This window comes from Agelaius phoeniceus, chromosome 2 (genome assembly GCF_051311805.1).
Source record: "Agelaius phoeniceus isolate bAgePho1 chromosome 2, bAgePho1.hap1, whole genome shotgun sequence".
NCBI classification, from domain to species: Eukaryota; Metazoa; Chordata; class Aves; order Passeriformes; family Icteridae; genus Agelaius; species Agelaius phoeniceus.
Window position 1 is genome coordinate 65,018,510 of NC_135266.1, and position 54,660 is coordinate 65,073,169.

The following is a 54,660-nucleotide window of genomic DNA, read 5'->3' on the forward strand; positions in this document are numbered from 1 at the left end:
GTAGTTGTTTCAAAGTGCCTTGATGATTTTTTTCACATGTTTTCTAGCAGGAATGAAGATGGTTCCCTGAGCTACCTGGATATAATGGCCAGTGTGGAAAATAAAGGGCAAATGACTGGTTTTATTTCAGGTCCAGAGCAATTCTGAGGCTGCACAGACATTTCTTTTTGCTTTCCCTGTTAAAGACTTTGTGATGGCAGCTAGAAATATTTTTAATGATTCTGCCCATTTACCATGCCCCCTAGCAGGGACATGCTGCTCAGGGTTGCAGGATAATTTCACTCACAGTTTCTTAGGATGGGGCTGGTTTTCTCCCTTGGGATCCCTGAAGGCATACTGTCCTTAGGACAATGATAATTGCACCCAGTTGCCTTAATTTCATTATGAAAGAAAACCTGTGAAAATTAAATTTTAGTGGGTTCACAGTTCCTATGAGATCAGTGCTAAGTGGTTCAAGAAATAATGTCATTTTTCCACAAGAGTCTGGAAGGGCTGTGCTGAGCCCTGCAGGGAGCTGGGGCCAAGGAGCCACAGGAGAGAGCTGGAGGGCAACACTTGGCTCCTTTCAATTCACCCATTGCAAGGATGCAAAGTGGGGCCAGGAAGTGAGGAAAGCCCCAGCCAGGGCAAAAGGGGAGTCACGGGTGGGCAGATGGTCAATCCAGGTAGCCAGGGAACAGAAAATGTGGGACAGGTCCTGTACAGCTCAGCCTGAAAAAGAGGTGAGAGGAGACACGAATGAAAAAGGTCTGTAAAGTCCTGAGGGGCACAGATGAAGCTTCTAGTCTCCACTACTACAAAATTCAGGAGGGATCGAAAGAAGCTAGCTGCATTCTTATGAACAGTATTCCCTTTCTTTAAGTGGTCAGCATTCCCTAATTTCCAGAAATTTAGTTTTAAATGCTAGCCCTTTCCAAGTCTTCAGAGGTTTGGAGTACGTGGCCCTAAACATGTTTGAATGTTTAAACCAGAGGCAACCTGAATTCCCCTTTAGCCAAGGTCTTCTGCAGGGTTTTGTGCTGAGTGCCAGTCAGCCAGCCATTTCCAAGGGACTAGAAATATTTTAGTACCTGCAAATCCATCAAAGAGGTCCTGCCTGATTTTTAGGTCACATTTCTGTAAAAATCCTCCCATGCCAAAGGATGATTTCTGCAAGGGACACCAACACCACAGCCAGCTCCAAGGTATAGCCACAAAAAGAAAAAGCCAGGGCAAAGCAGGAGAAGGGAGCATCCATGCAGCCTCATGCTCTGCTGTGCTCTGCTGTGCGCCTGCTCCAAAGGGCTCTCTCTGACTTTTCCACACCAGTCCAAGGGCTGGCATGAAGCACTGCTGCACAAGGACAGTGAACACAAGAAATACAAGAAATTCTTGGCAGCAGCCTGCTGGTGGCTGCCCCAGGGCCTTGCTGGGCAGCCTGGGTATGCAGCAGTCCCAGTTTCTCACTGCTACACGGCTAGACAAGCTTTTATTAGAGTCTTGCAGGAGCTTAGGGTTTATTACTGCCTCAGCAAAAGCATTCCCAATCTCAGCAATGCCAAACTAAATTTATGGGTTCACATGGAGGAAACAGACACTGACACCAGTAAATTCTCATAATTTGGTTTATTATATGTTTGATGCCAGTATTTCTTGTGTTAGATGCCATCAGTAATTCTGTCCTACTTGTTTATCAATTAATGTTGGTAATGAAAATGCACCCAGCCAGTTTAACTCACTGAGCAACTCTGTTGTGCTGTAATCATGGCCTCTAAATGTCCAGCACTGCAACTGCAATCAGTGGTAGAGATCATCCATGGTATGGCTCTCCTCTCATTCTCCAGAAACAGCCAGAAGAAAACAGCAGTGAGAGACAAAATAACCCTCTTGCTGCTTTTAAACAGCAGCTACAGCCTACAAGGAGCTGGAGAAAGGGATCTCTCTAATTAAGTTGTAATCAGCATTGTCTTTTATTATTATTATTATTAAGTGAGTTTGACAAAATATCTGAGACTATTAATACAGCTAAGCTCCAGGATCACCAAGATTTCAGGAAGCAGTGTCTCTGCTAGAAGAGAGTCCTCTGAGTGTGCTGGAAAGACCTGAGACCCCCAAGTCTGTGTCACTGAACTGACTCTGCTAAGGTCACCACTCACCTGGGTGATGGGGCAGAGTTCACCCACAGCAGGTTTGGTGATGACAAATGGGCACAGGTGGCTGATACACCAGAGGGCTGTGCTGGCACCCAGGGAGAACACGAGGCTGGGGAAATGGGCTGGAAGGTAGGCCATAAAGTTCAACGAGTGCAAAGTTCCACACTTGGAGAAGAACAATCCCCAGTCCGTGCTGAGGGCTATCCATCTGGGAAGCAGCTTGGCAGAAAAGCACCTGGGGGTCCTGGTGGACACCAAGTTGATCATAACCCAACAATGTTATTGTCTCACTTAAGGCAAAGAAAGTGAACAGTGTCCTGGGCTGCATTAGGAGAGGTGCTGCCAACAAATTGAGGGAGGTGATCCTTCCTCTCTGCTCAGCTCTGGTGAGGCCACTCCTGCAGTGCTGCTTCCAGTCCTGGACTCCCCAGTGCAAGAGAGATCCAACAAAGGGCCATGAAGATGAACGTTGTGGTGCACCTCTCCTATGAGGAAATGCTCAGAGAGCTGTGATGAGAAGAGAAAGAGAGAAAGAGAAAGAGAAAGAGAAAGAGAAAGAGAAAGAGAAAGAGAAAGAGAAAGAGAAAGAGAAAGAGAAAGAGAAAGAAAGAAAGAGAAAGAGGGATCTCATCAATGTGTATAAATACCTGAAGGGAGGGTGCAAAGAGGACACAGCCAGGCTTTTTCCTTAGGTGCCCAGTGTGAGGACCAGAGGCCATGGGCACAAACTGAAACACAGAAATTTCCCCCTGAACATCAGGAAGTTGCCACTGTGGGTGTCACCAAGCACTGACATAGGCTGCCAGTTTTCAAAAGCTGTCTGGAAATGGTCCTGGGTAGTTGGGTCTAGGTGGCCCTGCTTGAGCACAGGAGGTTGGCCCAGATGACATCCAGAGGTCCCTCTCAACCTCAACAATTCTGTGGCTCTGTGAACCTAATTGCTCCCACCACTGTCTGATCTTAGCACTTTGCTCTTTCACATCAAAACTTTCTTCACAATGAAGTGACATGGAGAAAAGGTGACCTCTTTCCAATTCTCAGCTTCTGGAGGCAGGGACAAGCAGAGCATTCCCATACGGTGACAGGAAATGCATACTCCCAACATGGTGCCACATGATCCTTGCCACTGGACCAGTGATGGTGGGAACAGCATATCTGATGTGGGCAGAAAGACAGGATGGCTGAAATGCATTCTCCAGCTTTCTGAGGCCATGGGAAATTCTGATTCCTGGCTCTTCCTGTAGTCAAACCAGTCTTTCTGAGTGGGAAAGCCATCTCCCAGCTCCCTGGTAATTGCTTTTGTGGTAATATAGTTGGGGCTGAATAACACTAAAAAAAAGATAGCTTTTCTGCAATTAATTATTTTCAAAAGCAACTAGGATTCAGCCAAATGTTAATGAAGCCAGAGGGAAATGGCAGCTGGGTCATTCCTGAAGCAATGAAAGAGCTTTACCAGCAGTTTAAGAGCTGTATCATTTTATTCAAAAAACCAGAGAGATACTGCCCTTTGCAGTTACTTCTCACACTTGAATTTTCCATTCATTCTGCAAACAGTATCATTTAAATCCTGCACTAGTATTTTAATACTAAGATTAAAGACTTCCATACAGTGGGAAAGTCTAAACCAGAACTCAAAAATATTAATGATGTGAATGAAAATGGGGTTTTTGAAAAATATCTGAAATAACTTGTTTAATGTGGAAAATAGGATGGAAAGAAAAGCAAAATGGAAAGAAACCTGTGCAAGAGGGATTGCCTAATATTTTTAAGCCCAGGTAGAAAAAGAGATGTAAGTACACGGGGGCATGCAGGGCTGTAAGTTGTGCTGTCATGACTGGTCACAGGATAAATAAACGAGAGGGTCTAATGGGTTTGGCACTACAACCACCTGCAAGAGCAGCAATAAACTAAGGCTGGGAGAACTGCTTGATCACAGGGAGCTACTGGGGAATAGATGGCAGGGTGAGTGGGGGACAAAAGTTTTGGAGTCTAGTGGCTTGCTTTGTGCCTCGGCATCTGTCTGAACAACTCACCAGATCAAAGAAAATTTTAAAAAGCCATTTCTGTCCCTGGTGGTTTTGGTTCTTATGTATTAATTTAATTATTTTTTTTTGCCAGTGCATGCATTGCAAAAACACTGTGGCTGTTCACCGGATGTGTGTGTGTACAGCACAGTAAATTAAACAGGGAGAGTTTTAATGCTGGTGTTGGTGCTGTGATCCTCATCACACCCACTGCCACTCCTAAATGTGTAACTTGATTGATAAAGAAGCAAGGAGAAGGAGAGCAGGCAGAGGAAGTGCTGTCATCAGTGCAGATGGGTAAACGTGATGCACCTTGGCAGAACCCTAAATCTGCTCCTTTCATTACTCTTCAGGTCTCTTGTTACAGGGGTTTCCAACAGATTTCTTTTCTGACTCACTCATACAAGATGCTGAAAATGACAGAAGAGCTGGTGAGAATGGGGATGGTGAAGAAGATGTTGGGAAAACAGTCATACCTGTCTGAATCAGAAACCAATAACCTGTCTGCTGGCAAGTTATGTTTTTGTTCACTTGTTATTATGAAGCTAGAAGTTTGTTTTTTGATATTAAATTTTTATTTTACTGGTGGCTTTTGCATTTTTTTAACAAACAAGCCAGGCAATCAGGAGAACAAGGAGAAAGCAAGATAGTGATGAAGAGAGAGCTGAAATGCAAAACACGATTGTTTTGCTGGGGTCAGACCCCACTCAGGTCACTTCACCTGTGCCTTAGCTCAGCTCTGTGTAAAATGCAATTAAAGCTTTCCTTGTGGAAGTGGCTTGATGTTTTACTGCTGTAAAGCAACTTCATCTTAGGGCTTATATAGGGCTTACAGTTAATAACTGCACAGGGATTTATTTAACAACATTAACAGCAATGACAGTGTTAACAAATCAGTGGTATGTTTTCCACAGAATTCAACACTTTCCAAAGAAGGAAAATAGTGAGGCTGCTTTGGGATTAGCCTTGTTTTCCCCCCCCATCCCCTGCCCTCTCTGGCCTAAGATCCTGGAACCAAACTTTCCAAGCAAAGTTGCTTTCCTTGTTACTTTAAAAACATCTTGAGAGCATACCTATTTTTCTGCTTATATTTGTCCAATCTGCTTGTTGTTTAAGCAAGAGGACCTTTTCCTACAGCTTAGTGTGTTCAGAAGAAAGAACTTTCTGCCAAATCCCATTTCCTCCCTTCTACTTAAGCTTGTAAAGTTGTTGGTGTAACCATTAATAACTGGTCAATGGTTTCCTTGGGGAAACCCTGATCTCTTTCAATGCAGAGGTGCTGTGTGAAACCTACCTTGGACTTGCAGATGTTGGGGTGCTCCTGTTCCCATCTGTAGGCTGTGGTGAGTGCTGGTCAGAGCTTGGCATCCCTCTGAATGACTGAGGCTTCCCACTTTCTGAGATCCTCCAGCAAAGTGCCCTGGTGGCCTGAAAATCCAGGTTCCCCCTCCCTATAAAAGCAACCTTTATGTCCTAGTTTCTCCCAACCCTGCATTTGGGTCACAACAACCCCTTGCAGGGCTACAGGCTGGGGGAAGAGTGTCTGGAAAGATGCCCAGAGGAAAAGGACCTGGGGGTGCTGGTCAACAGCAGCTGAACCTGAGTGTGCCCAGGTGGCCAAGAAGGCCAGTGGCATCCTGGCCTGGATCAGCAATCCCAGGGCAGGGATTGTGTCCCTGTACTTGGCACTGGTGAAGCTGCACCTCAAATCCTGTGTCCAGTTCTGGGCCCCTCAAGACAAGAAGGACAGTGAGGTGCTGGAGCATGTCCAGAGAGGAGCTTACGCCTCACCTTACACACACTGACTTTCTCAGCCCACCTCTCCCACCTGTAGGTATCTGCACCAGCAGAGGCAGGTGAGTACAAGCATCTTTCACCCAAACCACACCCTTCCAGCAGCTTCTTATGAGCTGCAATTTTAAATTTTCCCTTTGTAATGTGGCCTTGGCCAGAGTAGTGTTGGCCAGGTCCTCTTTAAAGCCCAAATTTGCCTCCCCCATGGGCATGAAGACAGCAGCACAATACCCAAATGCCTTGCCTACCTCTTGTTCATCCCTAAGATGATAATACACGTAAAAAGCTCCGTGTCTGTAGAGAGAATGATCAAATAAAAGCTTCTGAGTAAGTTAGTTGTGGCACAAATATATTGGCAGATGTATGAGGTTTTTAAATCTTCCTGCCGTAGCAAGAGGATAAAACTCCCAACACAAATGGCAATTCTGCAGCAAGATTCTGACATAATTACTGTAATTATATTGTCTCTGCACTCTCTTATAAATCAGTGACAGTATGTATTTAATGAGCCCTTTCCTGTTCAGCAGGTTGCTCTCAGCCGCACAGATTTGCAACTGCAATGCAGAGGTATCTTAAAATAAAATTAACCCTTGGAAGCAAGGCCCCTTTCTGCAAGGATGCTGGAGAGTCTCAGAGACTGGCACTGCACACTGGCACTGTTCCATGGCTGGAACACACAGGCAGGCTTCAGAGCAAGGGCTGATTCACTTTGGTGAGTAAAATTTTGCCAGAGTTGCCGGAGTGAGCTGGGTGTGGTGGAGGGAAGCGCTGTTGGAGTGTAACCTGCTGCATCCTGCTCGTGGGTGACACGTGGCCCAGCCCACTGAGGTTGATGTTGCAGGAAAGCCAAGGGTTGCTGTGACTTCCCCTAAGGTCTACCTAAAACAGAAGCCCACCAACCCAGCAGTCTTGCCCCCTCAGCTCCTTGGGGAGTTTAAGCTCGCACCACAAGGTGCAGGTTTGTCCTGAGGATGCTGGCACCTTGCTTTGGCTTCCTGCAGCGTGGCTTTTCTCCTTGCATCTCAGCTTGCCAAAGGAAAAAGAAAGCAATTTCAGCAGACACATCTGGGCAACTCAGGATTTACTTAAGCATCAAAGTACCAATTCAGAGTTCAAGGCAAACACACACTAGCCTAAAATCTCTTCCTGGGCTATATAATATTGTCACACCAAAATTTTAAACGTGAATTAAACTATCCCTTAATATTTTTCCCCTTGTTGGTAACCAGATCTTCAGATGCTTTGCAGATTAAGGGGTTTCTGAGGCTTGTACTGGACGTGCAGTGACATCTCCTGGTGCCCCACGAGGTGAGGTGCTGGCTGCTGAGCCCCCCGACCCAAACCTCCCCCGGAGCACAGAACTGCTCAGTGCTGACCAGCACACACCTCGCTGGGGACACACCTCCCACCTGCGGGGAAAACAACACACACCTCCCCCTGCCACATCCCTTCGCCTTCGTGGGCAGCACCAGGGGAGACTTCAGCAATCATCATTTTAAGCATGAAGGTAAATCAGTCATGAAAATCAGATCATTGCAAGGAGAGCCTGTGGGCGGGCTGTACTTGTCTGCAAAGCCTTGGTGCTTTTAACTCGAGACAAGGAGAGGAGTTGATCTGTCTCCTCCTCTGCCTATGTCTGTCTGGGACTCACATGTGAGCAGGATGTTTTGTGCTTCACCACTTATTTTGTTGTGACTCTCAAACCATTTCCCACTGAAAACCAACAGGCTTGCTGTTGGCATCTTAGTAGAGGAAATTAAATCCGACATTTCAGTGTTATCTGATTTCACATCCCTGCACACCATTGTATAATTTCACCGCCTACTCATTCTTTTTCTTCACACACAAGTGCATTTAGAGAAAATATAATTGTTGAACGAGTACTTAGTCAGAGAAAGGTTGTAATCAGCTTGGATAGAAATCAGACAGCTTATTTGCTTGAAAAAAAGGGGAAAGGAGGAGGAAATTAAATGGAATAATTTCTTTCCTGTGAACTTAGGGCACCAAAAAATTGTGTGGCAAACTATAACAAGAGAAGAAAAACAGCTGAAAAACTTAACAGGCAACAGTATTCCTGACCTATTGCACTAAAAATAACATGGAAGTCAAAGATCTGATTCATTTGATGTCTTCTGCGTTCATTAAAAAAGAATTTAAAAGTTACAACAAAAGACTCACAAATTTTTCCCTGAGCAAAATAACTGGATGTCCCCTGTAAATCATCAGGTATGTCAACATTTACCATCAGATAGGCAGCAACTGAGTCGTGCTGGGATAACGTGCACAATGCAGACACCTAAGATCAAAACTGGGATTTGAAAAGTTGCTCCGTACTGTCTAGTCCATCAAAATACTCAGTCCTAGGAAAGAGGACAAGTGTGGCACACTGCTGAGCACCTCGGGCACTGAGCTCAGGAAGTCCACAAGTCCATCCTGTCAGGCACCTTCCTCCAGCTCTTTTGCTGCAGGGCCAGCACAGGCAGCAGCGCTGGGCAGTGCCTCACTCTGCTGGGGGTGCAGGCAGGGGACAAGGACAGTTTGTAATCACACTGCATGCAGACATGCAGATGCTGAGCTCCACCTCATACACCCCCCTCAGTGAGAGTGGATGTGCATCAGGAGCTCAAGTTTCTGGATGTGCATCAGGAGATCAAGTTTAGCAAGAGCACATGATCACAAGTGTTAGGACTATCACCTAAATTTATTTTTCTTGAGTATGTATAACTGTTCTAACTTTCTCATAGACATTTTTGCCTTGGGGGTGTTGGCTGACAAGAAGTTTAACATGACCCAGCAATGTGTGCTTGCAGCCCAGACAGCCAACCATATCCTGGGCTGCATTCAATGCAGAGTGGCCAGCAGGGGGAAGGGAATTCTGCCACTCTGCTCCACTCTGAGACCCCACCTGGAGTGCTGCATCCAACTCTGGGGCCCCAGCATAAGAAGGACATGGACCTGCTGGAGCAGCTACAGAGGAGGGCATGAAGCTGATCAGAGGGCTGGAGAGCCTCTGCCGTGAAGGCAGGCTGAGAGAGTTGGGGCTGCTCAGCCTGGAGACAAGAGGGCTCCAAGGAGACCTTAGAGCACCTTCCATGGCCTAAAGGGGGCTACAGGAGAGCTGGAGAGGGACTTTTGACAAGGGCATGTGGTGATTAGACAAGGGGGAATGGCTTCAAACTGACAGAGGGTAGGTTTACATTAAATATTAGCACGAAATTCTTTACTGTGAGGGTGGTGAGGCACTGGCACAGGCTGCCCAGAGAAGTTGTGGATGCCCCATCCCTGGCAGTGTTCAAAGACAGGTTGGATGGAGCTCTGAGTAACCCAGTCTAGTGGAAGGTGTCCTTGCCCATAGCAGGAGAGTTGGACTAGATAAATTCTAAGGACCCTTTCAACCCACACCATTCTATTATTCCATGATTTATGCAAGTTTCACAGCCATTTAAAGCCTAAGACATTATGCAAATATAATGAGCAAAACTTTTCCAGTTCATTTCAAGTATGAAATAAGTCAGGCTCTTCAGCACTTCTTGAGAGCAGGATAGTGTGGTCAGGCCTCTACTCCAATAATTTTTTGGTTCATACTACTTTCACAGAAATAAGAGAAAGTCCACCTGGGGAGAAGGTCAGGAGCTGGTGTAGGGCGGCTGCCTGCCCCACACCAGGATTCACCTCTGACTAACACATTATCACCAAATATGCGCCTGATTGCCATGTGCATCTGAAGAGCCCCCATCTGAAACTTCTTCCAATGCTCCACAATCTTTCCTGTTACACAGTTCCTCCCTAGTGACTAATCTAAATATTCTTTGGTTAAATAAGCCTATTATTTTCTTGTTCTATTCACCATGAACATAAAAGACACTGAAAAGATGAAAGGAATAAATTGTTCTCTTTCGATCTTGAGACTTGTATTTCCTTATGGTATTCTGTAAGCAAAATTACTCAAACTCCATCAATCTTCTTCTGTTTCTCATTCTCATATAATTACATTCTCACGTTTTCTAGATTTCTGTTAAATCTCATGGCCCTTCTCTGAACTGTTTTTTCCTAACAAGCATGACATATAAAACTAGACCTGCAATTTCAGCTGATGCCTCTCCTGAGCAGAACAGAATGAGGTATTTTGTCATCTGGGTGATACAGTCTTTATACCTCTCTCTTTGTTTTGCAGGATCACTGTGTGGTTAGAATGGGTGACAAAATGAATGCCAGACAACTACCTGACCTTTTTCAGCTAAGTTGGCCTTTAATTCCTCTCTGTTCTGTTTGCAAAGTTTCCTGGTTCTGTCCAATTCCCCAAGATGACTTTGAATCCAATATCCAATTTGCACCCTTTAACATGTTTGCAACCTCACCTGTCTCAACATGAAACAACACTGTCTATTTTTCCCTCCTAAATATCCTGCCTAAAACAGATCACAAAGCAGTCACAAAACCTTGTGCATATGTACCCTGCAATCCAACAATCTCTCTTTATGCCCTTTTTATTCTGAACCCCTCAATTAAAAAAAAAAAAAAAAAAAAAGACACACAGTCATTTGTTTATTTTTTTTAAAAACCAAAGCATATTTTTACTGTAAGGACTGGTAAGAAAATACAGAACAGTAAAACTTCAGACCCTCTTTCCCACGCGGACATGCACCTATGGCATGTTTGAAAAGTATGTGTGCTGTGAAAGTAATCTCTACTTATATAGAGTTTTAAAACTGATTTGTAATTATATTTAAGACAGTGCTGAGAAAATGGGAAGACTCATCAAATGTTTTAAGAACAATTCTTTTCCTCTCCGACTTGTTTTTCATTTTTACATTAGGAGAAGCAGTATTTGAACTCATGTTAGAAACAGCTCTATATTTCAGTCAATGAAAAGAAGCAATTATTTCATGTTGTTTAGCAAAGTATTTCTTTGACTATAAAACTCTGCTTACATCAGAGTCCCACAGCTGGACAACACGGCACTCTGGAACTGCATCCAGTGCACCAAAACTGTTGATTCCTACTGTCCTGACTCTAAAAAGTGTTAAGGGGTGAATCTGACATCCACAGGGATGAAGTTACTGCAAGCTTTGGTAAAGATGCTAAAGCAAAAAAGGGTTGTCCAGTACTTTGATTTCTCATTGAAGTAAAGAGGGGAACTAAAACCAATGCAAAAAAATAAATACAAATTTAAATTACAAATTTTCTTAGTTGAGGTCCTGTCATTTATTCATATGATGGCAAATAGAAGCCCACTTTAAGGCCATTTTCCACCTTTATAATATAAAATTTTAGCTGCATTTTAAGCAACCAGCAAGCTGGGGTTAAGTTATGCAATAATCTCCCTCTGTTCAGCTACACTGGAGTCTCACCAGTGCTAGTTCTGCTCAGTCATGCCAAGGTAAATACCACCTTTGCCCACACTGGCATAAATTCTTCACTCTGTCAGAGAAAAGAGACAGACAACTGCCCAACTCTGAGGAGCTCCCTGGGGTCCAGCAAGGTATCTTGGATAACTGGGACCAGGAACTGCTCTGCCTTTATGGATTTCAACTGGAATGGAAAGGTTCCTGGTGACTTAAAGGAGTTTGTCCCAAATAGAAATATCTGTAAACATAATGATAACTCATAGAAGATCTCTTGTGCAAGAAAAAGGGGAAAGGGGCTCATATGGAGCAAAAGAGAAAATCAAAGAGAGCAGTAGAAATGTGCATCAAAAGGATGCAATACCTCAAAGCAGTGAAAATCTTTGAAAAAGACCTTTCAGAGAGTTGAAGCAGGTGAACTAACAAAGTATTTTTGGTCCCAGGAGATGCCATAAATACAAAGTGTTCCCAGAGTGACATGACTAGTTAGGATTCTGTGTAAAAATTCAAATTCTGACCACATAGTCCCTTATGCCATTGATAATTTCATTTAGACACAAATTAATATTTGGCAGCTCTGAAAATACTCTTGCTTCATGTGGTCTTGAAGTAATAAATATTGACAGATTGAAAAGTATGAAATTTGGTTCCTAGCAAAGAGTCACAGAGAAACTCTTTTAGACTCTGCAAATTACAATTTTACATTATTTCACTAAATGCTGTGTGCAAACAAGCCAGTTCATTACAGTGGCACAGATTATTTCCATAACTAGAAATAACTGGTGACCTGAAAAAAATCCACAATCCATACAACCCAACGCTGAGCTGAGTTGCAGTTGTCTTATGAGCTGAAGGAATACTTCACTTACAACACTGAAGCTGCTGATGAAGTAAGTCAGTCCCTCCCCTGGCTGGGGAGGAGGAACATTTCCCCCTGCACTAAGTGTCCAGAGCTTCAGATGTACTGCTCCTCATCCGCTCTGTTTATGAGCAATGACCACTTGCCCCCTTCCTCCTGGATGAAGCCATTGTGTCTTGGCAGCCTGTCTGAAGCCAGGGAGGAGAGGGACACTTGGCTTGTCTGGTCCCAAGGAGATGGTTTGGAAGAGTCCCTCCTCCTATCGTCCATTCCAATGTGAACACTGATTTGAGAAGGAGTGAGTGGCTTCATGCGGCCTTGAGCTTGCGCTTCGTAACTTTCTGTGTCCGGCTTCTTGTAACTGAGAAAGAGAAAGAGAAAAGATATTTACAACAAGAGGCCAATGTGTAGAAGCATCTGGCACTGGAACAAATCAGAAACTTCTGATAACCTAAATGAATTGAAAGTGTTTATATAGAAAAAATAACTTTATAGATTAATTACACATGTTTAAAATAAATTTCCTATCTAATAGCTCACCAACAATTAATTTAAAATGTGTGGTGCCAAGAGTGTAAGGGTCAAAAATCAGTTACAGAATAATAATTGTTATTGCTACTTGAATTTTGAGCCTGCCAATTCTCTCAAGCAAGACAAGCACAGAAGGAAAAGGGAGGATGATGGGGAAATGCAGAACACTCCTCAAGATGTTTCTGGTCTGTTTTCAGTCATTCAAAACCACATACCACTGATTGAGCACTCTTCTGTTGCATTTAGGGACATGGTTTAGTGGTGGTCTTGGTGGTGCCAGGTTAAAGGTTGGACTTAATGATCTTAAAGGTCTTTTCCAACCCAGATGTCTCTATGATTCCATGCACTTCAAGCACAGAAGTTTAAATAGCTTAAATAGCTAAGAGTACGTCACACAGCATTAAAACATTTCAATAATAAAAGAGAGGTACTCTCAAAATGAGGTTCTTTAATAAAAATTAAAGAAAGTGTTTAAAAAAAAGAAAGTGTTTAAAAAATAAAGAAAGAATGAGTTTGCTGAATTATTAGAAGGTCCATAGAAGACAATTGCAGGTAAATGGACTCAATGATACAAAAATCACTTTCTGATGCAATGCGTACTAAGTCAAATCCCAGAAATGGCAAGTATGCGTGGTCTTCTTCACATATATATATATACCATTGTGTTCTTTGGAACCTGAAGTTCTGTTCACCTCATCTGACACTTCAAGAAATATTATTGTCCTAAAATGTATACTGTAAGACAGCTTCCATAAATCTGAAGCCAAATATTTTTAGGGGGTTCTCAATATCTACCTAAAATGGTGTGTGACACAATGAAATTGGCACAAGGTCAAACGAAATGGGAGAATTAAGGAATCCTGTTATAGAAATTTCTCATCCTTTGAATAACTATACACTGAAACCTTTTAGGATGAAAATCCTGTAGTGGTAGAGCTGACTCTGCAAACAGACTTGTATGTATGTAATTTGTATTTATATTGTGGTCTCACTGAGCATTTGCAGGATTAGAAACATGATGTAGGAACAGATTTCCCATATTTGGAAAATTAGTTTATACTATACTGTACTGTACTATACTGTAATGTACAGAAGACCCCAGCTACAGTAAAAATATGTGAAGGTTTGGACCAATATCAGACACCATAAAAATTCTTATTCTTAAAAGCTGTTTGCTTTCTATGCTGTTAAGAACAGGTCCACTGTAACTGCCAAAAAGGGTACCCAAAAAATGTAGCATTAAAATGAATAGAACTTGAAAAATCTTGTGGTAGATCAGAAATTGGTTTGCTTCCAAAAGAATAAAGAGAGATGCCTTATCTGCAGCAAGGTGCAAAAGAATAAATACACTGCTTCCCTGTTTCTCTCTGGCTAACTTAAATAGACAAAAATAAAAACCAAACAGGTACAAATATTTTTTTCAAAAATCTATTGTTACATTATGGAGAATTATCTTTCAAACTACTTGTTCACTTGATATTCACAGCAAAACCTCCTGACCATTACTTTACTTGGTATTGAGCTAGATCTCCACCACATGGTCCCAGGTGACATCCAGTCACACTTTTAGCTGCTAGTTAAAGCATACTGCATATACCTTAGTCCAGGTAAGTTCATAATAGTGACACCTGTCTCTTTTGGAGCCAAGGATCAGACAGAGCAATCCCAAGCTAATGGACTTTCAGGTACTTTTAGATGTAGAAACCCCAAAAGGGTGTCTCACTTGAGTCTCAGCCTCAGTACTGCCACAGCTCCCCAGCTGATAAACACAAGACAACTTGCCATTTCAGCTGCAGTGAAGACAGCAGGACAGACACAGAAGAAGCTGCCATTGCAGCTGACCCCATCCAAGGCTGAAGCACGAGGCCAAGAGGCATGAACACACCTAGAAAAAAAACATATGGACATGAGCCAGAGCTGCTCATGCCAGCACAGGCATTTCCACCCCTGCATAGCACAGAACAGATCAGCAGGTCTACAACACAACTGCCGAGACCTCCAGAAACACAACTAGATCAATATATGCATTTACTCACTCATTACTAAACATGTCCCTTCCATTGCAAGGGACGACCTTTGCACCCATACAGGTACAAGACTGCAGCCACAGGGCAAGACTATTCATCCCTTCCAGATATTCTGCACATATGAAACACAGCAAAGGCAACAGAAAGGCATGGCACTAGTACAGGAAAAGGAGGGAGAAGTTACTCATAAACAAAACAAAGAATACCTGAAGTAAGTTTTAAGTAGGAATTTAGAGCATGAGAAGCTGTCTGACAAAGGCTATATACTACAAGCAGTAGGAGAGAATATGTGCGATTCAGGGCAAATAAAAGAAGGAGCACCCAAAAGTAGGATGGCACATCTGATTAGAGCTGGGTTTGAATATACAGGAACTAATCCCCAAGTACTGCTATAAGAAGAGCATAGTTTTAATTTCATCTAGAAGTATTTATTCCTAAGAGGCAAGCAAAAGGGAAAAAAAAAAAAAAAAAAAAAAAAGAATGTATTGATTTCACCCTCCTTCTACTAAGTTTTAAATAATCTAGGAACCTGTTTTTGGTTTCTTGAGCAGGTAATCAATCCTATAAGAGGCACCACAGAGATCAACTATGCTGCTGTCTTTGATAAGCCAAGCTCTTGCAGTCACATACCTGCTGCTATGGGTATTCCAAGCAGATTATAAATTAAGGCAAGAATCAGATTTATTCGTATTCTTCGAACTGTTCTCTTGGATAAGTGAATACTGGCAACTACATCCAGCAAATCATTCTGCAAGACAGAAGAGCACTGAAAGTTTTCCACATGCAGTCTTCAGAAAACTAAACCAAAATGAGGAGTGTGAGTGATAAAAGAGGACAGGCCAAAACTGTAGTGCTCACTCGGATAAGGACAACATCTGCAGCTTCAATGGCAACATCGGTGCCCGTTCCAATTGCAATTCCAACATCAGCCTTGGCTAGTGCAGGGGAATCGTTGACTCCATCACCAACCATTGCAACCTTCTTCTTTCCATTTTGGAGCTCCTGGACCTTTGCAACTTTGTGAGAAGGAAGAACCTCTGCAAAGACTTTTTTGATCCCAACCTATGTACAAAGAAAGACACCCCATGTTGGTGACATGCTTCATGCTGGAAGGAAGAGCCCTTTGCTGTTCTAGGTGAAGGGGCAAACAGGAATATCAACCAAACTGATTCTGGTGAAGTCAACATTTGCAAGCTACACAGAAAACTGAAGAGCAACATACTTTTGGCATAAGAACAGGAATGATAACAGCACCCTCCTACTGCAGAGATGCTGGCAAACCATACTCTACCCTTCACATCAAGCCCTGCATGGCTTCTGGAGCTCCACTGTCTCAGCAATAAAGATTTGTCTTTGAAATACCTTCAGGAGTGGTGACTCCAGCACTTCCCTTGGTCCTGCTGGCCACACTATGGCTGATCCAGGCCAGGATGCCATTGGCCTTCTTGGCCACCTGGGCACAGCTGGATCATGTTCAGCTACTGTCAAGCAGCACCCCCAGGTCCTTTTCTGCTGAGCAGCTTTTCAGCCCCTCTGCCCCCAGCCTGCCGTGCTGCAGGGGCTGTTGTGACTCAAGTGCAGGACTTGATACTTCACCTTTTTGAACCTCACACAACTGGCCTCAGCCCATCAATCCAGCCTGTCCAGATCCCTCTACAGAGCCTTCAAGGAGATAATGCAACACATAAACCATGTAGGATCAATTACAGCAGGGGAAACACAGAGACAACAAGTATGTGCAGGTCTCAGGGAGATTATAAAAGTAAAGCAAATGGCTGGCTAAACGCTTCTACCCATCCACATGGTAGCTTATGTGGAGTTGCTAGCAATGGCTCTACTGTTGTAGTTGGAAAACAGATGTCTCTATTAAATAGTGCTGGGATAATGCCCTTTGTTTGGCTGCCTCACCAGGCAGAAGCAGCTTTTCACCACAGAAGATAGGAGCTCTCTTTAAACCTTTTGAAAAGTAACATTTTATAACATTTTTAAAACTGCTTACCATTTCTTTCTATTGGAAAGGACATTCCAAAAATTCAATGACACAAAATAAGCTTGTTTAAAACATTCATCTCTGTTCCTGGAACCATAAATTCAAGCTTGTTTCTAAAAGACTTTTTTCCCTTGACAAAGAAAATTAGGTGGGAAAGCACTTTAACATAACTGAACACGAAAGCGAAAGTGTGAAAGCCAATAGGAGGAGGATTAAAGCATCACATGGAGAAACAAAACAGACCTCACAGCACAGAAGAGCGTGCATACCACAGTGCTGGCTGAGTCAGCTGTGTGGTGGGATACCTGAGGAAAGCAAAGTGGCACATGGTAAGATTAGAAGTAGACCAATACAAAGGGAAAGAGGGAAAGGAAGATCGAGAGGGTAGAAACATAGCAAAGGAGAGTGAGGATCTGACTTTTCATTTATAGTTTGCCACTGGGAAAAATATAAACCCAATCTCCTTTAGACTGCTATGCTTCTTAGCAATAATTCATATTGTTATTGTTAAGATAATGACAAATCCACACTGTGGATTGCCTAACTGTGACCAGAACTGCATCTTCAAGGAACTTTCCTTCATCACTAACCAAACAGGTCTGCCTTTCAGTGAAGGGAAACGGGAGGCTTCAGTTCAGCAACCAATTACTGCAAGAAACTCCATTACTCTGGAGAAGTACTGACTGCATGTCTACAGTGGGATCTTAACACAGTCACTGGCCTCTACTATGCCATAGGACTTGACCTGATTTTCAGTCCAGTTCAAGAAAAATTTGTCTTCATTTAATATATCCAGAGAAACTGCAGTTTCAGGGAAACTGAAGCTCCTGCTTCAAATTCACCAGGGCAAATAGGAGTTCTAGAACCTCATTGTTTAGCTTTTTGAACCACAGATAAGCAGATACCTGAGTAGCAATGGCTTTTGCAGTTTTCCTGTTGTCCCCTGTTATGAGCACCACGTCTATTCCCATGCTCTGCAGTGTGTGCACAGCAAGGGCTGCCTCCTGCTTGACAGTGTCTGCTATGGCAATCATTCCACACAATGCACCTGCACCAATGGAAACATCCTCCGTCAGAGAGAGCTGTGGGAGGGAAAGTGGCACCAAGAGGACAGAGCTCCCCCTCCATCCCACTGTGGCAGCCTGTGCAATAACACATTCTGAGCCACACTGACACTTGTGTCTGCAGCTCTCTCACTTATGGTCTCTTCTTCTTATCATTTGCCTGTTTCAGATATTTAGGGATCAGGAAGATGAGTAGTTTTTAAACAAGCCTGACTTCCGTGTTTTATGGTATGGAAAAATATGATAGTGGGTCAGAGAAAGTGTTGGTATTTGTGCCCAGGTCAGATGTTAAAGCCACTCCTCCAAGAGGAAGCATATAGAGTCTGGTTTTATGTCCCCTAGTCTTTCAGGGTTGGATCTCTACTAGAATTAATTACTTTCATTGAGAAGTCTTGCATCTGCCTTCCAGTGCATTGGCTCAAAGGTGCATCCATACTTCCTTCACAAGCAAATGCCTTTCAAAATTGCTCTCTAGGGGCACCAAGAATATTTGCTCAGTAAATGAATCATTAGCCTCATTTCAAGATCACAGGTGTGCTGGCAATCTATCACCATTGTAATCAGTTCTCATATCAAGGTATTGTCTGGGATCTCTTTTTGCATGGTCAAGAGCAGAACCCCACTGGCAAAACTCACTTGACTGATCTAATGAATCACCATGTTTATTCATGCATGTTTATTTATGCATGTTTTGATACCAGTGATGTGATAGGTTGGTCCATGATCCTTAACTGACATAAATTAGGACTGGACATGGCACCATATTGGCACTGCTTGTTTGAACAATGATCCTAGACAACAGGGGGTACAAAAATTAATTCTTAAATTAAAACCTACACAACAAAACCTTATAAACACTGTTGTGTGGTTAAAGCTTCTTTTAAGAACACCTTGATACTTCACAGTTCACAAGCAGTTCTGCACTAAAAGATTAGTAGTTTCTTGACACTAAGCCAGTGATCAACTGCTTCAGATTGTTTTCATCTGTTCCACAGTAGGATTGACTCATACTTGTTAAGTCACTCAAAGGAAGAGCAGTTACCATCTATAGCCACTAGTATGGCAGTCTGTCCTTTCATTTCATGGTTTGTCATTGCATCATTTACATCATTTGCAATATTCAAGCCATTGCGTCGCATCCACTCACGATTTCCGATCAACACCGAGTATTTCTGAGAAGCTGATGGACCTTTGTGCACAGACAAAAAGAAAAATGAGCATCTCAAAAGCAGTGTACACAGGCAGAGATGTTTCAGGAAGACAAGTTAGGTGGAGGCACTGCCTGAAGACAGCCTGATAAAAGTTTTCTCTTTCAAGATTCAATCTGTGCCTCTTTACACACAAAACTGTGTCATGGACTTAATGGAAGCACTTGCTCGTGTTTGCCTTTGTCAGCTGGCATTGTTCCTCTGAATAAGCACAGTACACACATTTAGTTAATGCCATCCTGCTTTGTTCTCACAACTAATGACTTTCAAATATAAAAGCTATTTCTGACAAGAGTAGTGTAGTTCTAACAAACAATGCACCTCATTATGAATCCAATCCAACTTCACAAGAACAATATAAGCAGGTGAGAAAATATTACATTAGAACCATTCACAAATGGCACAGTTCTGATGATTGAAGTTCTCATTCTATTTAATTCTTCTAATAGCTTTCTCAAAAAGGTCAAGAGCACCACAGCCTTCTGAAGAGAACTGATGAGCTCCTTAAGGAAGGCTTTAAATACCTTTTCTTTCTCTCCTACACCACAAAATAGCAAAGTGGCATCCAGAGAGTCTGAAACAAACCTGAATTTTATTGGCCTAATCAAAACTATCAGGCACTAAAATAAGTTTTCAGATATAGCACATTTTGTCTTGCATCTGCTGAATAGGTTTGAGGGTTTTTTTTTAATTAAGTGCCTTGAGAGATATATGAACAAAAAACAAAAGGTCCAAATTAAGATGGAACTAAAGGGGAGGATGTAAAAAATTGCAGTAAGACAATATATGTTAAAAGTAACTGCTTTAAATGGGAAGATAATGCAAACTTTGCTGTCTGCTGGACCATTTTTCTGTCCAAAAGGAATATTGCTGGGTATGCCTTATTGTCCATATATTGTATGGAATTTTCAAGTACCCATCACTGTACCTAATTCTCAGTTAAGTTTCTGAATTGCAGAGAGAGATCAAGAGTTGTGGAGAGAGCTTCAATTTTTGTTAAAGCACATTTTTGTCCCTCCTGTTCTTTGCCTTCTTCTGCCCCATATCCACCTTTCTCTTATACATAGTCTGGTAGGTGGTTGGTGCTGTTGGTTCATTCTCCCCCACATTGCAGCTGGCACAGGGGCAGCACAGGGCAGATAATCACTTACCTTGTGATTCCAAGAGTGGGATAACTCCACTATCTCCCAGAGGAGCGCTGCTGTTCCCAGTCCTGTTAGCATCCAGCTTATTGGGAGCTTCCTCAGCTGTGCCAAGGATGGCCTCAACTCCTCCAACCTTGCAGCTGATACCACAGCCTGGGACTGCCTGGAAGTCGGTGCAGTATCCCAGGCTCTCAGTGCCAAGCTCCTGAAGATGTAACCAGAGGCCATCATCAATCTGTGCTGCTCATGTGGGGTACAAACATTAGATAACTCTTGCCAAAAAGAGGCCTCATTCCTCCCCTTGGCAATGACTGACCAACTGAAAACCAGCCTGGAGTATCAGTAGCACAGAACTAAGAAAAAGGATGCTCTGGGTGTGCTGTGGCTTAGACTTCTAGAAAGGGGCAGCCATACAGATCACAGCCAGGTCTCAGCCCTAGCAACAGCAACCACAAGGAACAGCTTTTTCTGCCAGTTCAAGGATGAAAAAATTAGATTGGTGGTTCATGGCTTCAGCCAAGACTGGGAATGAAAAAGAAATATTTCATCATTAAGCCACCCAGCTTACAATTCTAGAAACTTCTAATTAACCTCACAGGCAACTGCCTGTGGTGGATCAGACCTCTTTGTATATATGTAAGAGTACAGTGAAAAACTGTATCTAATTCCTGGAGGGATCTGTCTGGATGTTAGGAAAACTAGCTTTTTCTGTTGAGTTAGGGAGAGAAGCCAGTGAGTACCTTCAAGATGAGATTCGGGGATTATCAGGACCCTACAAGTTACAAAAAAAATTGAGAAAATATTAATTTGTAAATAAGTTATTCTGGGTTGTCTCTGAAATCTGGAACTACATGTACCTCTCAGTGATCTTAAAACACAGGGATGACAAGGCAGGAGGTAAGAACATCAGCCAGCACTATAGCATTACAATTCATATAAGCCATAGTCCAGTAATAACTGCTGCATGGGAAGACTACAGAACTGTCAGGGTACTAAAACAAATTTTAAATTAAAAATGTAAAAAATAAGGAAGACATTTGGTTTGTTGCTTATATTATCTTTTTACTTCTAAATTTATGTTTTTCCTTCTAAATTTTATCACTGAAAGATCTAGCAAATTTGGTATATTTTTAAAACTATTCCCTATATCAATTAATGATTTTTCTTAGCAGACATTAATTGTTTATTTACATAGGCTTCCTATTTTCACTGTGACTTGTGTTTTACTTCTCCCTGAAGCTTGAGGAATACATGACATATATAAATGACCTCTGAGGATATGTAAAATTTGCAAAGACTTGAGTAATTGATTAATTAATTTGTGAAATTCACAAATTTTGCAGTTTAATATTCAAGCTTTAAAGACTTTTGCCTAATTTATTCCGATGAGCAAGTGACTCATAGAAGTGACTATAGTCAGATAATATGAAATGTCATCACACACATTTGCTTCATGATGTTATTTTAAGTATAATTATTCCTCCTGCATATATTCCTTATTTTCTCTTTAGTTCAAGATAAACTGAGCAAGATCTTCCTTCAGAACTCCACACTGTCTCCAGAAAAGCACAGCTTAGATAAATACACTGTCTGGTAATGTCCAGAGCAAGATGCACAACCATGCAGTCTCCCAGTTTTCCAGTCTGTTACTGTCTTGGCAGGCCCTTTCCTCTGGAACCTGATCATTTTATACAACATTGTTGCATTTTCAGTGATGCCTTCAGGCTCTGGATGAAACAGGAAGGCTAAATACCTCTTTGCAGTATTTAGTGACAGCCATTCCTAAAGGATGCTCGCTGCTGGCCTCTGCTGTACCAACAACAGCCAGCACTTTCTTCAGGGGGAGCACAGCTGTGTCTCCCATCAAAAGCAGCCTCATGACTTTAGGAACTCCATAGGTGATGGTCCCCGTTTTATCAAACATCACAGTCTTGATCTGCAAGAAAGAAACACAGTTACTGCCTAAGCCCTGCAAGCACAGGGATGCTGGTATGGTTATGGCACATAAATACAGTCAAGACTTTAATAAACAGTTGACTATATCCACACAAAGACAGAATAAATCTACAGAAGCAGGGATTCCTCAAGGTACCTTGAATTATCTGTACAGCAGGCCTCCTTATGCTTTCTTATTAATTCCTCATAAAGCTACAAGATCATCTTGTGCCCATATCAGGATCCCAGACATCAGTGTAATTGTAGGACTGAGATGCATATGCAAAGGACAGAACATGTATTCACATGCAGGAGTCATGTAATGGCACCTTAATCACTTTTACCATAAGGTATGTGATGCAAAGAGGGCTTTTTTCAATGCAGTTCAAAACAATCAACAATGACACTGAGGAAAGAGGACTCAGGAAGGGGTTTGGTCATAAAGAAGATGCAAAGGGTGCAAGAAGTTCAAGAAACAATAACCTAAGCAAAATTGATGTCATGCTATTCACCAAATTCAGCCATCACTTGTCAGCCAGGCCAATGGGTCTTGAGGAATCAGAAATGAACCAAAAAACACAGCCCCACATAGACTGGAACTCAAAGATGAAGTAAATTCTAATCCTGAAAATAAACCCAGCAGAAAGAAACACAAACCCCACAAACGTAGCAAAGTAGGCACTTATTCCATATCCAGCAACACACCAACCTTGCAGAATCACACAGGTCACCTAATTTTCAAAGCCCTGACCATAGCCTTGCTTGGATCCAAAATGTAAAAACTTCCAGCATTAATTAGCAGTCTTTTTTATATCTTCCCAGAGACTTGGAAAAACTTGTGCCCCATGGAAAAACTTGTGATCCTTGGAAAAACTTCTGATCAAGTAATAACCAGAATTATCAGTCTGAGTAACTTGCTGTTACCATCCTCCTCCCTTAAAATGTTCTGCATGTGTCTAATATAGCCTATCACAGCATGGCTTTGATTCATTTTCTTTTCAGCAGCTGTGGACATGTCAAACATCTTTCTCCTTCAACCTCTTCCTCCTCTTTGCATAATTTTTGTGTCTTCGAAGGTTTTTTTCTGCCTCCCTTCTGTCTTTCTTGTCTATACACTAAAACATCTTCAAATAATTTTTTTTTTCTTGCATTTTAAATTTTTAACTATTGATCATGAACAATATGCATTTCACGAATGGTTTCAGAGGAAAGAAAAAACTCAGTGGATTGTTGGCTCTTTTGCAGAAGAGGATTAGCCTGAAGAAGATTGCCATGAAGAGGATTAGCAACCTCACAGTCATGAGATGGTAAGGTATGTTGGCTCTCAAGACTTTGCTATGACTACTTTGAAGAAGGTTCAATTTATCTTCTTAATCTCAATGAGCAGCAATCAATTAAAGGAAAAAAAAAAAGGAAAAAAATAAAAAAGAAGGAACAACTTTCCACCCTCTTTCTTTGAACATGCAGAATTTCCTGGGGAATTATTTTTCATATTGCAATATCTGGGTAAGCTACAAAAGTACAGAATGAACTGTATTAACCTGATGTGCCATTTCCAGGGGTTTTCCACCTTTGATGAGAATTCCATTCTGCGCAGCCACTCCTGTGCCCACCATTACAGCTGTGGGGGTAGCCAGGCCTAAAGAGCAAGGGCATGCAATGCTCAGCACAGTGATTGAGGTTTGGAATGCAAACCTCAGTATTATTTCAGCTTTTGAAATGTTTTTGCTCTGATTCTGCAAGAAGAGGGAAGAGAAGGGGGAAAAATTAAAGAAAGATATGTAAGAATGCCGACAGCAGATAACATAGGTGTACAATCAATCACAGTCATTTCAGAAAACACATTTATCCGGAAAACTTCCGTACAGGAAATCAATCTATTATTGTTACTGTAATGCTAAAGAAAGGTCAATGATATGAATTGTTTATTTTCTAGATTTTTTGCTGCTCAAGCATACAAATGTTTGTTTCTGCTCTGAGTCTCCCAGATGTCACATAACTTGTGGGAATTTCCTTTAAAGCTTAGCAAAGGAGAATGCTATTTCCAGATACACAGACACCCCCCCCCCACCAGTTGCTGAGCATAGCAAATATACATCCTAAAAATAACAGAAGCTCAGCTTCTTTCTCAAGCCAAAACCACTATCTGCCATCAGAAACAGGAATGTCCACAAAAATTTCAGACATAACAGGAATGGCTCAGCTCCTTGCAATACAGCTATAGATAATGTTTAGCCCAGAAACACTGTGAATAATTTCCATTTGTAAGAACCCCATGCAGAACTAAAGGGTAAATGCAAAAATATATTTATACCTGAAGAGAGATTTTAAATAGCATCATTATCTGCTCTGTGTAGAAAACACCATGTTTTACACAAGTATTTACAGAATATTCTGGGCTGGAAGGGACTCACAAGGATCATCAAGTCCAACTCTTAAAGTAAAAGGCCCATACAAGGATTGAACCCACAACCTTGGTGTTATTATCTAACCAACTGAGCTCCTCTCAGGGTGATTATAACATCAAACCCTACATAGAAAAAGCATCTTAATTACATTGGAAGATATCCCAACACAAAAACCCAGTTATAATAATAAAACTACTTACAGGAAAATATTTTTTAATAATATCAAAGTTTACAAAACCAATTGTGATCCATGCTATCAATGTCACAGTTGAAATGATGATGATAAATGGAACAAAGTATCCACTAAATTTATCTGCCAGTTGCTGGATAGGTGCCTATAAAAAATAAACCCAGTTATTTGCATGTTTGTGGTTGAAACACATAAATATGCAGAGTTCATGAAAATACACAATAGTTCTGGAAAAACACAGTTTGCTGAAGTATATAAGTATCAAAACATATAATCTTTTTATTATTCAATCAAAAGCTGTGATCAAGGTTTTCTTCTCCATTATTTTTACCTTTGACATTTGAGCTTCTTCCACCAATTTTACAATCTGTGCCAGAGTGGTATCACTACCAACATGAGTTGCATTAACAAGAAGTGAGCCATATGCATTTATAGAACCAGCAATCACTGTGCTCCCAGGCTTTTTAATGACTGGCATAGGTTCCCCTGGAAAGAGAAGGTAAGAATAAATGAGCCAATACCCCTAACAGCATAGTCCATTAGCACACAGCTCATTCTATGTTAGCAAAATCAGTAGGCTAAGCAATAATGACCAGAAATCACATACTGGGTATCTCTGACTGGTGAAGACAGGGATAGGTAGTGTTATATTTTTATAAACCTTTTTATAGGATTAATTTCAAAGGAAATGCTGTTTCCTTGATCATAACTTTTCAGTAAACCATACTTCAAAAGGGCAAGGAACAAATTGGTTGGAAAAGGTACTTCTAGGAATTTCTCCAGTAACACCTTGTATAGCAATGGGAGTTTGAGAAATCTGTTTTTATCTCCATGACCCTGAGTTTTCAAAGACCAGAATGTTTTTCTGTGGAAAAGCTCCTGTTCTCCTGCTACCTCTGCATGAATACTAGCTCTAGAACATCTTTATTTTGTCTATTTTTAGTAGTAGTGATAACAACTGATTCCTTGAAGCTAAAGGTGTTCCTCTTCCAAACTAGAACAAGTAATCCAATGCCAATGCAAATTTTTGTATATTTTACTTTATTTATAAGAATTGTACAAGGCATTGAATCCTTACTATATTTACAAAATGAAATTAAAATTTCAGAACATGTAAAAAAGTCCTGTGACCCTTAACAAACATGAAATTTCAAGGCTTTCTTTCCCCCTCCTTGCGCATTGAGAGAGCCCTGTCATACAAACTCCAGCATCTCATCAATATTTCCACACCATCCTTTAGAACTTATTTCTGAGAAGGTATCATCTCTACAAATACATTCCAGGAGAAACTCCATCCAGATCACTGGAATAAGGACAACAGTGTTATGACTCTACCTATCCTATCAGTAGGTTAGTAAGTGGCCAGACTGAGTGGAAAACTTTCTGGTTTTTAGGGTGTGCACAGATGCAGGATTTTAATTCAAGCTTACAAAGCCACAGCATCCATTAAGCCACAGCATCCTGTGGCTATTCAGACAGCAGTGTTTGGGTTGGGTCTGCTCTCTTTTCTTGTAATAAAGAGTTCCAGAAGATTTCACTTCTTTGTGTAAGATAAGGGAAGTTACCAGTAATGAGAGACTCATCTGCCATAGAACTGCCGTCAATGACCTTTCCATCCACTGGGAACTTTCCACCAGGAACAACTTTTATAATATCACCCCTTTGAACCAGTTCAACAGGTACTTGCTCCTCCCTGCAAAAGACACAAGCAGAACAGGCAGGTTACTTATGCTATCAGCTTTCAGGTTAACTGCATCAAGCCTAGTCTGTGACCCAGGCAGGCTGAAGGGATTTTGAATCATAAATACATACCTGACAATAGAGTGGCCAGGTCCAAGGGTCACCACAGTGGCTTCTGTGGCTTGAAGAGACATAAGCTTAGCAAGAGCTTCTGAGGTCTTGCCCTAAAAAACAGAGATTAATGCTTAAGATACACTGAGATATAGAAATCCTGATATGTAATTAACACAATGAGCTCTAAACAACCTTTCATGTTACAGACTACACCAGAAACAGCTGAATTCAAAATTCCTCTGAATAGTTTACCCTGCTCCTATCATAAATACACAACATTTGTGTGAAGATGAGTTACCTTGGCTATGTGTTCCAGCCATCTGCCGAGCGCAATGAACACAAACAACATGGGAGGAGTGTCGAAGAAAGTGACAGGGCTTTTCTCTGCCTTTTCAAGGATTGCTACTATCAGGATCACGCAGGAATACACATAAGCAATCGTCGTGGCCAGCACGATGAGCACATCCATATTGGCTGTCTTGTGCCTCAGGGACTTGTAAGCTTGCACGTAAAAATACCATCCACCAAGGAACTGTTGGTGTGAGCAGGGACAGACTCACATTGAGATCAGTAACCACAGAGTACATAATACTGCCCAGAGCAGAATTAAAACCATGCAGGACATGAGGGAAGGCATTGCTGACCCAAGCAAATTTGATACTGATACACCTTCAAGTCTACTAGGAGACTGACTCCATTGACCTCCTCTCATTCACACTTCCTGGTTCTCAAAACCAGCAAATATCATCCTTTTCCTCAGCAATGCAAAGTACACAAGTCATAGAAAATGAAAGGATTTACCTACAGCTAGACAATTAGTTTGCAGATCATCAGGCATCTCTTTATTTTAATATTACCTTCTCCACTTGTAACTATCTGATGCAACTTTGACAGGAGGAAGAGCTATGAATTGAATAAATACAAAAAGTGCCACTTTGTTCTGCTTAGGTGGTACAGACAAGAGGGCAGGCCTAATCCACTCAATCTTTCCATTTCTGTCTTTATCACATCAGATCACATAAATGGGAGATGAATAGAAAGCAAACCCCTAGGAAGCAGTATGGACATACCTGAACAAAAGTGCACAGGATAAAAAAGAGAAGATTCAAAATAGATAATCCAGGAATGAGGTTCTGTTCCAGGACCTTAGACCCATGGTCTTCACCATTGGGTATTTGCATATAAATCATTAAGACTACAACAGGGATACCAAATGCTAGGCTGTACAAGAAAGATTTCCTCCACCTGAAAGAGAAAAACTGTAAATACACAGGTTTTTTACACCCCACTCAGGCCCAGCTGTGCTGGTAGTGCAGGGCTGGGGTTATTAGCACTGTACTAACACACAGCTTTGGGATATTTGCAAAGATCCAGTATTTTGGAACAACTTCAGTGTCTGCAACATGTTTAACTGTATAGACTTCTTTAGTTAAAAACTAAAACTAATGAAAGCAATAAAAGTACTTGAACCAAATGGCGAATGGTAAAATTAAATATGCCTTACACAAGAATAATCTAATTAACTGGGAAGAGTGCTGGGGGGAGTAGAGTTACAAGATATGATCTAGACATGTTCTTTAGTGAGAGAGAAAATAAATACTTACTGCTGTATTTCCTTTTTATGACTCAGGTTATGTGCATTTGGATCTCTTTTAGCCACAGAAGCATGAAAGCCAATTTCCTTTTTATTGAAACAGAAGGAAAGATAAGTTAGTTTTGATGAAGCTAACCATATTACTTAAAACACATTTAAATTACACTACTTTTAGAAGAAATGTCAGAAAAGGACACTGTTCCATGTTTAATAAATTCCATCCATTTATTTACTTTTAGATTTTGCCGAAATGGGAGGATATTTCAGCCAGTAGCCAAAATTTGGACTGCAAAGGACTTCTGGTGCTTATACATGAACACAGTGTATAGATGCAGTAAGTGTCCAAGTTCTTAGGCATGGGGAGCCACTGAGAGGTGGAATTGTACTCCACTCCTCCTAAAGAAAAATATATGCCCTTTCACCCCCACTAGAATAATCAGGAGATATGGGACATACCACAAAGGAAGTTAAAATGCACAAGCCACTGGGAGCTTGACAACCTTGTGAGCAAGTCCCTAACACTACAGTTTAATAAATACACCTGAAGTTGAAAATTAAAGTGTCTAAAGTTAGTTTAAACCTGTAGGACAACAAACTGCAGGGCAAAGCAGCCCAGAAACAAATCCAAGCAAAAATCCAGTTTTGAGTCACTTGGGTGAGTTACTGCAGTAGAACCATGCCTCCTGCCCAAACACACAAAAACCCAAAGCACGCTTGCAAGAGCAATACACTTAAACTTCCTACCTGCATCATGAAATGCTTCTGTGACAAAATATACTTTAGAGAACTACTCTGCCAGCCTGAACAGTCTACTAGTTAACATCTTAATAACTGCAGCTGCATCAGTTTTGTGGTGTAGCAGCTCTTTTCTGAGTAAATTCTCTAGAGCATGGAAGGCAAACAGTCTCTGCTGTCCTCCTGACTACTCACTGCATGCACCTCATACAGTATGATCTCTCTTCTGGTGGGACAAAAAAGAAAAGGGTTTTGTCCACATCTCGACCTTCATAACAGTAGATTTTATGATCTGTGTGATTACTGGTAAACCAGGATTTTTTCATTTAATATCAGGCTGTATCACAAGCTGTTTCCATTCAAAAAGATGTAGGGACAGATGCAAGCGTGTACAGAGATATGTAATGCTTGTGGCATGAGCTGTGGCAAAACTTCTTTTACAGCCTTTGTCACTGTCAAGAGAAAGAAGTACTTTTTTTTCTAAATTAGCAACACTTCACTGAATTAACTGTGATTCTACACATAGAATTCCAAGAAATGAATATATGACACTTTTGCCAGGTAAAGATAAAAAAGTTTCATTTTGTAGTTTTTAGTGTGTGTTTTTAGAGTAACAGCTGGGGGGCCTATGCATTCCTGTGGAGCACAGCAGCCTCACCACAAGAGCATAAAAACATGGCAATAACTATGGCATCTACAAAATCAGTGAAACCTCTCAAATATCAGCTGCTTTATTTCCTTCTAAGCTTCACCATGTAATTGTCCATACATAAAAAATTTTCAAAGCCTACCTTGATTACTTTTATAATATCTCGAGGTCCAATAATTTCAGGATCAAACTGGATGTGAGCTTTGCTAGTTGCAAGTGCAACTGAGGCAGAGAATATGCCATTTGTTCTCATGAGTTTGGATTCAATATTGTGAACACAAGAAGCACAAGTCATCCCTGTAATCTAAAGAAAAGACAATTTTAGGTAGTTAGCAATCCCCCACATTCACCCAGTATTTGTGGGTGTACTTGAGACAAAGCCTCAGCATAAAGGTTTTAATGGTTTTATAGAACTGTCTTAAATGATACAAAGCTGAGAACATAACTACCCACTTTTATTACAAAATTGTGCAGACAGCAGATAAAGTCACAGCCATGTATTTGCATGGTAGCACTCAGGCATGCTATTAACTGTAAAAGTATAACTAATTTGGTTCTATCAAGATTGCCAGAGCCAAATTCTGCATGTGTAACTTCATCTCTCTTGAATTTTCCTGTGGCTTCAATAAGGCATGTTACCACTTTGTGATCTATTAACACAGCACCAGACTGATGTTCTCTGTCTTGCAGTAAATATCTGTCAGAGAATAAAAATTAGTATTTGAGGAATCCATCCTTCAATAAGAAATTTACTAATTTTACTGATTTTACCCAAAGCTCCTAGACCTCTAAACAAAGCCTTTAACATTAGCAATGCATATTTATTGACAAATTCTCAGTTACTCAGTCTGTACTAAAGTGCTTTAAAGGAAAACTTCTGTTTCATTTCTGATTGCTAAGAAAAGTCTAATCTGTACATAGAACTGTCACTTTTTATTTCAGTGCTTTTGGATAGGTCCTTCTAAGACAAGTTGATTTTGTCTTTTCAGCAATTATATTAAAAAAAAGTGTCACCAGCCAGAACTGAGCTGCTGAAGCCACAACTGCTCAAGCAAAGCTATTTGCAAGAAAATCAGTCTTCTAGACCCGACTTTTCCATAACAAACATGTAATTTCAAATACACATGACTTACAAGAAGCTCCACTTGCCCTTCTGTTTCTGCATTATTTTCCATGATGGTAGCTTCAAAACCCAAATTCTGGATCAGCTGTGCTATTTCAAGAGGCTGTATGAGTTCTGGCTTGTATTTTATCTCTGCTTTACCTGCCATCAGTGCTACTAACACTGAAACAATTCCTGCAGTGGCAATAACAAAAATATTAGATAATGTAGCTCCTTGGAGGGAAAGAAAAATAAAATATTACAAGGGACTGTCAGTGAGGACTGTAACAACTTAGAGGTATTATAAGCCTAATGATTTCTCTCTGCTTCCTTCTAGTGTTTTTCTCTAGTCACAACAGCAAAGTTTTTACAGAGACCCAGCCACACTGAGTCTCCCTCTAGCAATGAGAGGAATTGCAAGATTTACACAGGAAAGGAGGTGAGTTTTGCTGTGATCTAATGAGACAAAAAGGATGTTTGGAAGCAACCTTTACATCCACTGCAGAAAGATCTGCCCTAGATTATTGTAGTTTGAAACAAGCCCTGCAGCACAATGCTATACCTTTTTATTTTCCTATCCTTCACCCCTCCTTATTTTTTTAATAAATAAAAAGCCCACAGAAATCTACATTAAAATTGAAAATCAAAACATAAAGATCACAAGGCAAAAAAAAATTGGTTTGAAGAGCTAATGCTTATTTTGATTTCTAAATCAAGGCAGTGAGACCACCACTGGGAGACTGAGGAGCGAGTAATCAATAAGCAAAACTCCCCAAAGGCATGCTGACACAAATGAAATCAGACATTGCTAAGGCTCATCTGTTAATCTTCTACATGGCCAGAGGAAAGGCAGCCCCAGCCTGCAGACTTCCAGTAAACACCACTGTGCCTAAGCTCACCCTGGCAGTGGAGCCATACATTTGTTTGCACCTGCTTGTGTAAATATGCCCGAGCATGCCCGAGCTCTCAATGGCTCTGGAGGAGACGGATTGCTTTGTAAACCAACAAGGCCCTGAAAACTAAATGACAACCATTTCTTTGTTATTGTCTTCAGAGTTATTTGATTTTTTTATCACTTTACAACCTGCTACAAGTATGTTCATCATGTTTGCCCACCAGTGCAACAGGATAGTGAAACAGTGACATAGTTACATTAGCACTAAGAGCATTAAGTCCATTTAACTTCCAGATCTTGTATGACAGCCTCTTCTATTAATCTCATAGAACATATTTTCCATCCCATCATCCCTTATCATTAGACTCATTATAGGAATCTTTAATTTATTACCATCTTCTTTCTGCAAATTTCTTTCAATGGTAGACACACACGATGCACAGGTCATGCCTGTGATCTGCAAAACACACTTTTCTTCTGTGCCTCCACTGAGCTGGTTTGACCCATCAGGGTGAGGAAGAGCATCTGAGGAATTGCCTTGGTGAGGAGGCTCTGGAGCTCGAGGCTGCACAGCAGCTTTGCTGGCATCAGGCTGGCACCTGTGTTCTCCAGGGGCGGTGTCTTGAATAAATGCACAATACACTGAGCTATTCACGGTGTGACTGGATGATGCAAAAGTACAAACAAGTCACATTTATCAACCACACAAACACTCACAGTTGTTTGGAAGGTGACACAATAACCTTGGTCTATATATGGAAATAATAAAAGTTGTTACTATGCTTATAAAAATACATATTCACCAGGGCCACTTCCATGATCATCTAACTCTACAGAACTAGCTTTCCACATTCCTTCCAATTTCAATGCCTAGAGCTGTCAGCTACCTCCACTTGATAAAGATATATTGCTATCTAGAGGGTCCTTATCCAGCACAGAGAATGGAGTCCAGTCATACCCATTCTGCCATTGTTGCCATCTATGCAGGACTCATATCACTTCATCTCAAACAAGGAAAACAACAAGGTTCTCAACAGGCTTCTCTTTATGGCACAGCATTCACACTGCGAGTACTGCAAAATGAGTCTTGGAAGCACCCCATAGACCTGAACACAAACAGGCTCCTTGCAAACATTTTTATTCTTTGCCAGATATTGAACAGACACACAACAGCTCCAGCTGTGTTCACAAACTACCTCCCTTGGGTAGAGGTTTGTATAAAGGAGCAGGAATTGCTTCCAAACATGTTAAACACAGGGGGGTCCCTCCTTTTCCAGATGGAGTTGGAACTCTCCCACCAACAAATTATAAACGAAACAAATTATAATTAAACACCACATACAGGGCCCTCCTCATTTGTAGTAGTACCACAGATTCAGAGGGATTGGACCCATGAGAGAAGTGAATAGGATGTGGTTTTTTGTGATCAAACTACTTAATTTCAGGTAAACTGCATCAGGTATTTCAAAGCAAATATGTTTGGTTGAGGCAGGTGAAAATTGCCACATTCAAAATTTGCGAGAGAGGAGATTGTGCATCAAAACAACTTTTTAAACATTGAGCACATGTACAAAATGCATACACTGATGCAATTGAAATGCAAAAGCAGCTGTTCCCCCCAAAGAGTACCTGCATTTTGCCACTCACCTTGCTTAAAGCAAGGTTTAGTGACGTAAGGCAGGCAAAAATACTGAAGAAATAAAGTTCAAAGGCTAAAGACAGTAAAAAGAAGTTTTAGCTAGGTAAAAAGTGGTTTTAAATACTTCATGAAGTTTGTAAGTTTTAGTATTCTGGAACATAAATGTAAACATTTGGTTTGATAGATCTACTTAAAGCAGCCTGTAGACATAGGAGGAAGCCTACTTCAGGGGGTAAGGAGATGAGCTACTTGAAAGGCTTTGTACGTCAGGCTTTTTGGCTTCATAATGTAACTCAGCTCTTACACCCACTGCTGCAGTTATTAAGGGCCGAAATAAGGTGCCTTACAGCTGAAACCTCTCTCCCTTGCTAAATGAGGTCAGATCAGGCCAGGCATTCAGAAGAGACAATGTCAATGCGATGCTTTAAGGGTTTCTCTCCAGAAAGGAATCTCAATGCAGACCTTGCATGACCCACCCTGGCACGCTACCCACAGAAGAAAAGACACTATTACCTGTCAGCACAGAGGCATCAAATCCCATGTCTTCTATGGCAGCTCTTAACTCTTCTCCACTAGTGACAGTTGGATCATAGTGTATGGTCCCAGTACTGCCAGCTAGAGAAACTACTACATTCTTCACTCCCTGCCTCTGTGATACAGCCCCTTCTATGGACTGGACACAAGAATTGCAGGTCATGCCATCAATCTTAATAACAGCCACATGTGTCGTGCCTTGTGGTGGCTGTCTGATGACATTGTATGTGAAAGCACCTGAGGGAGATGCTGTTTTATTTGCTTCTGAACCACTAAGGAGGCTCACTTTAAAGTTTCCAGGTGGAAGGGATTCGATAGCTTGCTGGAAAGCTGACAGGGTGATTAAATCTGGGCTGTACTGTACCACAGCACATTTATGCTCCAAAGACACTTTAATACTTTTTATGCCAGGAAGATCTGATATATTTCCTTCGATGTTTCTGACACAGGACTTGCAGTGCATGCCCTCTATCTGTACAGTCACTGTTGCTGTGCTACCCATCTTGGGGACCAGTGGATCCAGCCCATCACTCCCAAAATTTGCGGGTGTCTCCCTGGGGTTTGCATTCTGCAAGCGCTGGAGATCAAGGGCACCCAGCTTCAAAGGGGCTGATTTACTTTTAATGGTGCAGTCGTACCCCAGGTCACTGATGTGTCTCTTGAGGTCATCAGGCTGAATGATGTAAGGATGGTAAGCAATAATTGCTTCTTGGTTATCAAGTGACACCTTGATTTTTGCCACACCGTGCAGTTTCCTAATCTTTCCTTCAATGTTGGTGACACAGGACTGGCATGTCATGCCTTCTACCCGAAGCTTAGCTACTGCTTCTTTCAAGCTTGGCAAATTTACAGTTGCTGTTGTCAACTTCTCTTCAGCTATGTTGGCGTCAAAGCCCATATCCAGAATTTCCTGGCAAATCTGTTCAGGGCTTATTTCCGACCGCCGATACTTGATAACAGCGTTGTTCTGTTCAAGGGAGACTTTAATTCTCAAAATGCCGTTCACCTTGGAAATTCGGCCTTCTATCGACTGCACACATGATTGGCAGGTCATTCCCACAATGTTGACTACCACAGTATGCTCTTGGGAAGGTGGAGAGGGCATGGTTTCAGAGCTTGCCTCATAGCCTATGTTGTCAAAAGCAAAATTATGCTTCATTGTAGGCTTCAGCTCACAACCAGGAGGAGAAACGATGTTGGACAAAGCCTAAGGAGAAAGTAGAAAAGTAAAAATAAATGCATGTATCCTCAGCCCTGTAAAAGCAAAAACAGTCTCCATATGCTCTCAAGCACATACTAGAAGTGCTCTCAAGTTAGTCTATATGGCCAAAACCCTTTCCAACATTATTTTACACTTTGAATATATTACCAGTGAGTTATGCCCATGATGATGAATCAGGCTTCTGACAGTCTCTTGAGCAGCAATTTAGAAAATACTGACTAGGGATATAAAAGCAGAATTGACTCAATATTCCTACCCCAACCAAGTAATTTAAAACTTGAGTTCTCTGCAGCCACAGGACACTTCCATCACATAGCCTGAGCTGCTCTTCAGAGCACACTGTCATTGGCACAGGGGGTCACAGTACAGAGTGTGCTGACTGCCTCTCCAAAAAGGTCATAAACTGGCCCAGTTTGGCCAACCTGCTATTTCCCAGGAGGAGTTCAAACCAAAACAAAGAAAACAAAAAAGACCAAGAAAACAGAATCATTACTTTTCCAGAAGCCTGAAACAAGTTGGTTGGCAGGAAGGGTCAGTTGCATGATATTTGAAGAGCTAAATGCATGCACATAAAGTCCTGGGCTCTCTGCATTTAATGTATAATCCTTTTAACTTGAAATCTGTATCTAACAAAGACCTTGAAAGACACAGAACTGTAAGTAGATATTTTCACTATGGTTTAATTTTATTTACCTACTTGTGAGGCACCTAGGACTATAAATTGTCCTACAGTAACTCACTGATTTCATCCAACACTGATTTTCAGGATGGCCAGTACTGAAATAGGCCAGCCAGACGTGGCCTCTCAGTCAGATCACAGCCTCTGCAATACTGGAACTCTACAGCTGAATGCACTCAATTCAACTGAAAATGAAATATTAAAAAAAAAAAATAGTGCCAATGCTTCTTACAGAACAAGTACTGAGAGCTCCAGTTGCTGGAGCCATGTGATGAGGAAGATTGAAAAGGGCAGGGACAAGTCCTAGATGGTCAGATTTCATGGAAAGAACATGAAAATTCATGTCCATGATTTAAGGCAACTTTAAATACTAGAGATCTAGATGAAAGCTACTAGGATAAAACTATTCTCTTGCCTGCAAAGCCTTGGGCTCTCTGACATTCAATAAAACAGCTGATGCTGGGCATTACTGCAGGGAGAGCCTGGAGAAGGGCCCACTGGATCACTCTCAGTATTGCAGATCCTGCTCCTGTGGCCCACAAGAAACCTTCTTTCTCAATACCACAGCATGGATGAGAAGCATTTAGGCTGCTTAGTCACACTAGACTGCATCCAGTTCATTTGATGCAGTATTCAAAATTCATTAACTTGATTTTATTTCACGCTTAGACAGCTTGGGAATAATGAGGTCTGGGGCCACATAACCGGCAAAAACTTAAGACAAAAAATTTGCTTTCAGAATTTTCTATATTGTATTTGTTAGAACAAGAGGAGGAATGAGCAAGTTCAACTCTTCAAGATTATGGTGCAGCCCCTCAACTATCCTGACAGCAAACTCTCTCTCCTGCTCCCCCTCTTCTGCTTGGCCTCATGGCTGCACTCCAGGGATGCTGGGGAAGAAGAGTCAGGAATATTTTAGACCTGGCATCCCCTTTTGCCTCCTCCTCCCATCAGCCTGGCAGCACCCAGGACATTGCTCTCCTTGCATTTCCCCTCCCATAAGTTAGTGAAATCCCCAGCATATAAGGAAATGTACCACAAGCACCTCCTTTCAAAACAAAGCATTAACAGTTAATCAGACTTCCCTGCGAAGGTGGTGCCCTGTTTAAGCACCACACAAAGACAACCAGGACACCCCCATTCTTGTGTCCTCCTATTGTTGTGACTTCCCACAATTAGAAATAATAACCAGGCCTTATGTAAGGGGAAAAAACCCTTCTGAAAACAGTCTCCCATCCACCTACATTTCAAACGTGGCCTAAACTCAAACTCGCATTGATTGTAAATTCTCCCGGTCACAGAAGATAAGAAGCGTTAGGTGAATATTGTCTGTCATCCCCTCTTCCCTGTCCCCAGTCCCTCAAGGACACTGCTCACTTATCAAAAACACCCAGTGCAATCTGTGTGGCAGTCACAGAAGCTCACCCTGTGTATGTACTTTGGCCTGCAGGACAAAGGTATTTTGCCTTCTGCATCCTTTGGTGAAACAGAGCACGAATGGAGGAGATGAGCATCTTCCACTCTCTGCTTCACCGCCCGTCTGGTCACCTCTTGCAGATGAAACTCTGGAACCATCACAGGCCTTATGTCCTCCACTGTGTTCCCTCCCCCTGCCATGCTCACTGTCTCAGTTTTCCAAGGTACACCGTGACATAAAAGTAATTCAAATTAATAGTGTAAAAAGATTAGAGGGTATTTCTCATTATCCAGTCTTTTGAAAAACATAAAAGCAAGGACTGATTTCACTATTTCAATGCATTGTAAGCCACAGAAACTTCAAAACTTGGACACTGTTTTTTGTTTTGCATAAAAAGCTATCCCAACATTCAGAAGAATTGGCAAAAATATTTTGTTTGCTACTTGTCGAAACCAGATGTTTATGATCTGCAGGAGAAAAATCCTTGCATGCAAATTTTTAAATGACAAGGAAAAAATAGAGACGGGATGTGGATATAAGAAAACTAAAAAGCTTCTTTCCCTTAAAAAAACCCACACAAGTAACAAAACATTGACGAATCTACCCCCAAAACCAAGAAATGTGCACAGGTACAAAGTATTTACAAAGCCTTTAGTACGTTTATAACAGATTTTAAAAAAATCCCAGAAACAGAATAGGCAGAAATACATACATGTGTGTATTTGCAAGAAGGGTGTTTCTACACCAGACAAGAGGAAAACAGCAGATTCATGTAAGGACACAAAGATGAGGCATACAGAAATGTGACCATAGTTTTCCTCAGGCATATGCTGGGTCTCAGAAAATGGTTTCCTCAAACCAGCTGACACCCACACATAAAATGGCATCTATGAGGCTGTATGGTAATTCAGAGACACTACCTGCAAGAGGATCAGAAAAGCAATCACCACCAAAAATGCCCAAAAAGGTGGTTGGGAGTCTCAGGCATTGCCCCTTCTGCTTTTTTCTGCCCAGAGAGAAATATGAACAAAATAATGGAAATGCATCTAACTACATCCAGAAGGGAATGTGTGAAAGAACTGGCTGTAGTTACTCTTTTGTCTCCACACCAACGGAGAATGGCTCACTTTTAAGGGCAGGTATACACCAAGTCTGTTTGCTCTACCAGCCTCATGCATATTTTTACAGTATCCGTGTGAAGAATATACAAATAATTACATGTGAAATGATGCCAATTCTTTCCCTCCTTTGTTCTGCATGTAAAAGTTAGAACTGAAAGCGCACAGCAGAGCGAGTCTCTACTCTGAAAGCTAAGAAACCTGACACGAAGTAATGAAGCTCATATGACCAATACAAAAAAATTGAAGAAATCTGAGAAATCATTGACAAAGAATCAGTAGTAGATGGAGACAGCTTTAAAGAAAGCACAAGTACTGGCTGGAAAACACTTGCATCAACAGGAGAAGCTCTGAACCAGAACCAAGATGAGTAGCAAATGTGCAGGAGTGTGGCACCTGAAGCCCAAGTCCCAGTATGAGGATTTCAAAGCAAGAAACAAGGCATGAAGAACAACCCTTCATATCCCAGACAGGAGCTGTAGTACTCATGCCTGTCCTGGGCCAAAGCAGGGCTTGGGAACAGCTGGAAGAGGCAGAAGCTCATGCTCTCCTTTCGCACTCCCTCCAGACAGCAGGAAGATCATCCAAAAGGAATATGCCCTGGGGATGAACTAACTTTTTGTGAGAGCATGGAGGTGGAGCAGGGCAGGGAGATACTGCTGGATTGGAAGCACCAAGTCTCGAGGCCTGGTTTGGCACAGAGCTCATGGCATCACAGCATCCAGAGTTCATGGCAGGTTCATTTGGGAGAGGTAGTCCTAGCCCATGGTCTGTATGGCTGGTGGGGCAAACCCACCCCATTGAGGGCTGCCCTTAGAGGCATCATGCTGACCCATGGTACCCCAAAAAAGGCTCCTTCTTTTGGATATTCCCATTCAAAAATGCAAAGGCTGAGAGTTCAAGCAGTGAAGGGATACATAATAAATCTGAGAAAAACAACTGAACTCAGAAAAAAACCAAAGACATGGAAACCATGGCACTAAGACCCCCACACATGCACGCATGGTGACCCATGTCTTGAGAATGGATGCAACACCATGCCTGTCAACTCAAGGAAGGTTTGTGCCTTCCTTGGCTGTGAAACCACCAGCCACCCCTGGCTGAGTCCCCATGCTGCCTCCATTGCTGTGTTTCATGGTCACCTTGTGGGGTGGCCTGTCACCAGGAAAGCCATCCCTCTACCCATTTCCCTTTCCCAAGAGGTGCAGCCAACTCCAAAATGCCAGTATAACATTCCTGGCCTCTGCAGCACGAGGTTGAGGTTGTGACAGACCCACTCCACAGCTCCCTGAGCATCACCCACACCAAGATCCAGCACAGCACTGCTCCTCTCAGCTCATCCAGCAAGGTTCTCCCCCCTTCTCTAGCACTGCTCTCCTGCCCTCCTTTGCCTGGCCTGCAGGGATAGCAACTTTCACATCCTAAAACTCAAGCGCCAGGCTCCTCAAAGTGATGCCAGGCAATCAGCGGGGAGGAGATGGGGCCTGGCCCACTCAGCACCTCCCCCTCTGCCTCTCCCTGCCTGCTCATCCACAAATGCTGGAGGTCACTGCACCTCTCATCCACTATGTCCTGAAGTTTTGGGCTGCTCTTTTCCCTGTACCTCTGTGGGCTGAAATCAATTATTGCCCTCTTACCTTTGAGCGCACAACTGCTGAAGAATTATCTTATCTGTGTTTTACCTTCCCTACTTCCTTCTTTCCCAAACTGCCTGATTCATGGCTTTGGATTCAGGCAGCGGCAGCACACAACTGAAAAGCCACACACTAATAATTAAACGCTTCAGAAGTTTCCCAGTTTATTATAGGCAGACAGTGAACAACAAAATGAGGGCAGAGAAGCCACAAAAACATCAAAGGTCACGAGTCTTCAATTTTTTGCCAGTAACAGCAGCACTCTGGCACACAGAGTAGCCAGAAATTCAATCTTTATCCTCCTTAACATTTTTCAGTGCATCTCGTTTCAGAGCATATTGTTTAAATGTATTAGATCATAACCATTGTTCTTTCCCCCCTCATCTCCCAAATGAAGATTAACAAATGTCAGTAGCTACTATATCCAGTAGTACTGTATCCATTTAAGACTCAGGAACTGTTTGAAAAATAACAAATTGTGTTGTAAGTAGTTACTTACAAACAGTTCCTGAGTCTTAAATGAGGATAAAAACACCTTCTAAACCTGAATATCAAGATTCAATGAGATTATTACTACAAAGCAGACTTTATAAAGCTTTTGTTTACAAAATACTAACTTGATTTACTAACGCTTCTGCCAAGGGACTGCTATTTCCCACCTGGGATCAGGCTTCTCCAACAGTACAAATGATAGGGAAAGATTTAGGCAGCTGAAGCCAGTCTTACTGAAATGACACCTACACTGTAGTCAACAAACTTCAGAGACCATAACAGCACTTTTAAATTAAAGGGAGCTGTGTAAACCAAGTTTGGTTAATGGGAAAGGGGGAAAGCTTGATGTAAACGAAATGTTTCTAATTTAGAATTAAAACAAGACAAACTTCTTTGTGATGTTCTTCACAGCACCAGTACAAGCAGCATATATACCCCAGTAAACTGAATACAGAGAAGAGATCTTTTGGTAGAACAAAGTCATTTATGTCATGACTGTTTTCTAGCAAACATTTAGAATACAAGAAGTAACTCGAGGCAGAAAAAGCCTTCAGGTACATTTGGTCTCTTCGGGCTGTTATTTCATTCCAGTCTGACACTATTTGAACCATTGTAAGCATACCCAGTTTCAAAGAACATGAACACACAGAATCACAGAACATTCTGAACTGGAAGGGACCCACAAGGATCATCAAGTCCAATTCTTCAGCAAATGGCTCATACAGGAAGCAAACCTACCACCTTGGCATTATTAGTACTATGCTCCAACCAACTGAGCTTTGTTCTGAGAGTTTATTTTCCTTAAATATTCACAATATTCACTGATCCAAACTACATTAATCCAGTGTACATACATTTTAAACAGCAAAACTCTTTTAAAAGAATAAACCTCATCATGTTTCTTTCACCATTCATCTTTCTAAGTCTCTTCACCACAGCACTTAATCTCCAAAAGTACCACAGTTATATACAACGTTGAATTTTTTTTAAAAGTTGCAAGATGTATTTATCAAGCACTTCACTAGCACCCATGTACTAGATATAAATAACTACTTACCTACAATAAGGACTTTTTAATGTTTCTGCAATTTCTGTTACTCCAGATTAGTATGAGCTTCTTCAAACTACTGGAGCAATAGGAGTTCAAAAGGAGAAATACTATTATGTTTCCTTCCTAGGAATCACCACTCTGTATTATTAGAGGTGGAGCTAAAACAATGCTCATTATGCTCTAGAGCATAAGTCATCATTAACAACTCCTTTCAAAGATTATTTTCAGAGGATCCCCAGAGGACTTTGCATTTGTACTGCTTGTTATGGGGCTGGCATCAATGCTGGGGATCGAGACAATTTAGATAAAGAAGGTTTACCCTCCTTTAATATACAACCCATGTCCAACACGCTTTGTTTTAAATTCACCAGTTCAGAAACACCACTTCCCTCCCAACATGCACACAAACAAACACACACACACACACACACACACAGACACACACACACTGACCTGCCTTTCATCTGTATTGACTTCTGTCATTCCCATGGAGTAACTCTGCAAAAGTTTCTCTTCTTTCTGCAAGTTACTGCTTGCTTTTACCGGAGATGCCGTCTTGGACTTTTCACCAATAATCAGTAGTTCAGGCACATCACGAGCTGCCTGCTGCTTACGAATAGACACCAAGGATATGTTTCTGTCGTTTAAAGTAGCTAAGTAGGACAGTTCCCTTTTCATTTTATTGTCCAGTTTTCTCTCCATTATTTTTCTGGGCTTTAAATATTGCAATGCCAAAAAAAAGTTTCACGAGAGCAGTTATTTGTTGTCCTCCAAGCCACGCTTCTTTCAGCTACATTTACAACAGCTTGAAGAGTTCTGCCCATCTAATCCATGTGCTTATTAGGCATTCATCAGGAAATCCCAGATGCAACCTGTGATCCTTATGTAGGCTGCTTGCTGCACTCAGCTACCTGCTCTCCCTGCCAGTTCAAATGTTTCCCACCAATCGGCATCCCTCGTGCCTTCCCAGCTGCGTCCGGCACTGCTGATCTCTGCACACGGCATTGCAGCAGGCTCAGCCAAGGCTGCCTTTCACAAGCTGCTCAAACATGACCTGTGAGCAGCAGCCAGCGTGTAACCAGCCCACACAGACAGGCATCCTTGTGGCCATGTGCACAATCACAGCTCCCACACAGGGAAAACACTGTTCCAGTTCCTCCTTCTGTGAAATTATCGGGGGTTTCTTGGATAAAATGAAGTCCCTTCTAACACAGAAAACATGCCCACGATTACCTAATTAGATAAGGCTCCTAGACCAAAGGTCTTTCATTAATTCAGGGCACAAGAACATTCATTCTTTGTACCAAGAGGGAAAACAAAAGAGTGAGTACAATATTTACACTTTCTAAAATGTGCCTCTTCACCATCAGCAAGCTTTACTAAAAGCCAATGAACCAAACAAAATTAAATGAGCAATTAATGCCAGAAAGGCAAGAAATAAACTATATTCTCCTTAAATTCTCTGGGCAACAGCAGGAACATCTAATTTAGACAGCCAGGCACACAAAAGGTACCACCACTGGAAGTGCCTTGAGCCAAGCCAAACATATTTCTCTGGGATTGCCCAGAGCAAATTCACAGCACAATGGTAATGCAGTAAGGGGGATCTCCTGTTCCCAGGTCCACAGTAGCACAGTCCACTTCTGAAGGCACTGCTGAACAGGGCCATGCATTTATGCATTTATAAGATTTATAAAATATAACAGATGTTATTATTTATTTATTAGCAATTTCCACCCTCCCTGCCTACGCAGTGACATCACTGCACATGCAAGCCGTAAAGTAATTGTTTTAGATTTAATCAGAATCTCTTGGAATTGCTGGAAAAAGTAACCATTTTACTCCTATGCATAGGTTAGCACACAGGGTCAAAACCTTCGCATATCTCAGTCGTGTCATGAAAACCTGAATGGACAGACACTCCACCTGACAAGAGAATTAGTATAATATTTATAATTTCTATAATGTGCCTCTTTACCATCAGCTAGCTTTACCAAAAACCAATGACAGGACAAATTCAGATTCTTCTTACTTCCGAAGGCAGAGATACGTCCCTCACACCCCTGTCACACAGAGACTGGTCCAGAAAGCCACCATGCAGGACATAAGCATCCTAGCTTCTCTCCCTGTCATAACTTCCCCACAACTATGGATCCTCAGTTCTTGGGAAAAGAAGGTCTTCTGCCAGGGAAGTGAAACTCCAAATACTACTGCACTATTCTGCATCATTGTCTTAATATAAAGAAATAAGTGATACTACTAAACTTTTTTAAAGGTCTATTTTGAAAACATTTTAAGAAATGGCCCTTCTGAAGAGAATTACTACAAAGTGTCTGTGTTCTGCATTTATCAAATCAATTAGAGCCACATCTGATTTCAGTTCAAACACTTTACTGAAAAAGAAAATTGTGCTAAAGGTGAAATAATTTCAGGAATTACTGATTTTTACTGGTTTTGAAATAAGCAATTGAAAATTATACAATTTGACTTATATGAAAAATTTCAGTAAAACATGTTTAAATACCACAGCTAAGTCTACATACTAAATACATATATAAAGTTAAAAACTAATATTCATCCTTCTGAAACAAAACAGGCCTCCCTTCCCAAATCAAAGATATTCAGAAAGTCAGCTCTGTGTTCTAATTCCAAACAATGGCAATTTCAAATTCTTGATTTTCTAAGGGAACAGGAACTCCAGTTTCTGATCCTCAATAAAGCATATATTTGATCCGCTCATCTCTGACAGTATCTTTGCTATTAAAAATATCCCAAACCCTACTGAGCATGTTTCTGCAGGTTACTAATATGCAAAAATACACCACGATGAAAAGGAATGTAAAAACAACTTAGGGTTTTTTTTTTTCTTCATTTAAGGTTCAACAGCAGAGTTCAGCTTAGACTGACAGAATAACAAGATGTTGAATAAGTATCTTCTGTCCAATTCCCTTCAATCACCATTTCTTTCCCCCCCCCACCCCCCCACCCCAACTTCTGAGCAGCCCTAAGATAAAAAGCTGTTTCTTTCTAATAGCATGGAGAGAAATTCATGCTTAGTGCCCCACAGCCCCTTTGCCTTCAGCAGAGTCCTGAATACTGATTTGGAGATAGAGAAGAAACACATGAAGTTGTGCTTTGAGCACATTCAGTTTACAAGATATTTATCCACATTAAAAAAAAGGATTTGGCTGGGGGAAAAAAAAAGCTTGCTATAGTACTTCAGGCTAAAGGAACTTAGGATAAATTTTAACCACTTTAAGTACCTAATTTAGCTGTGGGCTGGAGCAGAGCAGGGGCAAAAGAAACCTGTGCAGCTGACAGAGTCTTGAGCAGCTCTTGGAGAAGAGGCACCAGTCACAAAGCAGAAACCACTGAAAATCTTTTAACGCTAAGTGGTTCCTATTTACATTAATACACATGACTGAAAGCTCAGAGGTTCTGCCCCAGCTCAATCACTGCACAATTCTCTTACAGTTCAAGGGATGCTTTAGGAAGGGGTCCAATACTGGCATCTCAAGGCTGGCAACATCTGCCAGGGAAGTGAGGCAGATGCCTGGAATTAACCTCTGCAACTGGCTGCTGCTGCTGCACTCCAACAGACTGCTACTGGTTTCCAAATTATTTTCTCCATTCTATCTCAATTAATTGCCCCTTTAGAGTCTAAGCTAATTGTGTCAACTGCAGAGTGAGGATGAGCATTTTACTTTAGGCTGAAATAGGAAAGGCAATATTGCCCTTCTCATCTGATAGCAGTATCACTCTGATTTAAGGCTGGACATGGCAGCGCTTAGGATTTTCACCAGGAGGAATCATTCTGGCTTGGTAGTATGAAATTCAGATGGCAAATAGAAAACATGCCTGCTGCCTCACAGCTTTCTGCTAGTGTTTGGCAATGGTGTTTGCATTTTCAAGTCAGAAAACACACGACATTCCAAGAAAATTAAATCCCTTTGATTTAAAGGTTCAAAGCTGATCAAATATGGATTTTCCCATTTATTTTACCTGCATTATCAGCCTACGTGATAAACATGCAAGAACAATGTGTTCTCATATAAATTTTTTTTCCCAGGTGCATTCATCCTTGGCTTTACAGGATACCCTGGCCTGCATCTAATCCCTCTGCTTCTGTAACCAAAGAAAGCATCGTAAATAGTCTTAACAATGCCTTGAAAGATGAGATGCTTGGGTTGAAGGAAAAAAATGGGGACTGGGAGATTAGAGGATCATATTTCTTTAATCTGTGTGGGGAAAAAGAATAAAAAACAAAGGTCAGTGAGAAGGAGCACGTGTTGGCTGTAGTTCACCAGGCACAAAGTGCTGCACACCTTAGGAGCAGAAACATTGAAGGAGCTTGATGTATCACTCTAAGAGAGGCACGAAACAAAGGGTGGAGCAGCACAGAAGTGTTGTGGTCATTCCCTGTTTAAGACAGTGCAGCTAACAGGAACTAAGCCACAGGAATGACCCAAATAGTGAGCAAAAGCTGACCTTTGCTTCACTAACTCAAAATACATATTACTTTTCATGCCTCTGCACATGCTAACAGACTAAAACCTGCAAATTCCTTAAACATGGAATGACAACTCTAATTTTTCCCTTTTTCCCCTCCCTCAAAGAAAACAATATAGATATAGCTTAAGTGGGGCAGGAGGTTAAAGGAGACTGCACCTTTGTGAATGCCTAAGAAGTAGAATTCAAACACTCAGCTATACTGAGTCCTTCTTTGGGAAATTTAAAAAGCAATCTTGTATTTGTGATCATACTTTAGCCTGAAAGAGCCATCTCGCAATTTATTGTCTTTGTCACCAGCTGTATTATTCATATTTTGTGTATTCACACATGCTTCTCAGACGGTGTATTTATCACCAGCAATCCAGTAAAATCTGCATTTCTGTTGCTCAATAAATGACACTATCTTGTACTTGGCCATGAGAGTTATTGAATGTCACCAGACTTCAGATCTGGCTGCAAAAGCTCATTGGGCACAACCAGACTTAGGGTGAATTGCACTGTTTGTGCATCTGTAACCACAATGCTTCTCACTGAGCACACCTGGACTTGCAAAGCCACATTGGCTCTGCATTTCTGATCCTTAGAGCTGAATTGGCTGTCACTCAGCTGTCCCAAGTCCCCTCTCCAGCTGAGATCCAGCCGGACTGAAAGGGGGTTATTTTGTGCCAGATCTCCTTCCTCCCCAACAGAAAAGTTAGCCTTACTCTTAAGGCAACAATCCATCAGACAGACAAGAGGAACCAGTTCAGTTATGTGCACTTCATGTCAGTGTAAAAGGGATGTATTGCTATTAATACATCACCCTCAAAATCCAGTCTGCCTTTGAATGTTAATCATTTTCCTGCTCTCCTCTTCAGACATCATTTTAAACCACCAAAATACAGTCATGCAATCATCACAAAATTCAATCATACAATTATCACCAAAATACAATGAAACATACAAACAATGATACGAGGCTAAATCACAAGTTATTTCGTATTTGACAGTATTTTGAGTTATTCCTAATTTGTCTTCAGGATGCAGTCAGCTAAAATATTTGAATTCCTCCCCCCTTTCCCAGTCTTAGCAGAGTTAGATTGTATTTGGTTTTAACATATACAATTCAACTGCAGGAAATGGAGCATTCAGTTAAAAAAAAAAAAAAAGGAAGAAGGGGGAAGTAAAGTAAAAATTTATAGTAATATCACAAACAACAGTGCTGGCAACTCACAGGTATCAACAAATTGCTTAAACATTGCTTGAGAGTGAACCTGGGAAAAACCCAGCCCTTGTGTGAAACAACTATTTCTCCTCTGTCAGGGCCCTCTTTATATGAAAAGGGAACTAGTTAGTGAAGGTATCCACTTTCTCTTCAAACAAATCCCTGTGCTTGCTCCACAATCATTTTTCAGTCGTACTAACCAACTCAAGCCTCCCATTTCCCCCATGAATCAATCAGTCACACCTGAAAGTTCAGTGGAAGCTCAGTCATATTCAGAACTATGTCCTTTTTTCTCCTAACTGACATACTTCTTACTGAACACAAAAAAAGGGCCATACCTCATTTTTATTGAAGAAGCAACAAAACTGTCTTTTACCTACATTTGCACCTAGTTTTGAGCCACAAAATCAGAAAGAACTCTTTGGCCACAGTCATAAGAAAACTGGTAGCAACCAGATACACAAGTGTTTGTATAGCATAAATGGTAGAGATATTTCTTTTAACAGATGAAGAAGCATGATCATTATTTCTCACATTACAAGGAAAAAAGGAAACTACAGAAATCTGAAAATAGAAGGAAACAAATTCCTACCTGCTATGATTAAAATTGCTTAAGAGTTGATGACCTAATTTCAAATCAAATATGCTCAGACTTTGGCTTCAGTTTTTCAGGAAGTAGACTCAATCTCCAAATATTTAAAAAAGGTTTGTTTGCTCGAAACCAGCAAAACTCAAAGAAGTCCTTGTAACAGGGCCCCAAAACGTGTACTGATCTTTTCCATTCCACAGCCCTTCGTATGATCGCAAATTGTGTGGACTTGGTACTTTGTCTGCTTTTAGAAGTGTTGGTTTCATTATGATAATTTCTGTTATCTGTTTATACCACAGAAATTTGTTTTCAAGACCTGGAAACCATAAGGCTGATCTTATTATCACACAAAAAGGCACACCTTTTGGGTCAAGGTTTAAGTGCAAAGAACAATTGCAATCTGCATGAATTAATTGGAGTCAAGATTTCCACTACTGCTTATGTACCAAGCAGTTTAAGAAGGCTGGCAGAACTTGTCAGGCAGTGCCACAACAAACCCGGGATTTTTACTTCTGTGTTTCCAACTTAATTTTTTGATCTTGTCCATGATTTGCTCTTGTTCAAAGCTGGTTTTGTCTCGAGAAGTTTGTGCAAAAGCCTTTTAGAATTCTATGCAGAGAAAAGGGACCTGCACTTTACCCATTCTATCTGAATATTTAAAATACAACTTGAGAATGAGTAATATTACAAAAGTAACTATTTTAAAAGGCTAATTTGAGAAATCAGAAAGAGCTATTTTAGTCGTAAAATTGTTTACTTGTAAACTAATATTTGCTGGCCACATTTATAAATAAGAAATAATTAGTGCTACTTCTGCATAAAATTTGTAAATAAATTTCTCAGTATTTGTTGTAGTATTTAAAAAATATCTCCTACACTTACTTTGATTCTATAAAGTGATAAGTCTCTGAATTGTGATTTAAGTAAATAAGAGGATTGATTTTTTTAATTATTATTTTTTTCCCAAAGTAAGCAGCCATTCACCCTGTAGCAGGCAAACTAATACAATGCGGCACCTGGGACTATGTAAACAGCATAAAGCACATCATATTTGTAAACTATACCAAAAAAGAAAAGAAAGGAAAAAAAAAAAACAAAACAAAACACAAACCCAGAAACTGGTAACTCTGATTTAAGCTTGTATTTCAGGTTCTATGGCCCGTAAACCACTCAGCCTCTGAATTAAAGAAATAAAAAGACAAAACAGTGTCTTGTGTTTGCATTACAGATGCCACATCTAAAATACAAACATACTGTCTTTGTTAGGGCAGGCTAGATATGTAAAGGCAAGACCAAATTCAGTTTCTCTTAACAATGATTTCTGTTTACCTCAGACTGGCAGGAACCACCTACATACACAGAGAGGAGTTTCCAGAAACTCCCAAATCCCTAAGTAAGCTTGAAAGCTGCACTCCTCACCACAGCACCTGGGCTCCTCCAACACAGTGCCGTGAGCAAAGTCCTGTCTGCTTTCTCGGTGGTCCAGGCAAAATTCTGTCTGGGAAGAAGGGTGTCCACTTTTTGTTTGGTTATTTTACTTCCTTTTTCCCTGCTCTCTCTGTGGCCTGGTTGCAATTATTGGGTAGAAAAAGGCAAGACAGTGTTAGAGCCCTCTCTGTGGTCTCACTCTTGCAGAGAGCACAATCTCTCAGGTGACCCTGTGTCACAGGGCTCAGGTACAGCTCTGCCAGGCTGGCATGAGAGCCCTTCTCACCTGCCTTCCACCTCCTGCACTTTTGGACTGTGCCACGTGCTGCCAAGACAAGGTGACTCTCCTTCCACGAGCGAGCAAACCACAGCGCTGCTCACACGTCTCTGAGCTCAGCATCACCACACTCATGGTGGGACTAAAGGGACATGAGGGGCAGCAGCCAGGGCCTACACAAACACAGGGCAGCCCTTATGTGCATTTTTCTTCCCAATTAAGAGAGGGAAGAAAAGCTCTCTGGCTGACCTGCTCTGCCACAGCAGGCAAGAAGCGAGGAGGGCAACCTCTGCTGAGAACATGGAGTAGAGGCTTTTCTGTTTCCATTTGTCAGAGTTCAAAATTGTAATGTATGTGAGCTGCTGTTTAGCTAACTTACATTTTTACAAAAGTCCTGTCAATTATTTCCTATCCAGGGCTAAGAACTATACAACAGTGCCCTGTCCAGGTTTAATATCTCCCATAAACTTACAGTTAACTCTCAGCAAGAGACAGTTTCTATTAGTGGAAAAAACGTACTTCAAATAACCATGAAAGTTAAGTACAACTGGCCTGGATACAGACATACTGATTCACTGTAGAGCCTTACAGAAACTAAGAAGAGTAATAAAAAATAAAAATGAAAATATATTTGCTGTCATTGTTTTTTTATTTTATGTTTGGTTTTTTTCTGCTGGAACACCTGATAGCTCCCTATTGAATAATGTCACAGGCAGCCTACACTAATTTGGTAAGAATTCAGGTACAAATGTCAGAACTAAACATTCAGGGATTAAAGTATTAACACAGGAAACTGCTGCTAATTTTATGCAATCTCTTCCATACAAACAGTTGCTTTGAAGAACATCTAAGGGAAACGGCAATACAGAGTAAACCTCTTTCTGTTTACAGGTATAAAAATACTGTAATATAAATAAATAATAAATAAATAAAATATCTGAAATATTTAACACCTGGATTGAAATACAGTTAAAATCCTGGTTTCAAATGCAGACATGTCTCAGGCTGTTTCCTGTGACATATACGATGGCTCATCACGACTCAAACTCCCTGTAAAAACAGCATTCATTTATTGCATGAGGACACAGGAGAAACTGGAGAAAACTGACTCCTAAAGAAAGAGTTCCTGGGAGCCTGAGGCTGTGAGAAAAGGAAAACACAAAAAAGCTTTCTAACTCTGAAACTCAGTTTATTCAGTTCTCAGCAATACTCTCATTTCCAGAGGTCACGTCAGTCTGTTCTCTAGGCAAAGAAAGTTTCTTCCAAGGACACATTCAGCCAAAACCAATGCATTCCACAGCTCAGCATAAAAAAAAGGTACCAACCGTGGGAGTTGCTGAGCAACCATCTGAGATTTATTAACTCAGTTCCTGGAAAGCATAGATGTTAACCATGGAAATTCAGGCTTGATTCATTTACCATTCCCTCCTGGTACCTCTGCTTATTGAAAGAAAAGGTAGTGCAGCAGGGAACTACTTTTAAGCAGCCCTGGTTTGCCCCCTGAAAGAGAATCTTTGATTGAATCTACTTTATGGGAAAATCACCAACCTTTCAAGCCTTCTTCATCCTTGCATAGAAAGAAATAAGTCAGAGGAGGTGATGAGGCACAGTATCCACAACTCTCATGCCTGGACTAGCCAAACAGTCTCCTCCAACTCCCTTCTGTCCTGCTCTGCAGGCAGTTTCTGGCTCCTTTCTCCTTCCTAATCAGTGCCAAGGAGCCAGACATGAGCACAGAATGCAAATCCTGCTTCATCCTGGCTCCATGTGAAACAACTTGGATTTTCATTTGAATAGCAATCTCCCTTGCTTCCTGAAACAGGCAGAGAGGCACACACAAACACATGTGGCAAAATGCGCTTTGAACAAGCCAGTGGAGTGAACAGGTTATGCTCTCAAACTTTTAAAGTTTGAGAAGGAAAGCACCTCACTCAGTAAAAAAAAATCCCAGTAAAGTTTTACAGCTCCCTGAGGACTTTCATAGTTGATCTGAGCAGGTGTTAAGGTATGATGGTGAAAGAGGTGGTCTTTCATGATCCCTTTCATGTTCAAATTAGGCGCAGATGGCCACAGATATATTATTATCTATCTGCAGAAAGGAGAATGAAAAGCAAAAATGGCTTAGGTCTGCTATCACAGACCCTCAAAAATGGTCCCTAGCTCCTCAGGAATCAAAAGCTTCCACCTGAAAAAGCTGCGACTTAAGATCAATGCAAATATTCTTTTGCAAGCTCAGTGATGTTATCATTAGGGGTACATCATTTGCCATCTCATTTCTGCCAGTGCTCCAAGTTGCTTGAAAACATTTCCTTCATCCACCCTAAAAAATGGCAGATGTTTGGAATCCATGGGAGTTTAAAACACTGTCACAATCTACAAGAACTGATTTGTTTTCCTTGATGGTCCTTACCCAACTGGGACAATTTGTGTGCAAATAATCTTCTGTTAATCAAAAGATATGGGTTCAACCTGTATAAATTGCCTGGTGATACAAATAAATGTGCTTTATGGGCTCTCCTGCAAATATCATTTGTAGATCCAGGCTGCTTAATTCTACATTGTTTCTGCCAAAAAAAAAAAAAACAGAGCAGCTTTTGCTCACATGAAGACCTATGCCCTAGAACATGTAACTCAGAATTAAGAATGACAGAGGAAAATGAAATTACTAGAATTGCTTATTTTAACAACTTCAATATTACAAGAGATCACTAAAAACAACCCCATAGTGTTTTTCCCTCGGTATATCAATGCCACAATTTCTTGCCAATGCTTGGGTTTTGCTTCACAAATATTTAGCATAGAACTGGTGCAACTTTATTTCTGCTCCTGTTACTATGCAATGAAGAGTAAATGTACTGTAATGTTCAACAGCCAATGTTCACAAGACACATAGGAAAGTGAAAAAACTTACTCTGTATATGAATGATCTGAGATTCCGCCTACTAAAAACAGTCCCAGGCATTTTCACAGCTCAGACAGCAGCACTGTACAAGAGACTTGGTGCTACACAGTGAATATTTCTGAAAGTAACTAACTGTACAAGAAAGTATAACAGACCACATGACTGTCATATGAATATCCTTGCACAATATTAATCCAGTTTTTTTCTATTATTACTTGCCAGCGGTTTTATCTTACTAAGTTACTCATACATAGACTACTCAGCAAGAATGAAAGTTACAAAAATATACTTTAAAACTGTCTAAAATGCGTTGCAGGCATGGGGAGAACACACAGTGAGTGGATTCTGCTACTTATTCTAAATACTCTGCACTTTAAAAGGTCCGTTTGCATGGCTTTCTTTAGAGTAAGGAGCTTAATAAGGAAAGCAATTAAAACAGGACCAAAAAAGCTTACAGAGGCAACAAAAGATTAAAAACTTGGTACATCTCTGGGAAGGTGAAAGCAAAACTGATTTCATAACAAGGCTAGTTTACTTTTGCTGGCATGTCAGCCTTGTGCAATTTCTACAGACAAGGTTTTGAATAGCATTCTCACTGCTGGAGTGGGAGCACCACAGAGAGCCCATCACTGCTCCTGCTAAAGTTCTTGTCAGTACCCTAAATGCATGCATGCAATATCCTCTGCTACATATGGATGAAGGTGGGGAAGTTGTGAAGTGTCGATGACTCAATTAATTAGGCTGTGCTGGACGTTCACACATTAAAGGTAAGCTTTGCAGTCTGCAAGTCTGTCAGCACACAGGTTTCATATTGCTCACATCAGCAGCTGAAAACTCTGAGAATAATGAAAAGGTAACAGAAGAACTTTGAAAGTATTAATACATCTGTTTTTAATTACTGCTAGAGGGACTACGAAAAAAAATAAACATCTAAGATGATTAAGGGTGTGGGACAATTTTTCTGTGAGGAAAGGCTGAGGGAACTGGGATTGTTCAAGCCTTGAGAAAGCTTGACAAGGCCTTCAGTGTGTGAAGGGAGGGTGGAAAGAGGAACTAGGCTCTTTTCACTGGGGTCCAGTCCAGGGCCAGAGGCAATGGGCACAAACTGAAACATGGGAAGTTCCCTCTGAACATCAGGAAACATTTCTTCATTGTGAGGGTGACCAAGCACTGGCACAGGTTACACAGGGCAGCTGTGCAGTGTCCATCCTTGGAGGTATTCAAAATTCATCTGGACTCAGTCCTAAACAGTCTGCTCTAGGTACTCACTTTGGGCAGGGGGGCTGGAGAAGATGGTCTCCAGAGGCCACAGAACCATAGAAAGGTTTGGGTTGGAAGGGCATTAAAGATCATTTAACTCCAACCCCTCTACTGTGGTCAAGGATGCTACCCACTAGATCAGGTTGATCAGGGTCCCATCCAACCTGGCCTTGAACACTTCCAGGGATGGGAAACCCAGAACTTCTCTGGGTAGCCTGTTGCACCCACACAGTAAAGAATTTCCTCCTAACATGTAATCTGAATCCCTCCTCTTTTAATTTAAAACTGTCTTCCCTTGTCCTATTTACATCTATCCATGTAAAAAGTCAACCTCCCTCTTTTTTTATAAGCCCTCTTTAAGTGCTGGAAGGCTGCAATGAGGTCTCCCTGGAGTTTTCTCTTCTTCAGCCTGAACAGCCCCAACATTCTTAGCCTGTCTTCATAGCAGAGATGTTCCAGACCTCTGACCATCTTCATGGCCCTCCACTGGACTTGCTCCAACAGGTCCCTGTCTTTTCTGTGTTGAAGACCCTCCTAGCAGGATGCAGCATTCCAGGTGGGGTCTCACCAGAGTGGAGCAGAGCAGCAGAATTCCCTCCCTCTCCCTGCTGGCCACAGTGGTTTTGATGCTGCCCAGGATGCCCAGGATGCTGTTGGCCTTCTGCACTGCAAATGCACATTGTCGGCTCCTCTGCAGCTTTTAGTCCATAAGAACCCCTAAGTCCTTCTCTGCAGGGTTTCTCTCAATGAGTTCTTCTACTCTGTACTCATGTTTGGGATTACCCCAGTACAGGTGCAGCATCTAGACATTGAGCCTTTGACTACAACTCTCAGGCTGCATCCATCCCACCAATTCCTCCCCACCTCAGACATTCTGTGATTCCATGAACCATAAATTATTAGAGCTGAGAAAACTATTTGACACTCCCACCATCACACAGATTTCTCCCTAAACAAGCAAGTGAAACTCAAAACTCAGGTGTGTAGGTATCTCCTTCATTAATTAGTCTTCTTGCTTCCAGGAACTCTTGACCATTATTACTTAAGTCTCATCTTAATTAAGACTGTGATCTTAATTAGGCAGGCTGTGACCTGCTGTCCTTCAGCTTCTTGAAGACTTGGTGTAAGATTCATACCTCCCAAGGGAGTGACCATGTACTCCTTTCCAAGTCAGTGGGGAGAAGCATAAATTTCATCATCTAAAAAACAGTATGGACTTCCTGTTCCCTAGAATAACTTGCCTGTTCCTCTGAATTCAGACAATAATCTTCAAATGTTGAA

The 54,660-nt window shown here is 41.3% G+C and overlaps 1 protein-coding gene across 5 annotated transcripts; it reads right to left on the bottom strand.

The window, feature by feature from the left end:
* Nucleotides 1-10,490: 10,490 nt before the first annotated feature.
* Nucleotides 10,491-50,890, bottom strand: ATP7B (ATPase copper transporting beta). 5 transcript variants are annotated; one of them, XM_077173723.1, is made up of 21 exons: nt 50,766-50,890; nt 33,574-34,801; nt 31,815-32,042; nt 30,558-30,721; nt 29,567-29,728; nt 28,051-28,127; nt 27,517-27,691; nt 26,745-26,978; nt 26,465-26,556; nt 26,218-26,345; nt 24,984-25,138; nt 24,663-24,797; nt 23,596-23,790; nt 21,873-22,055; nt 20,126-20,324; nt 18,809-18,955; nt 17,608-17,750; nt 15,571-15,774; nt 15,343-15,460; nt 14,468-14,570; nt 10,491-12,515 (listed from the first exon to the last, which is right to left on the bottom strand). In XM_077173723.1, the coding sequence occupies exons 2-21, from the start codon at nt 34,751-34,753 to the stop codon at nt 12,251-12,253; spliced, it is 4,287 nt and encodes a 1,428-aa protein (XP_077029838.1). In that variant the 5' UTR covers nt 34,754-34,801; nt 50,766-50,890; the 3' UTR covers nt 10,491-12,250. The 5 variants fall into 5 exon arrangements, 4 of the variants coding, with proteins under 4 accessions (XP_077029838.1, XP_077029836.1, XP_077029837.1 ...); XM_077173721.1 differs by lacking the exon at nt 50,766-50,890 and adding an exon at nt 41,661-42,204; XM_077173722.1 differs by lacking the exons at nt 31,815-32,042; nt 50,766-50,890 and adding an exon at nt 41,661-42,204.
* Nucleotides 50,891-54,660: the final 3,770 nt, after the last annotated feature.

Bases quoted from the DNA above. Each gene is read 5' to 3' on its own strand.
- ATP7B (XM_077173721.1), bottom strand. From the start codon at position 41,909: ATGGAGAGAAAACTGGACAATAAAATGAAAAGGGAACTGTCCTACTTA. The intron at 27,692-28,050 runs GTAAGTATTTAT...TTTCTCTTTCAG, and splicing joins CATAAAAAGGAAATACAGCA to GTGGAGGAAATCTTTCTTGT. The intron at 23,791-24,662 runs GTAAGTAGTTTT...CTCTTCTTGCAG, and splicing joins TTATTAAAAAATATTTTCCT to AATCAGAGCAAAAACATTTC.